This window comes from Periophthalmus magnuspinnatus, chromosome 4, assembly GCF_009829125.3.
Source record: "Periophthalmus magnuspinnatus isolate fPerMag1 chromosome 4, fPerMag1.2.pri, whole genome shotgun sequence".
Lineage (NCBI taxonomy): Eukaryota > Metazoa > Chordata > Actinopteri > Gobiiformes > Gobiidae > Periophthalmus > Periophthalmus magnuspinnatus.
This window is the reverse complement of record NC_047129.1, coordinates 5,748,480-5,814,841: the sequence shown is the minus strand read 5'-3', so window position 1 is coordinate 5,814,841 and position 66,362 is coordinate 5,748,480. Positions and strand designations below refer to the sequence as shown.

The 66,362-nt window shown below is 39.6% G+C and overlaps 1 protein-coding gene across 1 annotated transcript; it reads left to right on the top strand.

The window, feature by feature from the left end:
* The first annotated feature begins 11,287 nt into the window (after positions 1-11,287).
* On the top strand, positions 11,288-59,902 carry prdm5 (PR domain containing 5). The gene is made up of 16 exons (XM_033965757.2): positions 11,288-11,527; positions 12,141-12,224; positions 15,220-15,342; positions 17,302-17,470; positions 17,802-17,979; positions 18,199-18,291; positions 18,388-18,509; positions 20,558-20,637; positions 22,431-22,515; positions 22,936-23,093; positions 24,615-24,708; positions 28,714-28,874; positions 33,172-33,265; positions 47,898-47,983; positions 56,357-56,461; positions 59,489-59,902. Exons 1-16 carry the CDS (start codon positions 11,429-11,431, stop codon positions 59,651-59,653), a joined length of 1,896 nt encoding a protein of 631 aa, XP_033821648.1. The 5' UTR covers positions 11,288-11,428; the 3' UTR covers positions 59,654-59,902.
* The last annotated feature ends 6,460 nt before the right edge of the window (positions 59,903-66,362 follow it).

The following is a 66,362-nucleotide window of genomic DNA, read 5'->3' as shown; positions in this document are numbered from 1 at the left end:
GTGGACTTGTCCAGGTTTAGTTCCAGGCATATTCCCAGTATAATCCCAGTACAGTTAACAGATTTTGATGTGATGTTATATGCCATGGATGGTCACACAAAAGACAAGTTGTCATAAAGTAAAAAACAAAACAAAAACAAAACAAAAAACAAAACAAATATATATATATATATATATATATATATATATATATATATATATATATATATATATATATATATATATATATATATATATATATATATATATATATATATATATATATATATATATATATATATATATATATATATATGCACACATTTAAACTTTTGTGACTCCTCAGGACTCTCTCAGGATCTGGGATAATGGGTGGTTTGGAGCCCTGTTTAACCATTAGGGCCAATTAACCACATGTACGAGGAGACAGAATCCAGACCCACTTTGGCACATGTCCGCACACATACACATTAAGAGCAGTTTCAGGTAAATGGGAATGTTCACTCTGTTGTGGCCAAGGAAAGCGGCTCGTGAATGGTCGCGTTTCAATCTTAACCCAGATTTTGGAAAGCTACTGTCCAGATTAACCACCAAAACTCACTGTCAATCAAATGGGATATACAAGGAGGGCCCACCTGGTTTGGATTAACCTGCTGTTGCCCTGAAATAATATGGAGAAGCTTCCTGGAGAGTCATGGATATGCCCATAAACCGTCACCAATAAACCCAAATGTTACGACCCCATTCTGAAAAAGGACACTGAGTAAAATCCAGGGCTCTGCAAATCTCATGAACAGATACCATTCACATAGGAATATCACTTTTACTGTACCTGAATATTTACACCAATTCCGTTTGAGAATATGTAAAATTAGATAATTAGATTATCCAACCAAAACATTTAGTGTAAATATAAGAAGACATTCAAATGATGTTATGACACGGTGGGTGAATGGTTATTATTCCTGCCTGACATGGTTTGATTCCCAATGGTTTCTGCTTTGTGGAGTTTGCATAATTTTTTGGCTTGTGTTCTAATTTCACCATCACCAAAACATACAAATTAAATGTATGGAACTTTTGTTGTTGGGTCCACCAGATGCTTGTCTCCATGGAGATATTATTGATTTTTCTATATTGTCAACACCTGGTGGTGCAACTTGCTTGTATCAATAAAAATACATAAATTTAATGTCATGCTGTGACAATAAGATTTCCATAGAAGCGATCAGGTGGTGGAGCCACCAGAAAAGTTATATAGTATCGCTTTAAGACAATCCTCTATTCCAGACCAAGCACTGAAATTGAGTTAGTTTGAAACAATGCATTCTTATGTATTTTCTTTTGTATTTTCATTTATCATAATAACATTTTATAGCAAAAGAAATTTAAGAAGTTCTTTGGTCAATAACATATTAAACAATTTCCTAAAGGAGAATGACAAATGTGGAGTTTACTTTAAAATGTCCTACATGTGAATGAGGCCTGCCTTTTTAGAAATCCTCTGGTCAACTCCACTCGGTTCTGCATGGAAAGAAACATCACAGACACATGCATTTTGGCCAAGTTCATTCACTAAAACACATGCAAACATCCGCATACAGAGATGTCAGTATTCCAGTGCTAACCATCTGCAGAGCTCTCTATGTTTATCCTGTGCGTGGTAATGAACATGGGGCTTTGAAGTCTTAGTTTTGTATACATATGTGTGTACGCCGAGTGGAGACAGACGTGTAGAGCGCGGGTAAGTGGTGCAAGTAATCACAGAAGCGCACGGAAGAGCTGGCTCCAATTCCTGGTCGGGTTGGTCTGACTTCTGCCACTAGATTAGACTTGAGTGCAGGATGAGCAAGTGTTTTTTTGAAACTCAAGATGATGCAAAGGAATGCTGTTTATAACGGCTCAATTTCAACTGACACAGAAGAAATGCTAACTTTACTTAAAATAGTCCCTTATGCTGTACAATGATATGGAAGAATAACACTGAGCCTACATTCACTATGCTGAGCTATAATCTACTTATGAGAGCACAGACTAAACAAAATGTGCATGAATAAGGGTCAAACATGTCTATAATACCACTATTATAGGATTTGTGCCTTTTGCCCTTAATGGATATAGAGACAGTGCAGATAGGGGGAAGGGTATGCAGTATCACACATAGACTGTATGCGTAAATACACTGCGAGCTACAAATTCGCCAAGACAGATGTGAGCATAACATGGGGATGATGTGAGCTCCCATTGCAGCCACAACTGCCCTGGGGTAGACCAACTGAAGCAAGGTTGCCAATCTGTGGCCATCTGTTCTTTGACCACCACCAATTACTCACTCACACACCATATTCATACTAGGTGCGGTGAGTCAAGTGTCTTGCCTAAGGACACAACAGTATGCAGCAGAGCTGCTGTGGCACCTGGTATTCCCAGTGGTCTCCCATGCCTGTAAACTGAAAAAAATGTTTTCTCTAGACACTACATAGGCACATCCACAGCATGAGATTTTTTTTATTTTTTATAAACAGTGATGAACAAAACAGTTAAGATTGTAAATACCTTTAGTACAATTTCTTAATAATAGTAATTTCACACTCTGGCTCTAAGGCACCACCCTATTCTGGAAATACAAGTTCAGTGTCAGCATTATCACATCAGGAAATCCATTTAAAAGTTGATATTAAGAGATTGTGCGTGACAAAATGGTTAATTATGTAATGACCACTCGTACAGTAAACAGTAGCTCTTAAACACAGATTAACATGACCTCAACTGTCAGTCAGTGTGCTGTGTTCTGCCAAAGTGTCACTCAAAGCATCACACCCTAATCACAGGAATAACATGAAGTACAACTTGCCCCTAAGTACTAAAAAGAAAATCTCTGTCCCATTTAAATGCATGAATACATCAGGTTATTCACTTGTCAGTTTACTCACTGTTGAATCCTGAGGCACTAAACGCTGTGAAACAGCTTCCAGGAAGATAAGTCACTTTAATTCAGCAGTGACATTTCCATGGTATGGCATAACTTTGGTGGCTCATTATCAACAAACACACATATAGTGCTGTGAAATATGCTGTTGAAAGGTACAGTATGTGCAAATATAGAAAATGAACGCGCGTGCATCTGACATTTACAAATATAACTTGTGTTAGGGTGTTAAAAGTTCAATGATTTGAGGTATATTTTGTACTCCACGTGGTTATGTATCGTATCTCTGGGTTTTTTTGTCTCATTTTTAAGATTTTGCATGCTCATCAGTCTTTTGAGATTCAGTTCAAGAAAACTGGAATTCATTAAATGTGTGCTCTAAATATAACAAAATGCTTATGTAACTGTTTTAGTTTCTTCATGGTCACATCCCTGTCTAATAGCAAACACGACCCAGTTTCTAATGCTGGTTGTGGTTTGATTCTTGCATAGACGATTTTCCACAAGATTTCAAGTGTGAAATGAAGCCGTACTAGTTACCAAATGTAACATGATGACGTTTCTTGGTCATATGTCTCATGTGTCGATTGAGTTCATCAGCAGGACATGCACTCTTGTCAAGGAATCTCTCATTGTGATAAAAAGAGAAGACAATCATTTGTGGCACATTTTGTACAATGATAATTGTCAATAAAGGTGAAATTTTACCACGAGATTATGCAGAAAAAACACTTATCCATGATATTCTCTCCCAGATCATTATAGTTTTTACCGCAAGTACAATTAAGTCTGTAATAGTTGTTTGAACTCCAAATTATTCATAAGAGAAAATATTTAAGATTTTTATAACTCAAATTTTGAAACAGTCAGAAATTAAAAACTTTTGGCCATGATCAAATTTGACTCAGTTTCAGACTGATGGGAGTGCCAACTCCCATCAGTCTCTTCCTTTTAGGTCACAGGTTATAGACTCATGCCTGTGTATTGTTACAGTCCGTAATGTTTTTACTGGAGTTGATCTCATACTGAGGAAAGAGAATGAACTGCCTTTCTGAGAGATGGCTATTCACCCTGTTTCATGTTAACAAACCACGGCATGGATTAGAACCCATTATTTTAAATGTAGGTTTTACATTTGTTGAACGCAAAAACCCTGAAACTTCTAAATGATTTCTGGTGTTTTGAAAGCTCTCTTTTAGTTTCATACACACAAATATAGAGCATTGCCCCCCAGCTGGGAGATGGAGAACTTGCCTGACATAAATAAGTGAATCCAGTGCATTGACTTGAAGCATGGATCATCATGAAGGCCTTGGTCCAAACCAGCTACATATTTGTGATTTAGCTGCAGGATCGGCAGGAACGAGCGGCTGATGTCCAAACCACCACGTTCCCAGGAAAAGGGAGGAGAGCCAGGCAGCAGTGGATCAGCCCAGCCTGGGACGACTGCTGTTAGGACAAGTCTGTGGAGAAGGCAGAGAGCTGCAATGATCCTGAATATGAGTTTTATTTAAACCACTGTGTAATTTAGCATAAGGTCATGGGATTAAAGGCAGATCTACAAAATATTCTACCCATGGTTTAAGAAGTTGAGGGTCAGTAGATGTGGGTTTGTGGTTGCATATTACATCTAGGCTGTTATCATTTATGTTTTCTTTTTTCTTTTTTTAACTTTTCAGTGATATTAAAAGTACAGTATGTAACTTTTAGGAGGTGGCACTGGCACGTCACCTGCATGATTCCATTAAAACCACATACTCGAAGGAGATCTTTTATCGAGTGATGCAGTTTAAACAACACTAAAACAATAGCTATTACCTTCAAAATTCAGATGTAGCTTAGTGAGGAAATGTAAGGAATGATATGATTCGAAAGTGTCTGCAAAGATGTATGGACCTCAACAGTCAGATGCTGCCGTGGTTCAAAAGCACAACAGGAGCTATTCTTTACAACTCAGAAAGTGATTTTTAAATAAAGTTATATGTCTAGTGATCATTAGTCACCACACAGCTGATTAGCCCCAGCCAGGTTTCAAACTTTTAACTTTTTAATTGTCTATGGGCAAAATGAAGGAGGAATTTACTACTGGGACCTCAAAGTGGGCGGTCTTTGCTGAGCATGGACTTTAAAAACATAGAAGAACACTTCCTGGATTATTACCTCATGATGTCATAAGGTGGAACAAATCACAAACAACAAAGCAGTTGAAAATATACAGATAGGGCAGGACATTTAAGTAAGTCTAACTCTAGCTGAGTCCATGTATTTCAAAAGCTAGAAAGAATTTTCTAATGATGATTTATATAGTTTTTATTGGGTAAGGTGAAAATAACCATCTCATTTGTATACAATTTTAGCGCCCCTTCTCTGCAGCTCTATATAAAGCCTGGTGTTTATGTGTTGACTTGCACTTTGCCTCTGCCTCTTTGGGGTGGTCCCTGCCCTCTCCTCCTCAAATCACAGTGAATATTTGCAATTTCTCACGCGCCATCTGTACATTCATTCCCAAAACTGTGCAGACTGCCTCCCCTTTAGCTCCTGTGTTGGCGACCTGGGCTTGTCAAATAAAAACAGCAGTTATTCCGTGACCTCGGCGCTCCAGGAAATAGTTGGGTCCATGCAGCGACAGCCTTGAAATAGGGAGCTGTGGTGAAGGGGCTGCGGGGGTTTTGTTGAAACATGAAACAAAAGGTGGTCTGGCCTCTCCATCCACAGTATCAGGTTTGGAGATTTCAGAAAAATGCGCTGTTGCTTGGAAAAATCTTGTATGAAACCATTTGTATATTTGCCAAGCTGAGGTTTCCCCCAGTGAAAATATTTACTTTGAAAAAAAAAATCTCTCAAGTATTTATTTCAATGTCTGTTGTGCTTGGTCCTTGTAGACTTCACTAGCGGAGCAGACAGGAGGGACTCAATTGTGGGGTATAGTCAGCTTCACTGTAGGGGCGATAATTCTACTGTCACTGTTTGGCAAATGTCAAACCAAGTGCAGATTTATCTTCATAGTTATTCAACCCTGGTATGTCGAAGATCATCCTTGCCAAACTTCTAACCTCACTAAGATTTTTTATTTACTTGTGGAATGTTTTTGCATTGCCACAGCGAAACATTGCACTTTGGGGATTTTTTTTTAATGTCAGGTGCCCTTCCTATTACCAACACATCCTGAAACAGGGGCTGGGCAATGTGGTAAAGTCAAAATTCACTGACACAATGTAAATTCAAACTATCAACCTCCTGTTTGTGTGCAGTCTGGTTAACCCCACAAACCATAGTCAACTCCATGACTTACTAGAATGTAAAGTATTGGTTTAAGGTTTGTTTATTGATTAACAGTGACATACTCAATATTGTATTTCATAGCACAGGATTTAACAAACAAACCCGATGTTGCAGATCTTCACAGGATTAGACAAGGAGAACATTTCAATTATAAGACATGTCAGTTGGAGGCTAATGATCCTATCCAGTCTTTGGTTAAAGATGATATGTTTAATGTGCTCTCTGTGGTTTTTGCAGGTGTGGCATATCAGAGTAGCTTTGAGTGAAAGCTGAGTGAAAGTGAATGGTGTGAGGTCTTCAGAGGGCACCAAGGGAAAAAAGGGGTCACGACCTTTAATGATCCTGCCCAGAACTCTGACAGAGAGGTCAACGCTGATCCTCATGGACCAAAGACTGAGACCCAAGACTTAAGACCTAACACCAAGACTGGACCAGGCTGGGCACAGGGCAAGAGTCAAAACCTTTTGATATAAAGAGGCCCTTGAGCTGGATCAGGCTTGTCATCTGCTAAGTCTCACCAATGACACCAGTGAAAGAAAGGAGACAAAAGGCATCCTATTAGTCAGACACCTGAGAATAAAGAAGTCCAGAGATGGTTAATTAAAAAAAGGTTTTCCATCAAAGCTGATTGGTTGCTTATGATTATTTGTAAAGTTGTGGATGTTGGATTTATATATAACTCACTAATACACAAGCCATACACAATCTGATATCCAAAAGCTGAATACTCATTGACTTTCTATTGCAACCAAATAATCACAAAGTATGCAAATGACAGCATAATAATTAACTCCACTCATCTGGGCTGGCTGTCCTTTAGGCTTGGTGTCAGGTCAAGCTGTGAACAGAAAAGCTAACTCAGCTCATTCATCACCATATAATAGATCAACCAGCCCTGAGTAATTACAAACCATTGGATGTTTTCCACGTGGCTCACATAACCATGGTGAAAGTGTGATTGATATCTACTGACAATTTAGAAAAAATGAAATGAATGAACAAAAAACATGCCATTTAGTGAAAATGGAGATTGGCGCATAATGTCAGAGTGGCTAGCACTTCTTACTCCCAAGTTATCAATTAGACCTTATGGTGTGTTGTTGCAATAGGATTACTATTGCAACAACACATCATCGGTAGGGTAAAACTAACCTGTCTCACGATGGTCTAATCCCAGCTCACGTTCCCCAAAATCCCATTTCTTCTGTCATGATCCCTGTCTTGCTCTCCCTGCACCCTCGTCTCCCTCCTCCCTCACCTGCCTGTCTCCGGAGCTGGGCGGAGTCCTGACTCCTCCCGCGCGCACCTGCTTTCCATCAACGCAATCAACACCACCTGCCGTGGATAAGAGGGGTCGGGACCAGTCACTCGGCGCCGGAACGTCCACGTGCTCTATGTGAATATGCTCCTGGCTTAACACTTTTTGATCCGTGTATTCCCGTGTTTTATTGGAACCTTTCTGCTCTGCTCCGCTCCAGGAATCCGCCCGAGAACCAGCTCCGGATCTCCCCAGCCTCTGCACCTCTGTTCTGGTATGGTCTTGTGTCTCCCTGTCTCGTCGTGCACCCCTGTCTCTCTACGTTCACGGACCCGCACCTACGCTCCCCAGCTCCTATGGATTACGACTTATGATTTACTAGACTCTGAACCAAGCTTTTGAACTCTTACCTTTGTTATCACGTGTGTGAATAAAGACATTGTTAAACATCGAGAGTCTGCACCTTTGGTCCTTACGCCACGCTGGTTACGACATCTTCAGACTGATTCTGTATCTTTTATTATTCCAGGACATATACAGTTGCTGTTGTTACATTCAGTATAGGTTTTTATTCATTCAACCCGCTTTGAATGAATGGAATTCATTAGCCTGGCTAGCCAGACAGGAGTTCTCTGTGTTACAGAGAACCTCAGCCTGATCCCTCAGATTTGCATATCCAGTACACCTGTCTTAAAGAAACCTACAGGTTTATCATGTTTCTAAGACTTTAGATCAAGTGCTTCGTTTCAGAACACTGTAGAAATGACACTTATGTCACTCAGTGAAAAACTTATTGCATAATAATGTTGTCCCACTCACATCAACAGTTCTGCCAATGCGAATGTCTGGAGAGGAGTCAGGAAACACTGGCACAGACAGAGAAATGCACCAGCCCATTGACTTTCAACTAAACATGTACATCATAATTCATCCTCCACTGTAATCCTCAAAATGACAGCTGTGCCATCAACCAATCACAGCCCAGCCCAACACGCAAACAGGAAGTGATGGGCATAAACACCAGCTAAAGACACAGTAAACAACAGCAAGCAAACACTGATTAAAGGAGAGAGACATTTTTTGAAGAGGTGTTTCAGTACACATAGTACACAGACAGTGATGAGACATGATCTAATCTCACGGTGCTGAGAGAAAGTCAACTAATCAAGGTGAGGCCAGATGGAGATGACAGGATGTAGGCTAATGTTAGGTCTGAGTCGCTAACTTCAGTTTACACCAAACATGTTCATTACATTGGTGTTTTTCCATGTCGTGAGAATAGCACATCGCCTTTTGACAAACAGCTGCCTTCTAGGAAACGTCTTTAACATAAATTAAATTTGTTCTATTTTGATAATTTTATAGTGTAACAATGAGTAATCCTTTGATTGGAGGGCAATAGCTCATCAAGTAAGTTTGCACAGTAAAAGTATTGATACAGGTGTGTGTATCTCCTAATACAGAGGCTCTCTAACTTTTCACACCAATTAGCCTGCTATATGAGGCCTCCCAAGTACAAAGCTAACACAAACACTAGGCTATAATAGATCTAAGCCTGTGCTGAAATAATGCCTACACTTTGAATCGGCCAGATCTGCAAAAGACCATTCTTTAATGCCCTAGACTAGGATACATATAACTTTTTTCAGTATTAAGCTCAGAACCTTCAGAATTCACTCACTGAGCTGCAGAGGCAGCACTAGCACTGATTCATGATTGGCTGCAGGTGCTGAGGTTTAGATAGTGACCATTCAGATCAGAGAGAGTCCTGGCTTAAACCAACTGGATGTCAACATTGAAACTGGCAACCCAAATGAGAGACTCATGTGAGGTTCATTCTGCTTTCTGATTAGATAATTGTCCTGAGAAACAAAACACAAAATGACAACAAACAAACAGGACATCATGCTCAGTGTTTTTATAATGAAAAATAAATCAGCATTAGATTTGTTATCAGTAACACTGACCTAATATAATAAAACATTCACTCAGAGCAATATGATCACAAATTTGTATTTCATCCAGATACTTTCTCTTTGAAAAACACACACTGAATGAATAATGTATCTGAGCAGCTATGTGTTGCACTGCACTGGTCCAGAGCTTGTTCTGTGAGTCTCTGCAGATCTGAATGTTGGTAAACTGTGATTTAGCCCTGGCCTGGTGGAGTCACAGGGTCAGTGTGTGCACATGTTGTTGATACAGAGTGGTTTCTGAATCTAATATGCAATAAATCAAAACCAGCTTAGCAGACAGATAGAGCTCTGTGCCTGATGATAATGTGTGCATGATCCAGTCGTCTTATCCACTTTGAATCAAATAAAAAACAAACCTCAAAATATCAGACATAATTGTGTATACAGTTTATTGTAGGCTATATTAGGGCTGTTGAAAGTATTGGAATTCAGACACTAATCAATAACAGATATCGATTCTAAAAGCAGGTATCGATACTAAAATAGTCACATTCACAGGACAGAAATGAACCTTGAATAGTTTCACAATGATCTCGAGCTGCATCTGAACAAGTTTAAGACCACAAAGAGTATACTCCCATGGGCCCCTGAGGGATTACACAGATATAAGACATCGTAATATAAAAGAAAGTACTATTATTTTTAATGTATTAAGCTTATTTTTTTGTATTATTTATTGTTGAAAATTACATTCTATTGTCTAAAGAAATTGTGTTTTTTTATTATCATCGTGTTATCAGGATCTGTATTGTGTATTCAGTCTATTCTTTAGTATCAAAAGTTTTAATATTGTGGCAACAGCTGTATGTTGTTATCCATTAAGAATAGACTATTATACATGTGCCTAGATTTCTTTAATACTTACTATACATACTATACATCCACTGAGTTTTATAGGCTATATTGTAAGCTACACCTGGGGCCAGGGTTTCAGTAACAGACTGCACTCCTACATTCATTTGGGCTGATGGAAAAAAGGGAATGTCACCAGTTCAGCAAGAACTACATGCACACGAGTTGACTTGCTTGAATACTGGACTCCCAAACCTCACTGAGAAATGCTCAAGTAGGAGTTTGTAGCCCATCAGTTGTAATCAGCAGCATACAATAAAAGTAGCCTATGTTTAAGGCAAGGCAAGTTTATTTGTACAGCACAATTTGTACACAAGGTAATTCAAAGTGCTTTACAGAATAAGAAACACATTAAAATCACAATACAACAAATCGAAACATAAATAATCATCATAAAATTAACATTAAAAGAGTGCAGAATAAACCCTTTCAGTCGTATGCACAGCTAAACAGAACTGTTTTGATCCTGGATTTAAACATTGTCAAAGTAGAGGCCTGTCTCACATCTTCAGAAAGATGGTCTAGACAGTACACCTTGGATTTTTGCAGATGTTATTGAGTCTGAGTCCATTATTACCCCTATATTTCTAGTCTGATTTGAAGATTTTAGAGAGAGAGACTGGAGGTGACAGCTGACAGTTTATCTTTGTTTCTGTGATGACTTGAGTCCTGTCTGAGTTTAGCTGGAGACAGTTGTTTTGCCTCCACACACTGATCGGTTGGATGCAGTGGCAGAGTGAATCCGCTGGTCCATTTTTATGCTGCCAGTGAGACATTAATTAATTAATTATTTGATTATTAGACTATTTTTACATTTCATAGACTATGCATTCATTTGGGAAGCTAATAATAATAATAAAAGCCACATTGTATTGCAGTGGCGGTGAATGGATACTGTGCTCGCATTAGTCCAGTCCAGCGGTGCCAGCTGAGCAGCTCTGTGACAGGCAGCGTGGCACACAGCGTTGCTTCTGGTTACAAACTTTGGACCAATCAGAGCGCAGCTTGTTTTCCTGCAGGAGAAGACACAGAAGTTGAACCTGGATCTCTCCACGAAGAATCCGCGCTTTAAATCAAACTGTCAATGCCTCATTACTTCTGGTGACACACGCGACAGCCAATTTATGTCAATGTAGGAGGCAGATCTCAGAAATGACAATGTTGGGTATGTACGTGCCAGACAGATTTTCCCTCAAATCGTCTAAGGTCCAGGATGGAATCGGTCTTTACACAGCGAGGCGGGTGAAAAAGGTTTGTTTTTCCTCTGATCGAACATTTCTTTAGCTTTAGCACATCTAAAACTTTGCACAACTCCAGATTCTTTCACTTTGATGCGTTTAATCCGCTATAGTCCCCCTCGTTGTTGTCAGAAACATGAGGGAGAGAGCCCCGGGCAGCTCTGACGTGAAGTGCCACGTAGCTACAGTACGGGCTCGTGCAGCTCTTCCATAACAAAGCTACGCACGGCGTCGTCGCGCGACGGCTACATTTTACACGCTTAACTGCACTTTCAGTATATTGTTTCTGTCTTTACGTGAGAAACGCAATGCTGATGCCACTCTATGTTGAGTCTATGGCAATCCCAAGAGAGTGCGTTGATTAATGTATTAGCCTATTATAAAGCATTTTATTACAACTACAGATATGAGCTGCCGTCAGCTTCAGAGATAAGACAGTACGAGGATAATAAAACAGTCAGGCCACGCCCCCTGACTCTAGGAACTCCTGGAAGTACAATGGGCAAATACAGCCACTTCAAAGTAGTGGAACACTCACTTACAGATTCCGTAGTCTGTTGCAGTTTACAGTTTATTAACCATAATTCCTGGTGTTTGACATCCTAACACCTTTTAATATTTTTAAGGGAGAAAAGTTTGGTCCATTTGCTGGGGAGAAGAAGCTGCCGAGTGAACTGGACGAGAGCTCAGACACAAGGCTTATGTGGGAGGTAATCGCACATATCCTAAAACAAATCATTTATCATCCCATTTGATCGCATTTGTCATTTATTAAACATGTGGTCCTCCAACAATTCAAGACAAAGTATGAAAGTTGTTTTGAAAACACAAACCTAGTTTGATTTACAATATCGTATCCACCTTATTGAAGAACTTGCCACAAATGCCGCCATAAACTACTCTTGCAGGTTGTGTGATTTTTGCATAGGACTGTCTATCTCAACAGGCTCGGGCGGTCACAGAGGCAAAAACTCGGGGTTGGGAGGAGTTCGGAGAGGCCATGGAGGAGGACTATCGGACGGCCTAAAAGAGATTCTGGCAAACCGTCCGACGCCTCAGGAGGGGGAAGCAGTGCTTCACCAACACTGTATACAGTGCGGGTGGAGAGCTGCTGATCTCGACTGGGGATGTTGTCGGGCGGTGGAAGGAATACTTTGAGGATCTCCTCAATCCCACTGTCACGTCTTCCGAGGAGGAAGCAGAAACTGGGGACCCAGAGGCGGACTCGTCCATCACCCTGGCTGAAGTCACTGAGGTGGTTGGCAAGCTCCTCGGTGGCAAGGCTCCGGGGGTGGACGAGATCCGTCCTGAGTACCTCAAGTCTCTGGATGTTGTGGGGCTGTCTTGGCTGACACGTCTCTGCAACATCGCGTGGCGGTCGGGGACAGTACCACTGGAATGGCAGACCGGGGTGGTGGTCCATCTGTATAAGAAGGGGGACCGGAGGGTGTGTTCCAATTACAGGGGAATCACACTCCTCAGCCTTCCCGGTAAGGTCTATTCCAGGGTACTGGAGAGGAGAATCCGACCGATAGTCGAACCTCGGATTCAGGAGGAGCAGTGTGGTTTTCGTCCTGGTCGTGGAACACTGGACCAGCTCTATACTCTTCATCGGGTCCTCGAGGGCTCATGGGAGTATGCCCAACCAGTCCACATGTGTTTTGTGGATCTGGAGAAGGCATTCGACCGTGTCCCTTGTGGTGCCCTTTGGGGGGTGCTCTGGGAGTATGGGGTCCGGGGCTCTTTGCTAAGGGCTGTCCGGTCCCTGTATGACCGGAGCAGGAGCTGTGTTCGCATTGCCGGCAGTAAGTCAGACCTGTTCCCGGTGCATGTTGGACTCCGCCAGGGCTGCCCTTTGTCACCGGTTCTGTTCATTATATTTATGGACAGAATTTCTAGGCGCAGCCAGGGGCCGGAGGGGGCCTGGTTTGGGAACCACAGGATTTCATCTCTGCTGTTTGCGGATGATGTTGTCCTGATGGCTTCTTCGAGCCAGGACCTGCAGCAGGCACTGGGGCGGTTTGCAGCCGAGTGTGAAGCGGCTGGGATGAGAATCAGCTCCTCCAAATCCGAGGCCATGGTTCTCGACCGGAAAAAGGTGGTTTGCTCTCTCCGGGTGGGTGGTGAGTCTCTGCCCCAAGTGGAGGAGTTCAAGTATCTCGGGGTCTTGTTCACGAGTGAGGGAAGGATGGAGCGGGAGATTGACAGGCGGATCGGTGCAGCGTCTGCAGTGATGCGGTCGCTGTATCGGTCCGTTGTGGTAAAGAAGGAGCTGAGCCGGAAGGCGAAGCTCTCTATTTACCGGTCAATCTACGTTCCTACCCTCACCTATGGTCATGAGCTCTGGGTAATGACCGAAAGGACAAGATCGCGGATACAAGCGGCTGAAATGGGCTTCCTCCGCAGAGTGGCCGGGCGCACCCTTAGGGATAGGGTGAGGAGCTCGGTCACACGGGAGGAGCTCGGAGTAGAGCCGCTGCTCCTACACGTTGAGAGGAACCAGTTGAGGTGGCTCGGGCATCTGCTCAGGATGCCTCCTGGACGCCTCCCTAGGGAGGTGTTCTGGGCATGTCCCACTGGGAGGAGGCCCCGGGGAAGACCCAGGACACGCTGGAGGGACTATGTCTCTCGGCTGGCCTGGGAACGCTTTGGGGTCCCACCGGAGGAGCTGGAGGACGTGTCCGGGGTGAGGGAAGTCTGGGAGTCCCTGCTTAGACTGCTGCCCCCGCGACCCGGCCCCGGATAAGCGGAAGAAAATGGATGGATGGATGGATGTCTATCTCAACAGCAAATAAGTGCTACATAGACGTTTTCAAGCCACCAGAGAAAGGATGTTTTGCTAAAGTCATCCTACTTTATAGAATATTTTTGTGGCAAGATTTTTCTCTAGATCTCCATTGAAATGAAAGGGTTTCCCACTCCCCTAGAAATGACAACACAAACATGAACAGAAATATGGGTTAGTAGTAGCATGGGGATGGAATATTGTTTTGATATTTGGTCGAGGTATGACAATTTACTGTAGCTATAACCAGTCTGGTCTAACGCTATTTTTCCAAAATGAAATGATAAGATGCTAGTGTAGTTTTCAAACCGTCCACAAGCCTGTATAGTGAGAGAATGGTATCAAGTAGGGCATCTTGTCTAAAACATTAGGGTCTGGACCAATTCAAGATGCACAATAGTCATGTATAATGCATGCACTCCAGAAGGTAAACAATGAAAGGATGTAGTGTTTTAGGTAAGGCTTTTGAAAACAATTTCTGTGCTCTATTTTTGATAGTTCAAATGAGGGAGAGAACCAGATATTTTTTGGAGGGAGACTGTAGCTGCCCTATGAATATGCAGCAACTTTACCACTGAGCCCCTCAACATGAATACATTCAATTTCTTAGGTTAATTTCTTGAAACGAGGCCTTTGTTCACATGGAGGCCTTAGTGGAGAAGGAAAACTGAAAGAAACACAGCCCCATGCATGCAACACCTTTATTTGGATGATACGAGAAGATGTAGAACAAATGCACATATAAATAGCTGGAGACATGTATTATTCCAAAGGCTATGATGTAGTTATCTGTAGCTGCCACACTGTAAGACTGTGCTCAGTCCAGATGATGAGGTGCTAATGTGTAGAAGCCAGACACTTTGATGTATGGGGACAAAGGCAGTGAGTGGGTAAGCCGATACTCCTCTGTTTTCTCCCAGGTCCGCGGCAGCAAAGGAGATGTTCTGTATATTTTGGACGCCAGTAACCCGCGTTATGCCAACTGGCTGAGGTTCGTCCACCAGGCGCCTTCTCAAGAGCAGAAAAACTTGGCTGCAATTCAGGTATATTTTCTTTTTGCTGGACAATGACTCCCTAAACGAGCGGCAAATTGTCCTGAAAGAGAAAAGACATCTTCATTTTAGAAAAGGTTGATTCACAGGTGTTTACAAGCCAGAGCGAGGGACTCTGTTTGCTCTGTATTTCTCTAACGAAAGTACTGCTGCATGTGTACAGTGTACTCTGACAAGAATGGATGAGGCGTTCAATCCCTGAAGCAAATACTTTTTCAATTTTTTTTGTCCACCATGTTTAAAAAACACAACTTGTTGACTTTGTTGAGTAATGAGATGTGATAGAAACAAATTACTTGTCAACAAGAATTTTCTAATCTGTCTTGAACATAATGTGATATGTGAGGTGGTACAGGTACAGCTATTGTTCCTTCATATTTTTTTTTAAACAAGAAGGACCCTATTAACTAACCAAAATTATTGCCAAATTGAGAGATAGTTTTCAGAGTTTCTGCATTGACAAGCTTTATGTAAACAACAGTGTCCAGGCCGTTACTAACCAAACAGCACTAACTAGCTCTAAATCTGAGTTTAAGCCCTAACCATAACACTCTGACATCCACCTTCACATCTTGTCTCTGTGAAATGTCACCTCTGCCGCTCCCAAGCATAAAAAGGATTATTCTTTTCAAAGCAGATGAAAAATATAGCTGCAGAAGTGAAGCGAAGATGAACATTTGGAGTCGGAGGGTGAAGTCCCCGCTATTCATTTGAAACTGTCCTCTGTGACTGGTCGTTTAGGGGTTGTCCGTGCGTTTTTAAGCTCTGTCTTCTATCAACTTTGACATTTATTGTGCGGCTTTCCTCTTCGTAATCATTATTTATGTAATATTTAGAATCCCATTGCTAAAACACTAGCACTGGGTTGATTTTAATAGCGTGACCCTGAAGATGCCAAAGTTAGCGATAACATTTTTAAGTGGTTTGAGCTTTTGACCTCTGACCTCAATCAGCCTTGGTTAACTGTTGTTTTTTGGGTCTAATGAGTTCAACATTGGGCCAAACCAAACAGTAAGTTATTGTAGATCTCCTTTAAAAGGGATTCATTGTTTCAGCAATCAGACAGAATGATCTGCCATTATGCATAAATATATTAGCAAAAGGCTGAATAGTTTATAGTTGTATAGTCCAAAAATACCAAGACTTTTTTAAGTACATTGTGTGCTTTGTTGTTTAGCTGCCAAAAATACTAAAACGATACAACCTCTTGTCATTATACTATAATAATATACACATGCATTTGAATAATACTTATGGCACCATGCATGTATCTATGATGTGGGTTTTACTGCTTTAACTATAGATGTATAATCCAGTCTGTTAGACAGTTCAAAGAGTCTAATGAGAAAGCCGATGTCTTTAAATGGGCTCCTTGTGCTTTACATTGGTCTTAGCATTAACTCGTGCAATAACATCTTTTAAATGAAGGAGATAGCATAAGCTAACATTTGCTAACATTCTCTATGCTCTCATTGGCACGCCACACAGCACACCAGTCATTATTGTTTTACTGAACTTAATTATCCTGTTATCAAATCTCATGAAAAGTTGTGAGAGATCCAGAGAAACAGATGGTGGAAAAGTTCTGCCAACATTTTTGGTTCGATATGTCGGGACAATTTAGACCCCCCCCCCCCAAATTATGTGATTTGAACTCATTACAAACTCCACAGCTCTTTTTTATCACCAACAAGAAGAGCAGTGCAGTCACAATTTGTGCAGTTATCTCTTCGCTCTGAAGTGTTCAAATAATAAACAAATAGATAGCAGGTCGGCCAAAACGATGATGTCTGACTGAAGGCCGATAGCCAATAAACTAAAAATCGAATGCAAGTATCAGCCCGACAAAGATCTAAAAATGTGTAATATTTAATCTAGTGCTAATAAGCTAATCATTTGTAATATATTTGTGTTTTTGATGATTGATATACATATTTTGCTGTACTTTAGGATGGAGAGAACATCTTCTACCTGGCTGTGGACGACATAGAGACAGACACGGAGCTCCTGATTGGTTTCCTGGACAGTGACATGGAGGAGGAGGAGGAAGAGGAGGAGGAAGAGGATGCCAAGGATGAAGATGAGAACAGCAAAGAGCCAAAACATCTTGTTGAGATGGGTACAAAACACTTTTTTATGCAGTTATGAATGGGACCTGGTTTTGTAAACTCCTTGGGCTTGACTTTTAACTTGGTTTTATGAAAACACCTTACAGGAAAAAAGTATATATTTGACTAATAACGTGATAATAAGTTAAACACCTGTCTTGTAAAAAAAAAATTAAAAAAAATCAAGGTACATTTTTCCCATGACCACAACATATCAAAAGGAAAATGAAAATCCTAAAATGGCTTGTTACTTTAAATACAAACTTGCTACAGTTCATAACACAGCCACAGAAATGATTTCCATGTTTGATCCGTGGCTTCATTATGACCCACTCTTTGCAGAACTGGTCATAAAGAAGGAGGACCACCCCTGCTTGCTGTGTGAGAGCAGTTTTCCCAGTGAGGAGATTTTGGCGGCGCACCTCCAGAGCCTGCACCAGAGGCCCAGCACGGAGGAGAAGGAGTTCAAATGTAGAAACTGTGGCAAGAAATTCCCCATCAAACAAGCTCTGCAGCGCCAGTAAGTTTACAACTCCATCACTCACTTAAAACCATTGTCGTATAACGTTTCTTTGACTACGCGCCATTGCCTTGTCCTTTAAATGTCAGAAAATGGATCCAGTATTATTCATCCAGACATAATCTATGGTTTGGTTAAATAGTTTTGTCTCCAAAGTACAAAATGTTGACATGTTAGCGTCAGATGGCTAATAGGTTTTGACTTTAAATTCTGCTTTAGTGTTTTGCATTGCTCTGAATCGCTGGATCCCACAAGCAACTCTAAAGCGCATGAGTGTTCATTGTGCCATAACACTTTCAGCTCAGAGTCCAGGTAAGTAGGCATTAGTTAGGTCAACATAATGTAGTATCATAATAAAAATCTAATATTTTAAATCAATATGTGAGAAATTTTCTTTGTTTTCTGCAGTTATGAGCAGCATAAAGAAGCATGTAAAGGAGACGCCAGGTTTATTTGTAAAGCGGAAAGCTGTGGGAAGAGATTCAAAAGTAAAGACGCCCTTAAGAAACATAAAGGAAATGTCCACTCAGGTAAATATATCACACACAATAACACAGCCGATGCCCAGTCCACTATGTTTGTATTAGTATATAGTGACCAACTGCTGAAGACGTAAAAAAAAAAATACAGGAAATGATTTGTCCTCTAAAAACCAACCGAATTTCTGTTTTTTTTGTGTTTATATTTTGTGCTGAACTTCCTGTCTACCATTTTAGACAGGATTAATATAGGTTCAAGACACAGTGCCTATTTCAACGTGCATGAATGCCCCCATAACATTAAGGACTAATATTTTTGGTCCCTGTTTTGGATGAGAGTGCCATCTGGTCCATGTCACTGGGGTAGAACACTTCTCCATATGGCTCATATCCCACTTATATTCCCACACAGGCCATTTTCCTCCTCCCTCAAACATCACATGGAGTTAATAATCCATTAGCAGAATCAGCTCTGGAGGAAGTGCAGCACAGGGCTCATCGGGGATCATTTAAAATCACAGCCATGTTGAGACACTTGTCTAATTACTTGGGCTTCATAACTGCTGACCTGAGTGCTCTGGGCGGCTCACTCGCTCACATAATTGGTCTTCCACTGCTGTTCAGGATCAGATATAGGGCAGAGGGGAAATGTGAGGGCTGAGTTTAGATTTAACTCGAGATTAAAAGGCGAGTTTGTGACATAAACAAAATTGAGACATGTACTATTGTCGTGCCAAGTATCACTGAGTATAATGACTTTGTACTATCTTTAATTGACTAATATAATAATTGAATTCAATACAAACAAAAAGGGTAAAATCAGGGGCTATCCAACTCACCAGAAACTTGAATTCAGGTTTAACCCTTTTTATAGAGCTTGCACAGGGCTTTTCCAGACCGGTTCAGCTCCTGTATAAGTTCCTTTTATATATCTACTTAATTTGCTAAACCAGGCTTATGGAGTTAGTTGTTTCTCTGGGACAGCCCTCTGTACCAGACCAAAATCAGCAAAATAGGCATAAATCAGTACTAAACTTGCACTAAACCAGCCCTGAACAGAGACCAAACTGAACCAGCGAGACTAGTAGCTAATGACTGAACCAGAATTATGCCAGAAATCATAAATAAACCAAAACTCTGACTAAAGATTAGATTAGATTTAGTGTGCACACACAATGAAAACAGATACAGAACATAAAAATGACTAATGTGCTAGAGAGAATGAGAAGACCACCTCCCCTAAAAACATCTTTCTAGATCAACAGACGCAGGCAAGTTGTTTAAATAGTTCAAATATTAAACATTTGTATGAATTAATATTTGTATTATTTGTCTTCCTAAATCCAGGCTAACAATAAAAAGCTTGTGTACTTCTAACGGCAGCAGCACCACAGTTTGAGAAGCGCTGGAACAGAGAATAGACCAGGGCCTTTATCTTTTACCATTGTGGTCAGGACTGGGCTGTGTGGGTGCACCATGCAGGAAGTGCATCAGACTGACAGATGTGAGTCATGTGACTCAGAAGGGGCAGAGGGGTGGGCGTTTTAAAACAGGTCGAAAAAAAGTTCTGGCTGATGAGTAAAACCTTAGCTGTTTCTTTGTAGAGCGTTTGTATTTATGACATAATGACTTCACAGATAATCATTGTTTCATTATAGATTTCTTTGAAGGTCTTTGTTCTCTCCTCAACACATTTTACCGTTTTGTCCTTTTACAGAAGGGGTGAAAGTCTTTGACAGATGTTTTAAGAAAGATTATGAACAAAGAAAGATGAAAAATACAGAAAGTTGCAAAGAAAAAATGTTGAATTTTAGTACAGTAAGGACCTCTGTCCTGCTCTGCACTGATCTCACCCTGTCTTTATCCCTTTGAAATCTCTCAACAAAAATGCAATTAAAACACACATAATAACCCTTTTCACACCAAAACATTTGCATCGCACCAGCCGAAAAGACTGGTTTGCAAAGATTCAAAAATAAAAACAGCTATATTGTATTGTTTATTAATATCATATACATTGCATACAGTCACTAGCAGTGCAATAATAAATACAAAGTCAAAGTATAACCTTATTTGTCATTTTTTCTGTCTGTATCCAGGCAGTGCACGGCGGAAACTGACTTGCACCATATGTAGCAGGAAGTGCTCATCTTCTCTGAACCTCCAGGACCATCGGAAGGTAAAGCTCTGCTCAGCTCACAGTCACCCCGCAGTAGACTCAGGATTTAAACAGATTAAACCATCTCACTGCTAAGTATCTCGCTACTTTCGGGTGCTTATTCTGAAGTTTTCTATACCCCATGTGAAAGTGACAGCTGGACAGTCTTATATATAAGGTGTTACATAAAGTGGAAAAGCTAACACTGCAATTTTGTTACATTCAGATACACGCTCAGAGAAACAAGCTGTGTATAATGTTTTTCAATACGTTTTTTAAGCAGGCCCAAGGATGAAAGGTAACAGCAGGATCCAAATGAACTAAATATAAGTATGTTTTCAATCCCCAAATAATTACCTGTGTAGTGCATAATACTGTAGACGTAGCAGTAAGTACATTTAACAACAGCAGTAGTAGGATTTGTAGTAGTAATAAAAGACATAGTACGAGTGGCAGTGATTATAGCATTTGTCAGTGTATATTATTGCAGAGTACAAGTTTTGAGTACTTCTTCCACCTCTGGATAGTAGCCATATTTGGTCTTAACCCTTGTAATAAGACAATGATAAATCCTCTTATAATGAATGAACTTGTCCCTTGATGTTGTTCATTAATTTTTTCTGGTCAGCATCCATCATCCAGATTAATCAAGAGGTGCTCATTTGTTTCTGTCGAATAAATGAATTACTGAGCTATTTGGGAACGTCTACATTTTTTATGTCACAGAAAAAAGACCAAGTTCACCTGGGTTCAGATTTGGATGCTAGCCCTTTTTTTTTTTTTTTTTACAACTACTTGTACTTATTCTTGCATTACTACAACCATAATCCTACTACATGTTATCACAGTGTCTGTCAATGCATTTCAAGTTACATTTTATATATTTTAACAAAGATGGGAAAGAGAACAACATGTCAACTTATGTTATGTGGAGTTTTTTGTTTCATCTACACATGTTTGAGTAACACTTTATTATTAGTGTGTCTATATCTCCAAAGCTCAAAATGCTCTGTGCAACGTTGTGATGTCATGAAGTGTTAGTTTTCAAGTTTTACCTTTTGTTCAGTAGAGATTGAAAATTCCAAGACTGTTATCCAAATCAATCGAGTGTATGGAGTTTGAAAACACAGTGGAGCACGTTCTGTATTACATGACATCACAAGGTGGAACAGAGTGTTTTCTGTTTGAGAGAAGAACTCTGCGTAAATATGCAAGATTTGTGTGTTAAACATGTGTGAATGAAACAAAACACAACTTCAAGTATGTTTGTGATGAGGAAATAACATATAACATAGATCAACATAATATGGACTCTCTAACTATTACTACTACTCATATACATGTACAAATAATTGACAAGAGAAATTAGTGCATAACCTTTTTACCATATATAGTTATCCTCAATTTTGTACCCACTAAAATTGTCCAATGTTACTACAATAAACGTGACAGGTTTTGTGAATACACTTGACTTTGGTTTAATGAAACACTAGTTACAGAGAGTACACATGAGAACAATCACACTCCTCACAAAGACAGTGTCGCCAAAGAAGCTTAGCTCTGCCATTATCATCGTTTAGCCGAACACGCTTTTGCATTAGCCGCTGTGACAAGAGGGAACTGCCGAATTAGCATATGTTATTGTAGCTGTTCGTCTGGGAACTATTCATTGTACAATTATTATTAGGTTTGAAACTTTTCATCACTTTCCTGCCTGTAGCTGTCAATGTAGAGAAATGGACAAGCTCTACTTCCTGTTAACCATTATGAGCACAACGTTAATTCATCAGTGTTGTGTTTTTTCCTCACTCCAGATACATGAGATATTTGAGTGCCATGACTGTGACAAAAAGTTTATCTCCACGAATCAGCTCAAACGCCACATGATCACACACTCGGGTAAGAAAAGTAGTGTCAATTTAAGATCTATACATTACAAATACGGATGGGAACTGTTTAAAGGTGCCAAATAAACAGGTTAATTTAGGACTGTTAGTGGAAAAAGCCAATTGAAGCCAAAAACTGCTACTGAATATACTAAATATATTTGCCTTTTAGGTCCTGGGAGAGCACTAGAAAGTTATAACAATAAAAATAATTAGTATACACAGGAATTTATAAACATTCCTACTCTGGTATGTAGTTTTAGATACTGATTAATAATACAGGAAGTTGTACTGAAAAAAGTACACTTAAAGTTCTGGTATTCAAGTACTGGTAGCAGGTATCATTGAAATAATGGTACCCAAAAGTAATTGAAAAGTACCCAGCCCTAATGTCAACAAGATTTGAAGTTTAAGTATGTTTCTGACCCTACAGAAAAGCGCCCGTACACGTGTGAGGTGTGTAATCGTTCGTTCAAACGCCTGGACCAGGTCACAGCTCATAAGATCATCCACAGTGAAGACAAACCATACAAGTGTAAACTGTGTGGGAAAGAGTTCGCTCATCGAAGCGTCTACAAGAATCACAAGAAGGTGAGTCAACATGTTATTGAAGTGAAGGCTTAAGGGTAATTATTAAAGTATTTATTGTTATTGAGGAAATCTGTTCAAACGTATCATCTGGACATCAGTAAACAACATCATTGACAAGCCTGTACAAATTTGAACACTTGAGGATTGGTCTTTATTGTAAGTGTTAATGCAGATTCCCAATTGTTAGCCAGTGGAAGTTTTGTCAACACGGATTTAGTGGCTGCTGGTGAAGTAGCAAAATAATCTATTCCAGTGCAAGGACTAAACAAACAAACAAAAAACATAAACATTGTGTCAAAAATGCCCTACGAAACAACATTTAAACAACAAGTTTTTTTGTTAAAAGTCCATTATACAACCTTTCTTTTCCACCACCTTTTTGTCAACATGGAGATTTGATTGCGTTGCCTAGAATGTTCCACAGTATGGAATAAAATGTATCGATCTCCATGGCGATAAACAGGTAAGTTACAGGTCAGATTTGTGGAGAGGTAGCCCAGCTCACAGTAAAAATACATGTTTGTCAAGTTTTGGGGTTTATAGAAACACATGTAATTCAATAAATCCAAACATTTAAAGTCCTACTGTAGAATATTCCAAGAGACATGCAGGTAGCAGACCTCAGAAAAGTTACAATGTGCACCTTTAAAGACCGGCTTATTCATTTGAAGCCCATTGTTGATTATGTGTTGGCTGTAGTTCAGTCCTTCAGGCCTGTGTGTGGTGGTCTGTGGGGTCTCTGTGCCGGTGTTTACTTTGGGGTTTGAGGTGTCATTTAGACAGATAGGAGCGAGGGGCCGGAGGGGGGCACAAAAACAGAAGCACTTTGAACCCGGGGCCCCTGGAGCTGCCCGTCTTCATCAAGTCAACAAACACAAACTCATCTGAAGACCTTAATCCTCTCTCCTCCTCACACAGAGCTAAGGAAATGCCACCTTGGTACAGCTCCACTTGCACTTTATAAACATGCTGATTTTGTTGATTTTTTTTCCCTTTTTCTCTCTTTTGCTACATTTATCTCACTCTATTTCTCTCTCTTCCCCTTTCTCTTTGTCTCTATCTTACTCTCTCTGTCTCTGTCTCGCTGTCTCCTTTCCTTCTTCTCTTGCTTCCTTTCTTTCTCCTCAACTTTCTCTTTTGGTTTCACTTTATAAATTCTATTTCTCTGTCTATACTTGGACCTCTCACTCCCTGTCTCTGTCTTATCTTTTTCTTCGTCTCTTCTCTTTGTCTCTCTTGCTCTCGCTTTCTTCATTTCTCCATCTATCTCACTGTTTCTCTACCTCTTTCTGTCTCACCCTATATCCCACACTCGCTTTCTCTCTCTCCTCATCTCTCTTTTTTGTTTTTGCCCCTTTTTGACTCTCTCTTTCTCCATTTCTTGCTCTCTTTCTCTCGATTTCTCCATCTCAATTTCTTTTCTCTCTCTGCTTTTCTCTGCCTGTCTCTCTCTCTTTTTTCTCTTTCCCCCCCTCTTCCTCTCTCTTCCTCTCTCTTCCTCTCTCTTCCTCTCTCTTCCAGACACACTCAGAGGAGCGGCCCTTTCAGTGTGAGGAGTGCAAAGCCTTATTCAGGACCCCATTTTCACTGCAGCGTCACCTACTCATCCACAATAGTAAGTATATCAAGTGTCGTTGAGCTGGAGAGGTTACTTAAGCAAATACAACATTTCTGTGGCCAACTGTGTTGTCAGCTTGTCATTTTGGGGGGCACTGCAAATAAATAACGTCAGGCTGCAAAACGAAAAATAATGATGTAAAGAAATTTGCCTGGGATCCAGAAGACACACTTCTTCAATACTTAACGGAGATGTGAGTCTGATCACCGGTGAAACACGTTTTCAGATGAACGTGTGGAAAAACAAATATGAGGAAAAAAGAATGCAAAAACATATCACAGGGGACTGAAAAACATTGTGGCTTTCTGCGTAATCAATGAGCTAACATTAAACTCTGAGGTGAGACACATGTCATTTTGTTTGAAAATGAGCACCTACATTTCACATGCACCACTGAGGGAAAAACAAATCTTGATTGCACGATCATGTTTGGTCGAACTCGAGATGTGAAAGAGGGCACGGTGACCAGACTGACATCACGCTGTATAAAAAAATACACAGATATCAAATATCATCCTGGAATTTCCAAGCAAGTAAACAGATGCAAATGTGAGTATCACACGAAACTCAGATATATGGGGCAAACTACACTCTCTCTCTCTCTCTCTCTCTATCTATCTATCTATCTCTCTATCTATCATCTATCTATCTATCTATCTATATCTATCTATATATATATATATATATATATATCTATATCTATATCTATATCTATATCTATATCTATATATATATATATATATATATATATATATATATATATATATATATATATAAAATTTATTTTTGTTTTTTTACAATGGACTCTGGGTTGGTACAAACATTTCCATTAAGGCCTACAGGAAAACAGTCGTAGTCTTAGGATACCAAACGTGCCTTATCACCAGCTGTTTCCAGTTTCTGTAGCTCTCCCCAGTTTTAGATGAGATAAAATGGGGGTGTTACTTTGATAACAATACAGTTTTATCCACATTACATGCAATTTGAGAAAAAAATCAGAACTAAATATAAACAGATGTAAAATATATGAAATTATATTGATTTTGGCTGGAGTATTACAAACTGGGAAGAAAATCTAAATATTTCAGCTTGATGCTATCTGATATTGGAATAATTATTTGTAAATGCAGAAGTCAGTACATCTGGAAGGAATTAAGAGTACAACCAACTGGAGCAATGGCCAATTTCTCTTCAAATACACAACATAAATCTGAACGAGATGTCACTAAGCTTGATTAAACTACACGTTTTGCAAAAAAAAAAAAAACCTTCTACAATCCATAGTAGTGTTGTCACAATACAGAAATGTCACACCATGATGATAACTCTTTATTTAGACAATAGAATGTGATTTTCGTGTGTAACTTTTTAGTATCGATACTTGCTAAAATGAGTATCAAGTTCAGATACTAGTTTTAGTATTGTTTAGTATCTTTTAGTAGATTTTTAATACTTTTGACAACCCTAGTCATTAAAGAAGTAGATTTTAAAATGGAGTTTATATAAAAAATGGATTTTGCTCATAGGATCCTGGGTAATGCCTTAAACTCCAGACAAGCCGTATAATATTTCATAAGCGATAATTTTATAAGGATTGATTTATTGTCCTCCCTCTGTTATTACAGACATTATTCCTCTAAACTCATGCCCTCAATAACCCCAAATATTAGACGACAATGCGCTTTTATTTGCTCTGTTTTATCTGCTAACGCTGGTTTAATCCTTTGTCCAGATGCATGCACTTTTCCCCTCAGACATGTTGAAGGACGATGGATAAAATACATTTTCCAAGCATGTTCGTTCACTGATAGTCTTTAATCTGTGCATATTTACAATAACCCCAGATATCCCATAATCCCTTTCCTGTGTCAACCTCCCACTGGGGTGATATCAGAGTGCTGTCCATGCGTTAGGCTTGGTGGCTGTGTGCTGGTTTGGCCCTGAACATAATAAACGGCGGGGAGACAGAAGTATAAGAGAGATAACAAAAAGGGTTGTAAAAGCTCAAGGCATTTCCTGTCCTTGTCTCAGGAGGCACGCAATCTAATACCAGGATTTGGATAAAGTATCAACACAAGCACTGTATGTGGGACGGGAGGCTCTGGTTTCAATGAGCGGTTGCATTAGAGACAGCATGAGGACAACCAGAAGTCATTAAGTTCAGACTGGTCTAAATTAAAAGTCACAAAACAATAATGGTGCCTGGATATTGATTAAGCGTAGTTAGTTAATTTGTAATTAGTTTTAATGTTTATTTCATTGCTGCTTATACCTGATTATGTTTTAGTCCAGGTTTAGATGGACCTTTGGCTAGTAACAGTTTTACTCGCACTTGCTACTTCACCAAATTGACTTATATATATATTTGTTTCTTGATGGTGAGGGCCAAAATCAAATAAGGAACAAGACAATAAACTAACTATTATGATTTAATGCTGAAAATCACATTCTATAGTCTAAAAAAAGAGTGTTTTTACCATAATCGTGGTATCAGACCCAGTACTGATTATCAGGTCTATTCTTTAGCATCAAAATCGAGTTTGAAATTTCAGTATCGTCCCCTCACTAATGTCCACATGCAAAACTAATTATTTAAGGCTATTAAAAAAGATGACAGAATGCATCAACTGTTGAAAAAATCCTAAAATTGCCAGACCAAAATGTAAACGTCTGACTACACATCCATGTGACCTGCTGGAGAGATCATTTTAGGACATTTTATACTTTAATAGCAATTAATGCTCTTGCTTGTCTTGTAGTAAAGCCAGGGTTGGTTTTAGATGGAAAACTCATTACTCATGTAACTCTAGACCAAAGTTTTTCGACTACTTGCAGTTTTCAGTGTTGTTCTCTTACATTATGTGTGAATGACAGAACAGGCACATGTTTGATACAACAACATCCCGCTCCTCCATCCTTGTGAGAAGTGTGTCGAGTGAGGACAGGGACCGCATTAATTATCCTCAAGTGAATGTTTCCATCTAATGTAAAGAGAATGGGCTCGTCTCTCAGGCTGTTCACTTTATTGAGCTGACCATCATTGGCCTTGGTAATAGGAGCTTGTACCCAAACACACACATGCAGTCTGTGCTCTGTACAAACTGAATGATCTGTATAGAATAGAAACAGCCACTTGACAACCCGAGCCAATGCTGTATAGACCCAGGAGAAGAGTAGGAAGAGAGAGGCTCATCTGACATTTGTAGAAAGTAGTAACATAAACTGACCATGTTTTTTAAACCAAATTTGACATTATGGCTGTGATAGTAGACAGAGCTTTGACCATGTTTTGAGAGCTTGAGTTTAATAAATACTCCAATGTATATTTTTTGTTTTTTTTCTTTTTTATCACACTAAAATATACTTAATTTCAACTTATGTCTTGCTATATAGAAGAACTTGACTTTCTAAGTCTTCTCAGACAAGGTCAAACTTATTGCCCTATTTTGATATTTTTTCAGTTATACTTCAAATGCGTATGTCGTTTTGCTAATAGTTATTGACTAGTAACAGGTTATTGATTTCCTTCACAGTTTTAGTAGTTTTGTATTCCAAAATGTTGTGGATCCACTTGGTACAGCCCTTAAAACTGCACTGACTATTTTATGTTGGTTTTATTTTACTTCCGATTAGCCGGATTGTAAGAGAGTATTTATCATTACAAAATAAAAGTGTTTTATAAGTGATTATCCTTCTTTTCTGGACATTTCTTCAATAGATTTGTTGATATTACCAACATGACAAGGCGGTTTGTTTCTTCCAAGTTTCAACACTCACACAATGAAGGAACAACTTGTGCTTAAAAACTGGACTGGCCAATTGTAAAGCCTTTTGTCTGGTGAATTGAAAAACTCCGCTTGGCCACTCAACTGTCTGGTTCAAATTGGGTCCCCACTTGCTGTGCGTGATGACCGTTCTTTTACAGATACAACAAAAGACTGGCAAAAGGCCTCGGAATGGCTTCTTTTTATTTTCCTTTACAATTGTGTGTTTCTGCTGCAGGTGAGCGAACATTCAAGTGTGACCAGTGCGATGCCACGTTTAAGAGGAAGGACACTCTAAATGTTCATATCCAGGTGGTGCATGACGGACATAAGAAATACAAGTGCGACCTGTGTGAGAAGGCCTTTGTCACGCCATCAGTGCTAAAGAGCCACAAGAAGGTAAACTACAATGGCAGCGGGATTATGGGAAAAATATGAAAGATTTCTGACCACTGATTGGTCCGATTTAGTTCAGCAATTTGTACGAAAATGTCTTGCCTAAAATTCTCAGAAATACTGCAGGGCACTTTTCACTATGCATAAAAATTATATATTAGTACTATAAAAATATGTATGTAATAGTCAAACCTCATGTCTTGAAATAATGTGCACATCCTGGATATTAGCCAGTTTGTAACAGAGCAAGTGTAGACAAACAAATAGACATCCAAACACTTCCGTTAGCTTATTCAGCAGTTTAGAGCCAGCAAGTTTTATATGTATCTATGATGACACAACGAGCCACTAACCACTCTGCCATATACTTGTCATGCATTCAAATGTTCTTTTTTTTGTACTTTGCCTCCCTGGTACCAGCTACTACCCCTAATGTACAAAACAGATTTTGGAAACCTGGCAGGCCCATCCATCTTGCCACTGCTGCCCATGGAGACCTGGATTCAGCTGCAGTGTTGATTAGAAATGGCACTTAGTCCATTATCTCTGCAGGGTTTCAAAGTCCAAAACAGATCAGGGTTCAGATTATGAGGCTTAAATTTGACAACATTCTTTGGTGGGTCTAGATCAAGATTGAAACCAAACAGGTTTTTGGTGCAGAGCAAAAGGAAATGTCCCGTAGGTTGTCCCAGAGCAGTAGAGCTGAATACAGGCATCTGAACTGTCCCGCTGCTAACAGGGGGAACAGAAGACTGCTGGAGCTGCGATCAAAGTCAAGTCTGTGAGGAAACCAAAACTCACTCACTGAGAAAACCTGCTCAAACTACACATGGAATGGTGATTCATATTATTATATCAGGCAGAATAATTATCACTACATTTGTAAACAAAAAGGGAAGGAAGCCACGTGCTCATCTACAGTGAGGCATTGCTTAAATATTCCACAGTATGGCATTATGCTTATACAGCTTGAGTTTATTTAATTATAGATGTTTTGACTTGAAATTAAACAACATCTTTGTAAACTTGTATCTTGCTGTGTGAAGGTTCAGACCTGACCTGTAACTCGCCTGTTACTTGCCTGGCTCATGGCATCACCTGCTCGTCTCCATGGAGATGTCATTGCTTTGCAGAGAATGCTCCCTGGTGTCATGTTTTAACTTTTTAATACCACAGAAAAACAATATCTCAGTTGTCCACTTACATTATTTTGGGGTAAAGTTGTGTCAAAAGGCAGATATTGTGTGGGAGTGTTGTACTAGTTTGGCTTGAATACCATCTTGTGGTAGTTTCTTTTAATGTTACTTTGCTAACCTGTGATTTTCAAGTTTATCTGATTTGTTTTACTATCAGACTGAAAAACAAGACTTGATTTATTGTGCTGTGGCTCCAAAGCTGGTTGGAGGAGTCCCTGTTTCCCTGTTTGGTAGTTTCTTGTTGTGAGTACTGTACTATCTGGAGGTGTGGGCTAGGCCCATATTTTGAAGCATGATATACTGCTACAGATAAACGATAAAACTGAAACTACTTTATGCCACTGGCACAAAAAAATAAACCAGTAAACCATTTTTAAAATACAGGATCATTAAAAATATGAGTTACAAGAAATAAATAACAGAAAGAACCAGTAATTAATCCTGTATCCATCCATCCCTGTACAGCTTAAATTTTACTGTATTACATAAAAATAGCAGAAACCTCACCACTATTGCAACAAAAATATGCACACAACAAATATTGAACAGCAAAATATATTGTTCCAACTCTCATATATTAAATTATAATTTGATATAGTAATTATCGTGACAGTCCTAGTATGGGCTTGCATGTACTTGTATTGTACTATTTATACTTAGTGATGGTGATAACACCCCAGTGTCAGAAGAATGTGCTCCTGAATCATAATGACTGAGGTGTTATTTGATTCATTATATTTTTAGCTTTAAAAACCCTTTGGTGATTACAAACAACTCAATTCAATCAACTTCTATCTGTCTTTGGCTCACTGTGTTCCCAAATGATCATGGGCTGTTTCTGAAAAAAGTCACCAAACTACTTTTGTCTGTGCAACAAAAGTTTTAAATGGCCTTTGTTTAGTGAAGATTATTATCAATGTGCACTAAGGACGTGTTAACACATGGCACAAAAATTGGGAATTAAAGCCCCACTGTGTAACCTTTTAGCCAAAAAAGAGGCAAAAATGTGTTGCTATATGTTTTCATACGCTGAAAATGTATTAAATTAAAGGCAAATTCTCACCATTTAGTTTATTTAGTTCAGTGTGTATTACTGTGTCAATAGACTGGACATAAGTTTGTGAGACAGCTGCCTTTGTGAGGAGACTGCAGCGGTGTCAGAGGCGCACAGAAGGGCGATGGGGGCCTATAGAGGAGCTGCTCTGTATTGTTGTACCGCTCTTGAAACTGTCGCTCCGAGTTTGAATTTTCACATGTACTGTTCAGCATGTATCAGGAGGAGAGGGGGGAGGGGTGCGTAGTGGAATGATGGGAATAAACACTCTTCTTCAATAGTGTCGTTGAGAAGATAAGAAAGAAACGTCTCAAACAACAACAATTTAGACTGCAAAGCTGAGTTTACACAGCAACACCGCAGTAATGTTGTGTAATGATAGGACGACTTTACCATAAACACATCCCAGCGCATACTTCCAGGTTCAATCAAAAACCAGTAAAGACAAAGTTTTTTTCTCTAGTGCAAGGACAAGAGCTAGATTGGACAAAGGAATACTTTTTCTGCAAGTAAGTGATAGATTTTGATGCTTTTTCTGCAAAATACAAGAAGAAATTTCTTATCCAAAACATAAAAGAGATGTAGTTTTTTCATTTGCGCTCCATACATGACCAAATACATGAACAGGTATGCACTTTGGCCTTGTGTGATTCTTTATGGGCGTGTGGATGATAAAAAAGAAGAAAGATGAGGAGATGAAGGTCTTAGAAGGTCCGCTGGGATTTGTAGTCTGCTCTTTGATCCTGCCTTCACTCCACTGTCATGTCAAGATCTCCATACACTGCACAATGGAGGACTGGTGCATTGTGGGAGAATATGGAAATGAGGTCAAGAGGGCAGTGGCATCTATGCTTCAAATCTTTGAAGAGGTTATGTTTGACAGTTTAACTACACAAATCAATTGGCCCACTCCTGGCAGTGTTGGATATGAGAATGTACAGCTTTGAACAAAATGAAAATAAATTAAAAAAGGGACTATAAAAGATATCGGATTATTATCCCGGATAGTATTTGTTAAATTCCTTCGATGACACCAGTATGAAAAATTTAAGGAGCTAAAGGCACAGGCAGTCAACAAAATCCAGCTTATTTCACCATTTACTGATTTATCAATATTCTTTAGTTGAAAATTTCAACATTTTCAATATATTTTAAAGGAAAATTATATTAAGTAATAATATTAAGTAAATACATTTTATGTGATTTTTTTTTTTTTAATCAGTGGTGGAGGAAGTTCTCAATTTTGTTGAGCAAAAAATACTCAAACAACAATACTCAAAAATCTTTCACTTTCACAAGAGTAAAAAGTAAAAGCATTTTGCGCAGATTTTGAGGTCTAATAAAACTCCAAATGTAGAGCTGTTGGTAAAGATCTGTACTGAATTTTTTCAACAGAAACAATTCACTTGATAGTTATTTCCTAGCTGTTGTTATTTGTATATTTTTGTTGGCACAAATTATGAATATGTTAAAAATAAACCCTCAGTCTTTTCAGCAGTAATAAAAAACAATAATAATAAAATTCTTTTACCTTTCAGTCCAGTTAAAAAATGTAGTGCCATAGAAAGCACAGACACCTGTTCTCAAATGTAGTGCAGTAAAAAGTATCCACTGTAAAACTAAAGTACTGATACCTAAAATTTGTATTTAAGTACAGTACTTACAGCACTCCACCAGTTTTTTCTGAACATTTATTACCCAGTATATTTGTATATTGAATATAGTCATATCTAATACACAAAATGATTTAATTTAATCTTTCTGTTATTTTGTTGTGTGAAAAACAAACACTGTCTGATGAAGTTTCAATAGAAAATAAGATGGATACGTGTCTACTTATCACAAAAGGGTTGCAGCAAACATGTGTAGTTCATATTTACTGTATATTAACTCTGTACCAAAAAATAAAAACCTGATGGTATTTTTAGAGCAGCAGTCATGTCCATCCATTGAATCGCAGGCATCGCATTCAATAAAACTTCAAGTCAGCTCTGAGGAAGTACAAATGTTTCTGATGTTTCTGAACCACATGTGTGTTTTATCATGGCAGACTCACACAGGAGAGAAGGAGAAGATCTGCCCGTACTGTGGACAGAAGTTTGCCAGTAACGGCACTCTGAGGGTCCACATCCGCAGCCACACAGGTCAGTGCTCAGAACACATACTAATAAGAAGACATTATTACATTTATCTGACAGTTGGTACATAAATAATACAAACTGATGCTGATCATAATAACTGCAGTCATTAAGTCAACCTGTGTTTAAGTATGTGACATTACAGGTAAGGCTCTTACAGTCCAAAAGTCATGGATTCAAATGAAATTCATTTGAAACATAATAATCATAAAAATAATGCCTTACACTTAATAATAATACGCTTTACAGGTTTGTTGAGACCTTTCAAACCACTACTCTGTAGTTATTCATTCAATGGTAGTAAGCTTCTAATGTAGCCACAGCTGCCCTGGGGCAGACTGAGCCACACGAGCAAATCTGCACCATCTGTCCACCTGTCACGCACATGTATACCACAGTAATACTAAACAAGGTGGTTGAAGTGCCTAAAAACACAATTAGAGGTCCGACTGCTCTAACCACACTTGCTACTGTATAATATAAATACATTCACAAAGACAGCCTTTAATTCTTATCTAATATAAAAACAGTATCATTACATAATAAAGTATGTTGTAAGTTACTTATTATAATCATATTTGACCAGTGCATGCCACACTACACCACACACCCACTGCCCTGCGCCTGACTTCCTCTGTGCAAACGTACAGAGCTATTATAAGGTTAAGAAAATTCCTGCGTTGCCATTTTCTCTGCGTACTTCAGTCTCTGTGTACACCGCCACAAAAAATAGAGCTCTGGATGTTCATTAAAGGGCCTTAAACGGGATGGTTACACATTCTTGTCCGTTTCCTAACCAACAGACTGGAGCAGACCTGGCACGACCACACACACTCTTTCATTCACTCGGCCCTCTCTGCCTCCCCCGGCTTCCTCCCCTCTCTCCACAATGGACATTTAAAAGTCGTATTCTTTTATTGTCATTTCATGCAGGAAAAGGCCGTCTACGTTTCCACACTGCTAATGCATGGCTAAATGTGACACAAAATTGTAGCGTGAAATCCAATTACCATACTGTCCTTACTGTTAATACAGGACCGATGTCTGATATACACGATTCCCATCACAATAAGCTAAACCAAATATATATAGTGAGTTTTGCTGTGGTCAACAATTTAATATTCCGAAGACAATATTAGAGCTCGACTGTTATGTGTTTTTTCATGGCTGATGCTGATAGTTTAGAATCCAGGGAAGCTGATGACCAACAAGTTCTGCCGATATTTTTGGGCCGATGTATTTAATTATTTTCTCCAGTTTCTGTAATAAAAGAGCTGTGTGTGTTTTGTGCAGCTTTGTATGTACTCTTTAAGCAGCAAGTCAGCCAAAACAAAATAATAAAATCGTCCAGTGCTGGAGAAAAAGCAAAAATATCTGCTCAATATGTACACAAAATAAAGTGAGTCACTCTCTAAAAAACATTGGTGTTTATATTTATGGCACATGTATGCTCTCTCTTTGACACTTGACACGCGTAAATAATTTCACAATGTTACCACTCTCTAAAAAGCCATTGCATCTGTATAAAACTTAAGGAAGTGTGTCGTAACTCGAACAAGGACCCTTCGAGGACAATATGAATCATAGTGTATGTATAGAATTCAGACAGCCTTTACAATATGGTTGTCACTCACAAACAAAAAAGACTAAACAGAGAGAGTTCTTGACAGCTTGTCTTGTAGCATCATTTTCAAATGTTTTGCCTGTCCGTGTTCTATCCCAGGCTGTTAAACTCAAATCTAAAGTTGTATTGAATCCTGACGTGTCTTCCCAACTTTGCATTTATGGATTGTCCACACTTCCTCTAAAATACTCTTACAAAGCGAAAGAAAAGTGAAAAGTATTGTACGCAGTAGACATGAGGTCGGTGTGGTTGAATAGTGTATACGGCTGTAGCTTTTGCTCGAAGTGAATCCTCTCTTCCAGGTGTCTGTATGTGAGTGGTGGCATGACGGTGGGCCTTTGACAAGCTGCCATTGTAACCCATTGAGTTGGTGTGTGTCTGTATACATGTATGTGTGTGCAGGGCAAACCATCCCATACCAGCGAGGGCCTGATTGTATTTATATAGAATAAACAAAGGAGAGGAATGCAGGGGGAGGTGTGGGAGCGGATTCGACACCTCCAAAGAAAAGAAAAGAAGTACAAAAAACGCAGAAAAGACCACTCCAAGAAAGCATCCAGCCACATGACCCTTGACCCTGACTGGCTGTAAATCTGTCCACTACTTCTATAGACTGGGGTTTGTGAGTTTGTTGTGTTTTTGTGTCAGGGAGAGGGAGGGAGAGGCACAAATAAGCTTTAGGTTTAAAAGTGTTGTTGGTTCCCCTGAGCAACATGGCCGACCAGACGAATCACAAAGAGACAGAAGTGGGTTTGTGACAGAAGACATGATATATTGTTATTTATTAAGGGTAAACTGAAAGCATCAACTTAGGATGTAACTTACACTTATCAAATCCATAACGCATTAAAATGGATATTATTAAAGGTAGACTATATTCTTTAGAAAGCAGACAAGCACATTTTCAAAAATATTGCAAAAGTTCCATTGATAACCGTCTCCTTCCCTATACTCTTAAAACCTACCTAAGTATACATCAAGATATACTGTGCATTTTTAACCTAAATAAAAACTGAAAAAAAAAATTGAAAGAAAGAAGTTTAACCTAAACCCAAGCCAAAATGAGAAAAAAACAAGTAGATTTATATGAGAAAAAGACGTGCAATTATGTAACACAACCAAACCAAGCTCCAAACCTTAATCAAATAAGGACTATATAATATAACAGACCAAAACAAATACACCATGTAGAGGTATGGTTTTGTTGGTGGCCCACACTGGGATTGGCAGGGGTGCTGTTCACTGCCACCTTGCACTCCAGATGTGACCATTTGACCAATGAAACTTTAGACAGTGACCTTATCGACCATGTATGTGGCTAGTTGACCCAAAGCTGTCAGTTCTCCAGACGAGCCACAACCTAGGACCACAGTGAAACCCTAACCTGAGAGCACACAGAAGCACACATCGGCTCGGGTCAAACCAGGACTAAACCAGGAGAGAACTGAGGCCAGTTTATGTTGTGTTGGACCAAGAACAACGATAGCAAAAGATGAAGTTTAAATCTGTCAGCTGGACAGATTGTTGTAGGAATGAAGACGTTTTGCTGCTCATCCAAGCCGCTTCTTCTGGGGTGACAGTAGCTTAGTTGATTGTTTGTCCACTGATCAGAAGGTTGGTGGTTCAAATCCTGCTCTTGACATAAACATCATTGGTTGAACGGTCAGATCCACTGACCCAGATTTTGGCAGTGCGATTCCAGGCCTCACAGATAAATACTGTCGTTGTGTCCTTGGGCAAGACACTTAACCCACCTTGCCCCCCAGTGTCTGCATACACTGGTGTATGAATGTGTGTGTAAATGGGTGAGTGGTTCCTTGATCTAAAGCACTTTCAGTGCCTTGAAGGTGGAAAAGTGCTGTATAAAAATGTGACCATTTACCATTCTTCAGTTCTGGTCAGACTGCTGGTGGACACTGTTTTATATCTATCTGAAGGGAGGGGCTAACTACACAAACAAAACAACAAAACTAGACAGCTATTGTCTCTAGTTTTAGCCTTAACTGCCCTATTCAACCTTTAATGGCCCTCCTATTGTTCGCTTTTGTTTCTTTTTGTTTGCTTTGGGTCTGAGGATGGAATCATCCATCCATCCATCCATCCATCTTCTTCCGCTTATCCGGGGCCGGGTCGCGGGGGCAGCAGTCTAAGCAGGGACTCCCAGACTTCCCTCACCCCGGACACGTCCTCCAGCTCCTCCGGTGGGACCCCAAGGCGTTCCCAGGCCAGCCGAGAGACATAGTCCCTCCAGCGTGTCCTGGGTCTTCCCCGGGGCCTCCTCCCGGTGGGACATGCCCAGAACACCTCCCTAGGGAGGCGTCCAGGAGGCATCCTGAGCAGATACCCGAGCCACCTCAGCTGGTTCCTCTCAACGTGTAGGAGCAGCGGCTCTACTCCGAGCTACTCCCGTGTGACCGAGCTCCTCACCCTATCCCTAAGGGTGCGCCCGGCCACTCTGCGGAGGAAGCCCATTTCAGCCGCTTGTATCCGCGATCTTGTCCTTTCGGTCATTAGGATGGAATCATAGATCTGTAAAAGATTATGTGCCAGGCTCTTATTCCTGTTTAAGGAAGGATTGTCTTTCCTAACAAAAATAGCTTCTTTAACTAAGATCTGAACTTCACTATCTTCAAAGGAGTGGTTAGTGTCTTTGAGATGTAGATGTACATCAGACTGGGGTCCAGAGGAGCTCTCGCAACAGTGTTGGTACATCCTCTTATGGAGTAGCTGTTTAGTTTCTCCAGTGTAACGCTCACTCCACTCTTACTACACTGAATGAAGTACACCACATTACTTTGTTTGTGACTCGGGGTTTTGTCCTTTGGGTGAACCAGTTTCTGTCTTAAAGTGTTGGAATCTCATACTGTCTGAAAATTCTTCGAAGTTTTTCAGACACACCCGCTGTGTATGGAATAGTTACACTTATCTAGGTAACTATTCCTGTTGTCCTGTTTTCCCTGTTGGGCTTTCTCCACATGTTGTTTCTCCTTCACATTTCCCTCTGTATTTGTGAGCACCACTTGAGCTCTGTGTTTTAGAGTACGAATAACTCTGAGTTTGTGCTAGAGTGGATGGTGCTAGTTTTCTGTATATTTCAAACCTACAAACTCTTCAAGACAGAAACTGGTTCACCCAAAAGACGAAACCCCAAGACATAAACAAAGTAATGTGTCTACTCCATTCAGTGTAGTGAAGAGTGCAGTGAGCGTTACACTGGAGAAACTAAACAGCTACTCCATAAGAGAATGTACCAACACCGTCGTGAGAGCAGCTCAGGACCCCAGTCTGCTGTTATTCTACATCTCAAAGACACTAACCACTCCTTTGAAGATAGTGAGGTTCAGATTTGAGTCAGAGAAAATTTTTTTTTGAGAGGGACGTTAAAGAAGCTATTTTTGTTAGGAAAGACAATCCTTCCCTAAACAGGAATGGGGCCTGAGATATAATCTCTCACAGATCTTTGATTCCATCCTCAGACGCAAAGCAAACAAAAAGAAACAAGACAGAATAATAGGAGGGCCATTAAAGGTTGAATAGGGTATTTAAGGCTGAAATTAGAGAAGAGAGAGAGAGCTGTTTACCGATTCAGTGTAGTTAGCTCCTCTCTTCAGACAGATATAAGGCAGTGTCCACCAGCAATCTGACCAGAACTGAAGAGGCAGCTTGGATCAGCAGCTCTTTCAACGTTTTGTCCAGTTGATAGATTTAAACTCCATCTTTTGCTATAGATCAGACCTGGACGACTGAGGGGTTACACAGACACCAAGAACAAAGATAAAACTGCACATGGAAGGTGAATGAAAAAAATAGCAAGATGTGATACATTTGCAGCAGACTAAGTATTTAGAGATGAAATGTCTTATTATATTCAAAAGAAAATCGAACTATGTCAATTTAACATCTAATCCAAGAAGCTTCTTCAGTTCATGAGAAGCTGAAGTAGAACTAAAGAAGCTACTTGAAAACTTTTCCCATTTGACAGAATTCAGTTTTGTTTTGCTGTGGACTCTACCTGAACCACTGAGGAATTATGATGTGTCATTCAGGCTTTCAGAACTACTTAGACACCACTGGTACTTTTTATTGATTACCCTAATGTGTGTGTACAGAAAGCACGTTAAACTATTTAGGTCTCAATGTGAACAAGGATTTAACCTAAGGGCTAAAACAGGGGTGTCAAACTCATTTGCACAAAGGGCCACATCAACAAAATGTTCGCTCTCAAAGGGCCAGATGTAACTGTAAGATCCTATAAATGTAACTAAATGTAACCAGATGTAATGTAAAATAAATAAACTACTTTTTAATCTTGTTAATTAACCGTTTCTATATTTATTATTTATTCAAGTTGCAAATATTGCATATATATTTGCATAGATATGAAAAAATGACTGTGTAACTGTATCTCCTGATAAACTGATTTAAGACAGTCATACCTTTTAATTTACCTTGCCGTGGGCCACATAAAATGGTGTGGCGGGCCGCATTTGGCTCACGGGCCTTGAGTTTGACACATGTGGGCTAAAAGATGAAGGCTAAAAACAATACATTCCATCTTTCCAGAACTGTAATACTTTTATTGCCTTTATATTATGTCCTTTCAGATAAAATATTTGACTTAAGTTTATCTAGGCTTGATGTTGATATAACAGATCTAAGACATGAATTTGATTTGAAGTATTTAAAACAATTCTCACTTTACTAACACACCACATTTTAACAATCAGGTTTACTACAGCGCTGATGTAAGTAAAAATGTAGGAGGGCCTTGTTTTTCCACGGGTCATCTCTTAAAGCAGGCCACCAGCCGAGCAGACAGACTTTAAAATCAGCAGCTTTTCTGGACCAATGGCAGGAAAGCCTTGTGCTGTTTGTCTTCCTGCTTCACAGGAACAGCTCTGCATTGATTATTTACCTGCTAAACACAGAGGACTTTGTGAGCAGTCCTTGGAGATTTCTTTCCCCTATCACTTTACCAACACACATTGAAACACACCGGAAATGAGCTGAAGTTATCTTAAAAAGTACCTCTCCTCAAAAGCACTAAATAGTTGGCGGGCGCAAAAATATATTTAGCTTGTAATTACATTGTGGTAGAACATCATGTCATGCTCAAATGTATTAACTGAGCTTCGAAGTGTCGCAAAATTAGCTGTCATGATCTCAGCAGTGGCATATATTATGGGCTGTCAGGGGCTTTGACAACCCAGCACTGATGATTGATGGTTCTCTCATCTCCAAGTGACTCGTTTTGGCCATGTTTTTGTCAAGCATACTTTGTGCTTAGAGTGGAGTGGATTTTCCCCCCTTTTTGGCTGCCATATTTGTGTGGTAAATAAGAAAAGTGGGCAGTTGAGGATTATTTGTGCCAAGGGAAAGGCTGACAGCAGCGGAGTGCTCTGACTTCATCCACGTGTCATGTTTGGGCACCGAGTTGGGCCCATGAGGATTGTGTAGTAAATAATCCTTTATGGACAAAATGTACTCAAGTAAATTTGCATCTTAAAGTGTCTATGACAGGTTTTCATGTTTTTTGAACTATTCTTCTTCTACTACTACTTATCTGTTATAGTAAATCTTGTTATCAGTTAAGGGGCAGTTTGTGGGAAAATAAACAACATTAAAACCTCTACCTCATCAGCACCAGCAATTCAGTCCAAATACAGGTACAACTTACTAGAAATCAACCAATGTATCGATTGGCTGACATATTGGTTGGCCGGTATTTTCACTTTTTAGCCTATAATTTATTGGCCTTAAATCTCCAGCAGAGGGGTTAAACTACTGGGTCAAAGAATATGAATAGCACTTTACTTGAACACTTGAGTGAGAAGAGATAACTTCTTAAAACGTGACTACATAGCTCTCTTATCCAGTTTGTAAAATGACCAAAATCAGCCATCGGTTTCTCTAAATTCTAAACGACTGGTATCACCTTCGGCCATGAAAAAACACATATCAGTTAATTTAATTTAATGGAGATGTTGTCATTTATTTGTATTAGTCTAATCATGGCTATTGTGCAGTTTAAACAAGTTTCGGCCCTTGAATTGATGCATTTTTATTCCTGAACAGTTTTGAGTTTTGATAGACTGGTAGATATAGAATTAGCTGGTAGTATTAGTAGCTGACACTTGCAGTAGCTGATGATTTGCTATTGGCTGCATTGTATTATAGTAGTAATATCGTCAGTATAGTTGATAAGTTTTACCCTCGTTTGCCATTGTGCATTAATACAATTTTCTTAATTAAGATGTAAATATAATGTGATATTGTGGGCTTTCATTCAGTTACTACTTGAGTAAGGTATTTGTACATTTACTTTCTATGTGCAGTTATTGAGTACATCTTTGACGCGCATGTTGCTAAAATACATAAATTACATTCAAAGTCATAGGCAGCACACTTTTTTCGTTAATTTAACAAGCAGAAACAGGAGACAGAATAAAACAAATGGACTACTGACGGAGAGTGCTAACTTTATACAGCTGTTTGTTTTGGCCCGGCCTGAAGCCACTGCTCTCAGTTTGGAGACACAGGCCAGAGTGGAAAGAGACACAGAGACACAGAGACACAGAGACTCAGAGACTAGGCTTTAGTAATTATTGAGAAAATACAAGATACACTAGACAAAATGGTAAGGACAGCCAAAAATTGTACTTGAGCGTTGTGGCTGAATGATTTTTGGAAAAATATGTAACTACAATTTTTCTGACAAGTATTGCCATTGCAAATTGTGATTAATGTTTTAGAATCAGGAGCGTTTTAAACACATTTTAAACATGTCCAGGACTATTTTAAAAGAAGAAATATAAACTGCTAAATGAATACAAGAACCACCTGAAGAATAAACTACACAATGTTTATTTTGTTGTTTGCACAGAACAGTCACATAAATGTGCCTGCCTTTTGTGATTTGCTCATTTTAATCATGCAAATTGTAACTTATAATTTGACTGATTTTACAGGCTTTTGAGTATAAGTACATGAGCATAGAAACATTTCTTTAGAAGTAGAGGTGACTGAGTGTTTACTGTATTCAATCATCAACAAGCGATTTCAAATCATATAAGCTATAACTATAAATACATGTTTAGTTGCCACAATGTGTACTGAAGTAAGTTCTTCCAGATATCATTCAGTTATGTATTCATGTAAGTTATTAGGAATTCAATTTATTGCAGAAACTGCTCAAGTAAAGTGCATATCCAAATCACTCTATCACTGTTACCATATTGTGGTATTTGTTTTGCCTTGAGCTTTACTTTAGAGCTTGAAAATGCAGTCGTAATAATAAATGGTCTTATATTTGCATTGACCCCGGTCACAGACTAATGGTTATTGGCGGTGTCTATGTGATATTAATATTAAGTCATATAAATGATACAGCCATAGGCCAAAACTGTGCTCTGTGTTTCTTCACACGTATAACAGAGGTTAGTGTGGACAGCTCTGGACAAAGACATCTGCCTCATTACTTTACCTTTTAAACTTTTGTCCTATTGTAGTATAATTGAAAGTACATGATGTTATTTTCCTAATGGTATTATTTATTGGAGGAATTTAAAGGAACAAAGGAATTTTTGCAATGTAGCCTTAAGCAAAATGAACAAAAAATGAAGGCCTATTTAAAGTCACTATTAACCCATAACCTTTATAGTTCAGTTCAAAAAGTTGACTTAAAAATTTAAAATTAAAAGAAGAAAATGTTATCTTGATATTATGCAAGTGATGATTGACATAAATGAACCTCCTAACCTGAAATCTCCTTTGTTGCTTCATGTATTATTTTTTCATCACATAACTGTAAATTAAATATTTCCCAACAACAAATTGAAACACCATGTCATTGTCTCACATTCTTGAGACACATGTTCCAGTATAATTATTCTATTTTCTGACAGTTTCCATTTCAAAAGCAAAAGTGTGTTTGATGTAACAAAAGACAGGCCTCTCATGACCATGGAGGAATCATGGCCTTTTATGCACATTTTGTTCTGTCTGTTGTCACGGTTACAGTCTTGTAAAGTGAAATCATCATCTGCGTCGTCATGTCCTGTTTGGGGTTTATGTTGTGAGCAGGTGTTAAGATCTGATACAGGTACAAAGCTCTGCAAAAGTTCTAGACAAAGAGAAGTTGTGAACAAAGAGAAGTAGAAGCAGTCAGAGAACATTGACCTCTACCAAGGCACTGGTCCAACTTTGCAAAAATAAACTAAACTTTTTACCTCTCCTAATCCAGAGATTCATTCCTAAATAGTATGTGGTACAGAAATTGCACTGCTGTACCAAGAACAATGCCAGTTCAGTCCTTGTTATCTGGCTTAATCAGAGGTATAATACTCCCTACAATGTTTAGGATTCAAATTTAATACTTGATTGCTTGAGGAACCACGTAAATCTACCTGGGACCTCTGTTTTAATGGAAACGTCAAATGTAAAAATTTAAGTGTCCCCATGGCTCATCAATGTAAGTTCTTATCATAGCCCACACAATCACGTTACCTCTGGCACGTGAACCAAGGCAGAGAGAACAACTGCATCGTGCCACCATCCAAACCGGAGGAAGCTGGAAATTAATATGTGACGGACAGCGCTAATACCTTTCAGACTTGGGCCCTAAGCTACAAAGGCGACAAAGCTAGCCCATCTGCTAACCAGACCTATACACACACAACTATACCACATACTGCAGTGCCAAACGGATCGATTAGCAGACCAGGATGGGGGCAGGGGCAGACACCCGGGGGGTCAAAAAGACGGTGTATGGTTTCAACACATGCTAAATCAGTTAGCATCTCTCCTCCATGCACATAAAGCCCCACATAATCCCCAAACAATCTGGACCAATCTGCAGAGTAAGTGGACGGCTTCCAGTTACAGTAACATCCAGACACCAGATCATGCAAGCTGAGCAGGAATGTAGCCCTTAGATTAGCAATAGTATTTATTTGTGTCGAATTTCAGATTTTTAATACCAGAGTTATTCTAGGTAATATTGCCCCATGGAAAAGACAGGGAATGCTTGTTTAAGTGGGAGATATGATATGTGCAAGTATAGCTCTGCTTTTGAAGGCCCCACCACACGTTCTGGAAAACCTAGTGAAGATGGAATGTGGTAGTTGTTGAGTTTTCCAGTCATGGTATCCTTGGAAAAAAAAAAAAAAAAGTCAAAATGCATGTTCTGCAAAATAGTGCATCTATTCAGAGAGCCACTGATTTTTAAAGTACAGTACACACCACTGTTGCTTGGCATATACTTGCTTTGTTTGTAGGTATAATTTATCACAACAATGACAGCCAATATAAGAGTAATTTTCCATTTGGATCATTTAAGTATCTACACTGTCCTTTCTTTGTCTTCCACCATAAGTTATATTCACATTTTCCCCCATTTGAAGTCAACTTTGTGTTTATAATTGAATTTGGGTAAATGTTTGATCTTCAAGGTTTTTGCATTCCAGTTTCCATCTCAGTCCGTATTGTCAGAAGCCTTTTATAACTTTTATGACCACATCGTTGGGACCGCAGCTGCAAGGTTACAGCATAATATGTCACGCTGATTTGACACACTTTGTAACCTTTTATACAAAGGAAACATTTCACACCCACCCCGCTTTGTCGGAAATATAAACTCATATCAAATATTTGCACCATAAATGGTCATCAACCTGCTTCTCCTTCACCACCAGTCTGTTCTGTTCTGTCTTTATATCACTGTGCGAGAAATGTTCACTGAAACAAATCAATAATGACTGAGTACAGGGGAGTTTGAGTGTCCATAGAGGTGGAGGTAATTGTAGCCATTTTTGAAAATCCTTGAAATTGATCTCTAAAACTAGTGGAAAGTGTGTCTTTGACTGTGGAATGCCAGACAGGGTCTATTCCAGAGTTTTTGTGGAGGTTAAGTGGGTGAGTTGGTGCGCACTTATTGGCAGGGTGTGGTCGTGGGAGCAGTGTATGAGCTGACAATACCGAGCTCATAGGGCAAACCTGATCCAAACCTCAAAGTCCACCCTGGCACTGAGCTCCCTGGTCCCTGTTAATGTTAATGCCTTCTCCAGCACGCCCTGAGGCTAGCCCTGCTCCTTAAACCCGACACCACACATGCTACATCAGACAGTGGATTTACCCTAAACACACATCTGGGATTCAGATCGCCCTGTTTGTCAACAAAAGGGCCTTCCTTGAGGCTGCAAAAGCATAGATGGGGATTTGGGAACCGTCCGGTGCACAAGCCCCTGGTCAAGTGTGATCAACGCACATATGCCCCGTTAACTCTTTGTGTACCGAAGGGAGGTCAGACTTTATTACTCAGCGTCATCACAGTCCACACTGTGCCCCATGAAGCCCTCTGCTGCTGCTTTATGGAGGGAGGTTTATGGATGGGGAGGGAGGTTTATGGATGGGCTTAGAGACCCCGACATGTGCATCTGCAGCCTAACAGCTGTCAGCAAGTATTTGTATAAAACAGCAGTGAAGACAAGGCATATAGAGTTTTAAATCACTGTGGAAGTTAAGGTTCAGTTGCTTAATTCAAAACTATTCATCACACAAACTGGTAAATATATTTGACTAAGCCAGTGGTTCTTAACCTGGGTTCGATTGAACCCTAAGGGTTCGGTGAGTCAGTCTCAGGGGTTCGGCGGAGGTCAAGACATGCACCCGACTCATATGATTAGCGAACTGCGAGCGTCTTCAGACGCTGGTCCAATTCAACAAATGCACCCTTTGATGTGTCTATCGACGTGCCTGCCCAACTTAAATGAGCCGTTTGAACGGCATAAAAACATAAAACGACATAAAAAAATGAAGAAAAGGAACAGACTTTGCTGTGAAAATAACATGAGAGTGGCGCTCGCCAAGGTGAAGCCACACGTTTCTGAACTGGTCTCTCAAAGACAACAGCAGAAGTCACACTGATTTGCAGTAAATATTCATTATTATTCTAGCCTGATGGAAATTAGGTGATGGGTGTGTGTTAAAATGTTAAAAATAATAAATAGTATAAATACAATAAGTTCATTACTGAAATACATAAGGTTAAAAATTAAAATAATTTCAGTGTGGTAGTATTTAAAAAGGTCATGTTTCTGTAAAAAGGTATGTACGTCATTTGTTGTGAGTTCATGCATTGCATTGGTTTTATTCTTTGAACACAGTGATGTTAATGCATGATTCATTTTGTGCACCAGTAAAACAAAATAAAATAATAATAAAAAATAATAATAAAATATAAAAATTATTATTATTATTATTATTATTAATAATAATAATAATAATAATAATAATAATAATAATATTAAACCTACTAAATATAATGAAATGCAGATCAGGCATGTTTGGCTGCAAAACAGTAGTGTTTATTTTTCTCATCTAACGTGTCCATCCATATGTATGCAGCAGGCCTTCATTTGGAACAGGAACATTTCTGTTGCATTGAATGACGTGAATAAATAATCATTGGTGATTTGAACTCAAATTACACTTATAAATGAACTGGTGATTTGTTAATGTAACCCAATACTCCACTTATACAGTTGTGTTTATTATATATTCCCCATGTGCTTGTTCTGATTTAATAAGCATCTTTGCTCTGTGAATCCCAGGGAAACACAGCTAATTACCCTTCTTACTTAAAGGGCCAAAACATCTCCCCCATCAATAACACTTTGAGCTTATCTGTTCAGCGATCAGGCTCTGTAGACGGATTAGACCTTTATGAGATTGATGCGTATTAAGTCACAGTGAAATCTAACTGATGTCTGTGTTTAGACTATGTTTGTTTCTGTGTATTTCTCAAACACGCACCTGTCATCAAATAGACTAATAGAGGCATATTTCAGTATATTAGCAAGCATAAAATAAATATAAGAAACAACATATAAAAAAACAAACCAAAATTGACCAAGCGATTAATACCATGTGCCTAAGGAGTACTATTAGACAGGACAGGTAAAGCAACAGGGGCTGCCACTCCCTTTCAACAGCCCCACAGCAACACTTTCCATTTAGTCATAGGTTTGACCTCTTTGAGTGTCACGTTTAGTAGTCGTCCCAAACATAGTTGGCTTCATTTATGCGTGTTCCATGAATCCTATTTACAAGGTTGTTTGTTTCAATTTAAACTGGATCGTTGCATCACAGGTAGAAATCTGGACTTCTCCTATGAACAATTTTTAAGTCTAACGCATGGCTTTTCTCCAATGCCCAAATACCTCATTGTAAAAAGAGGTGTAGTTTTTCAGGTGTGTTTTCCAAATGTATACATTATTAGTTAAAAAATGTAAAATTTGTAATGATTTTTGGATGAAATCTTTCCTTCATACAGTTTGACAAAGTAAATTCCAATGACATGATTTTGCACTTGCATGATTTACCACTCTGCGATCGAACAATCTTACCAACTATATATTTATTAACTGCTATTTTTTATTTGAAAATATAATTATAGTCCCATTACATCACTTGCCTTATGTAAGATTAGCTATCGAGTATGGTGCTCCTATCTGCAAAGTGCATCAGGAGTGGTAAACAGGTCCATATGTCCATACTGTGTTTGATTGGCAGCCTGTCACTCCCTCTTTGTCGTTGGGGCCTGTGCTCTGATAGGATCTGGAGGAGCTTGGCTGGACTACGTTTGATCCATGTGAGATAAGGCATGCCGCAGTGGTGTGTTCTTAAACTATAGGCCGATAAATACAAAGGAAGCCAGGGCAGCCAGTCAGAAATAATGCTGGGTAGTAGCAATCTCCAATCTGGGTTTGATCAGAAAGCAAAAAGAGAAAGCGTTCGGACCATCTGTGAACCAGGATGTAACATTTTGTTGCATAGCTCACATGCTAATTTTCACATATTTGCTTTTGTCTTCTACCTGACAGTGAAGGGTAGTTATTCACCTTCTGGCAAAATGCTTTCTGAATCTTTTTTGAATGTGCATGTAATATATATGAGCATGCGTCCAATATCTTATGCTGTACGTGCTAACTTCTTTCCTCTGTGCGTGTTCTTTAGGTGAGCGGCCGTATCAGTGCCCCTACTGTGACAAGGCATTTAGCAAGAACGACGGGCTCAAGATGCACATTCGAACACACACTCGGGTAAGATCACTCTCTTGGTGTTGTTTGTCTTCTTGACATTAGGCTCTCAAGGGCAAATGCGCATCGGAGGCGTCTGCCCTCAAATGCAAAGGCGTCCAGCTAGAGGCGTCCAACACGTTCTTGACTCCCTGGTGTGAATGCACCATTAGTCATTGACTGCACACAAGGTGATAGATGCAACATTTTAGTGCCCACTTCAGCCTGTGTCTTATGGCGACCTGTTTGCAGTGTTGGGTATGATTCTTTAGAAAAGTGATTACTTTTCCCCCCAAAGTAATTGTGTTAGCAACTGTGTTACTGTGTGATGGAAGTAACTAATTACCAGATGAAATAACTATTAAATTACCAATTAAAAACTCCTGAAAAATACACCCCAACTGTTCTTATAGTAAAAATAAGCTTTATTCAGCCTTATTTGGCCTGTAAATCAACAAATGCACCCTGAGCCAGCCTTATAAGCTATTCTCCTCCACAGAACTTAAAATCACCAAAACTGTCTCCTAACTGTTCAGTTACAGCAAAGGGCAGGGCAAACAACTGTCTGTTTTACGCAGCAGACTGTGGCCAAATACAACATTTACTAAACGTACATGATATCACAACATAACAAACATGTGCACAGCATATGGCAGTGCTTGTGCACTTATAAAACCAGAGGTGAACCAGCAAACAGGTATTAACTTAGCTGCACTTATGATAATTAGTGTAAGTAGAGGGCTGTGTCCACTATTGCTGCGCTGACGTCTTTTTAGCGATCTGTAAACTCCAGACACATGTCAATTCAGTTTTTTTTTCAATTCATTTATTTTTGTAACACCCAAAATTACAACAACAGTTGTGTCGAAGGGCGTTCATGTTTTGGTTGATGGGGGAAACCGGAGTACCCGGAGGAAACCCATCCAGACATGGGGAGAAACATGAAAAACTCCACACAGAAAGGCCTGGGCGACCCGGGGATTGAACCAAACCCTCTTGCTGTGAGGCAGTGTTGCCACTCAGCCACCGTGCTGCCTACACACAAAAACAAAACAACAGGAAAAATCAGACAAAACAAGAAAAATCGGCCAGGCGAGGAGGAGGAAGACCAGAGGAGGAGGAGGAGAGCCGGGCGAGGAGGATGAGAGCCAGGCGAGGAGGATGAGAGCCAGGCGAGGAGGAGGGCCAGGCGGGGAGGAGGAGAGGGTCCAGCTGTCATCGGGGCATCTGAAAGATGCCCCACTCCACAGGAGGAGTGGGACAGGGGACAACATGTGAATAGCATTGCTGATGAGAAAATAGGACAAAGCAGAGGATAGTGCTCAGGTTGCCATACTTCCCCCAGCTAGTTATCTCCTACTGCAGCCTATCTTATCCCGGGTTTTAATGTCCCTAACTCCCTCACTATGTAACCTGGTCATAAGCTATACCGAAGAGGAAGGTTTTAAGCCTGGTCTTAAGTACAGAGACTGTGGGGGCCTGTTTAACATCAGCAGGGAGTTGATTCCATAGCACAGGAGCTTGGTAACTGAATGCTCTCCCTCCCACTGTACTTTTGGACACTCTAGGAACCACTAATAGTCCTGCATTCTGAGAGCGGAGTGCTCTGTTCGGCTGGTACAGGGCCAATAGCATCTTGCAGATAGGATGAGGCCATACCGTTTAGGGTTTTGTATGTCAGGAGGAGGACTTTGAATTTGATTCTAAGCTCGACAGGAAGCCAGTGCAGATATTTTAGTACAGGACTGATGTGGTCTCTTCTTTTAGTTCCTGTTAGGACTCTGGCCGCTGCATTTTGGACCAACTGGAGGCTCCTTATAGTACCCGCTGTAGTCGTCTCACCAAATAATGATGAATATCCATGAACAAGAATCAGCATATTTCCTCGTGTGTTTAAAACAGCAAATATTTGCCTGCTTGTCAGCACTAAACCAATGAAATGTCAGGAAAGTCCTTAAAGAGTCCTTTACAGTCTCTTTTTTTATCAACTCTTTTTTAGCCACTGTATCTAATCACTTGTCTTGGTCTTGTTTACTACCCAAAACAAAAGAAAAAACTTTGCAGCTCCTTTGAATGAGACAAGAAAGTAACGCCATTACTAATGCCGTTACAGTTACGTTGCGGCTTTATTCCTATCTCTGCCTGTCAGGATTATAGGACTGGAGTGTTACTTTGTATCTTTTAGCTGATAAATTGCACACCTGGAAATCACATCCATGGAATCCAGGAAGAACATAAATAATAAAAAAAAAACACCATATAAAAAGAGTATAGATGACATTTTAGCTAGAAGTTTAAAATGACAGGAGTGTAGATACAACTGGAACCTTACAGCAAACATCATCGGCATATGGACCCATTACAAAAACTATACTTTAACCCCTCCCACGTTCGGTCTGTCATGAGGTAAGTGTGGCATTTCTCGCAAAAAGTGCCGGAAAAAATGTGTATTAAAAATCCAAAGGTGATGAGGTGTAGTGCTTATATTATGGATTTTAGTATGGGGACATGCACACAACTGTACTCGTGGTTATAGGTGTCCTAGCCAAAGGGGACAGGAAATAGTAGGTCTATGATGAGCTCATTTTCTGTGTTCAGAGTCCACTCTTTTCACTCCTCGACCTACTGTAAGCCTCAATCAGAACCACACTCTCTCCAGACCTCTTTCATACATATGGACGTGTACTTCCTGATGATAACTTAGACCTTCTATGTATGTTACAACCAAGAGTGGACCAAAACATATTTAAGATGGACGCAGGAAACAAGGATAAGGGTTCAATGCTGTTTATTACCTTTTTTTTACTTATTACCTTTTTTTGGGGCACTGGCAACCCAGTGCCCAAAAAAACAACAAAGTAACAAAGGAAACAGACCATGGTGAGCCGGCCAACGTAAAATAAGGCCGGTGCGCTGGGCAGGTCACTCGGTAGAGGGTCGTTGGAGCTGTTAGCGTGCCACTGTCCCTACCCTAACGAAAAGAAAAAAAAACACCCTATAAACCTTCCCTACACAAAATTAAGAATGAAACAAAAAAGGAGCTAAGCTAACAAAGGCTAAGGAAGCAGCATGGAGATACCAGCAGGGAGCAGCGCAGGACCCAGAACGTGCGGACTGCTGTGTGCGCTCTGGTGCATGGGAGCCTGATGGAGACCGACGGACAGTGGCGAGCAGAGAGAGACAGCACGCCAGGCTAACGCTCTTTTAAAGGCTCCTGGGCGCAAAACCAAAAATGACCGGGAGCAAACTATGAAAAATATACTTACAAAAATAGGCAAGAATTCTCAGTCAACTACTAACTAACTTGAAATAACAAATATACAGGAAAAATCGGAGTAACTTATATGAATTTAAACTGGGAAAAAACACCACAAAATACGTAGCCACATAGGAAAAAAGTCCCACCCAGTTACTGAATAAATTTGATAATATAGTGAAAGAACACACGCTCCACTAACCATCAAATTATTCAGTGCACAAAGTTTTTTGTTTTTTTTACATGGTAAAACCAAAGGCGACAGCACATCCGCGATTACGTTCTCTTTGCTGTAGAAGTGTTTAATATTAATGTTGAACTGTTGAAGTCAAGGGGAACAATGCATTAAACAATATTTTTTGTTTCGCATACGGTCCAGGAAGACTAAAGGATTATAGTGTGTGTAGACAGGCACAGGCCCACTGGAGCCACCCCGTACACTTCAAAGTGCTCCAATGCCATAACTAAGGCTAGCACTTCTTTCTCAATGGTAGAGGACCACTGCTGGTGCTTATTGAGTTTTCTCGAGAAATAAAACATGGGATGCTCAACTCCATCAGGACCACGATGGACTGTACTCATGGTTATAGGTGTCCTAGCCAAAGGAGACGGGAAATAGTAGGTCTATGATGAGGTAATTTCCTGTATTCAGAGTCCACTCTTTTCACTCCTCGACCTACTGTAACCCTCAATCAGAGCCACACTCTCTCCAGACCTCTTTCATACATCTGGACATGTACTTCCTGATGATAAATTAGACTTTTTATGTATTTCCACCAGATTTTCATCACCAGTTAATTCGGCCATGACGGTGATAGTGGAGTCCTGTCAGCGGCGCTCATTTAAGAGATTTGTCCATTTGTAAAGCTGTCCAGATCACAGCATCCCGCCCCAGTACATTGTGTTAGTAATATAGTACAAGCAGGCAGGTATAATTGAAGTAGTGGGCTCCTGATTAAATGAGCTGAAGTTGGGGTCCCTGTGTTCTCGATCTGTCCTGTCTGAAATATGGGCTGAACTGTGACAAACAGCAGAGCTCAGTGAAGTCACCGTGTTCAAACTAATGACATTTGGATTTCGACATGCATAATGTACACATGACACACATATGCTGCTGACTTTATGGACTCATAGTTATTTTGACAATTTAACTTGTTTTTAAATCACAGATATTAACCTGGTATATTTTGGAGAAAACAGAAATTTAAGTTAAGTTGGTGTTGTCATGGGTTACACTGGAAATGAGGACCAAATATTTTCTTTAGTATTGTACTTTGACAGAGATCTTGGCAAAATTGAATGCTTTGTTTTAAAATAGTTTACATAGTTTACAGTCTACTCATATGTTATAAAGGGCAAGCTGTACCCTTACCAGAACAAAATACCAAATCCGATGTGCACAGCTTCTTCCTGGACCGTATCTAATCAAACAGCACTGCTCTAAAAGGCAATCTTAATATGAATTTGTAAACCCGTCCAAATGTAACTGGGGGCAGGGCATGATAGATAATCCCAGTCTCTACTTAACCTAATTGTTTTACATTCACAGAGATATAATTATCATTAGTAGTATTTTGTCTGGGAAATGATTTCATTTTTATGCAGAAACACACTTTAAATGATTGAAATGATGAAATGATTTGGGCACCATTATTTTTTGTTTTTACTTACTATGCATTTACCTTCAGGATAATATTTATAGTTTGGAAAATGGGTCATTAAACAGTAATTAACCAATACAAAGCTAGTTAGGCAGAGTTTGCAGGGTAACAACTTTGACAGATCCGAAAAATGGTACATGATTTGCTGTGGAAAAAAAAAAAGTTGAAAGCAAAATTGAGTTTTTGTTGTCACCTGCGCTACATAGCTAATTTCATCCACATTTTTCTTCCTTTAAGGACTACTAGAGTTATGCCTAAGTTGAGTGCTCTTAAACATGTTCTGCCTGTTATCTTTGACAGGTCTCGTGGAGCTGGGGCGATGCTAGTTAATTAAAGCCGGGCGTTTAGTCGTGCTAATTAACCAGTTTACCTTGTCACAGATGCATGTCTTTGGACAGTGGCAGAGACTCTGACCGTGGAAATTGATGGACGGCCTGAGGATCGGTCCTAAGACCTCTTTGGACAGGTGGATTCCACATCAGTGAATAAGTTAAAACATTTATATTAAGTTCTAGTAGTTTCACTGGAGAAGCTAAGACATAACGTTAATTGGATTGAGAGAAGAGGATTCAGAAAATGAATGTTGAATGGGCATAGATGACTTTTGCATCAGGTTTATAATCCAGAAAACTTAACCGTATATTTTTCCTTCTTACTAGGGCTGCAAGATTAATCGAAAATGGCAATCAAATCGAAATCGCACTTTGAATAGATGCAATTAGCAAATATTAAGTACTATAATTTCCTCATTAAATAACAAAAATCCTTCAGCCCTACTTCATGCTGTGGAATGCCAGGTCTTCTCCACATGAGTAAACAGACCAAACCAGCCCAATATGACTTAATAACATACAAAACTTGGAAAAGGACAGAGGACTTCGGTGAATGACCTTATTAAACCATGAGTTGTCCATAGAACGAAAAGTTTTGAAAGTTGCTCTAAAGTTGTCTTAGTTGTTCTAAACCCACTGAAGCCGTTAAACCCACACAATGGGGCTGTCACGCTGCTCTATGAATGCGAGCAAATTTAACAAGACACACCAATGACGTGCTCCGGAGGAAGAAAGAAAAACAAACATCTACGGCACATTTATGGAAGAACTCTTTGTGGAGGATGGTCAATATTGAGAGAAAAGGCCAGGTCAGAGGTTATGCGGTGAGCAGATGCTGGAAGAGAAGAGGTCGGCAGGTACAGATGTTCGATGTTACTAGGGTCATAATGATGCATTCAGGGTACGCAGCATCAACTCAATCCATCCATGTGCATTTTGACCCCTGACCCCTGGCTTCTCCTGTTTTTTCCTTCATCATATGGAGCTGTTCTCAATGGGAAAAAAGAGAAAGAGATGTTAAGAGAGGCTGAGAGATGGAGGATTTTCATAAAACGTCATAATGGCACTGATTTTCTATATATAATAATACTAAATACCAAATTTGGCTTTCTAAGATCTATGCTAGGACAACGACTGGACTAAAGTTAAAAGGAGTAAAGCCATTTCTTTACTTGGATGGCCACACCACAGTTTGAGAACCACTGCATTACGGCATTATTCCTTCAAGTGATGTATAAAAACAGATAATTACGGTAGATCGTGTCTGTCAGGGTTAAATATTGAAGAGAAAAGTGTCTGAATAGTCACAGACAGCAGTTTCCATATCGTTCACATCCAACAAAATGCCTTTTAATATGTATAGGCAATATCGTTAGGTTATTTGAAAATTGGTTGATGAGTTGGGTGAATTTGGGGGTAAAATTACATCACCACATTCGTCTGTTTCTAACACACTTTACACATCAACACAATAACTCCCAAATCTGCATTGACTTGTTTTGTAATGAATCTTGAAAACATCAGCTTTAGCATTAGCCCAACTTTCCCTCTTCTGGCCTCTCTCACTTTTGTTGTTATTATTATGGCACAAACATTTGCACACTGAACCCACATTTGCTCTGAACCTGATCTTTACCTCTTTGTATCGTGTGTCACTGGGCGCTCCTGGCCCCACCCCTCTGATAGCTCCTTTCCCAGGACCCTTTACTTCCTGCATTCACCCTGTTCCCATGACAACTAAGCTTTAAATGGCCCAAGCCTTTCGCTATCAGCCAGATTTGTTAAAAACAGCTTCCCAGAGAGAGACTGACACTGGGAATGGTCTGCCCATATCTTCTCCATGAGTTTTTTTTTACTCTGACTGTAGGATGCACCTCTGTTTTCCATCCTCATACGGGACTAGAGTGACACATTCAGATAATTTATATGTTCTTTTCCAGGCAATTTAGCAAAAAGCTAAAAACTATACATTTTAGAGTGGAATGTTTTTAAGAATTGTTGTTATTATTATTGATTCCTCCATAAATAATGCACAAACGATGCTAAATTATGAAGCATAAGGAAGCTCATCAGGCAAAGACTCAATGTCAAATGCTTGTATATGGTTGTTTTATTCTTTTACAGATTCTAGACTGCAGTAGAAATAAGGAGGGTATTTTCTGGTGACGATTCTGTTAAATTTGCACATCTACTGTAAGTTGCAGTTTCTTACATAGGTTCTCTCATATGAAAAAGTGCTAGCCTGACACTTCTCCAATCTCCCTGAGTTTTGCACTGATTTTTTTTTCCACTTGGTTTTGGGACACTCCTCAGTTTTCCGAGCACACGGGACATAAGTGGTTTTGTTGCACGCCCGCAGTGAGATAGTGTCTTTGACTGACATGTGGTGGGGCCTCCGATGGCACAGAGGAAATGTTTCTGGGTAAACTGATGAGTTGTGGAGGCTCAGGACTGATACTCTAAAGCCCCACCGTGCAGCGCTGTGATACACGTTCAAAGGGCTTTTCTCTGGCCTGTTTTTCTTACTCTTTTGAGGGATCCATGTGTTTTTGATGGCCCCTACGCTGGTCATTTCCTCCCAACTGCAGGGGCTGTACAATCTGTCATTCCAGTGCTGGATAACCCTGCACAGACAACACCAGGGCGTGAATAGAGTTAAATTCAAGTTTTTCAAGTTTCCATTCCTGTTGAATGCTTGTCAGGATATTTATTTTATATGCTACACTTTATGCACTGTTTTCTTACATCTAAAGTATTTTTGTGGCTCACATGTATGCCTGAGTATACCACTGAGTACAGAGGGACAGCTCATGATGGATGTTTTGATATAAATCAGAAAAACCAGACCAGGTTGGTTTGGATGTGTAGAAGAGGGATGGAGAATATATTGGCATAAGGTTACTGGTCTGAGAAAAGGGGAGGCAGTGGGAATGAAGTTACAAAAATAACACATCTAAAATATTGTATGGAAGTTAATAGGGATTTCTTTACACTATGGAGGATAAAACATATGCTTGGTTGTAGTACCTGTTCTCTCCTGATGACTCCTTGTCACCTTTACACTGTTCAGGGTAGTAAACCTTAATAGTCCATTTAATCTTACTGAACTAATACGTTCACTGTTATTTTTTTCTTTGTCTCTTTGTAGGAGAAGCCATACAAATGCACCGAATGCAATAAAGCCTTTAGCCAAAAGCGAGGCCTGGACGAGCACATGAGGACACACACTGGAGAGAAGCCCTTCCAGTGTGATGTGAGTCAGACATCAGACACGGTTATGACATTTACTATCAACTCTAGCCTTTTATTCCTCCCATGTGAATGTGGTCATGTTTAAACACTGTTACAACACTATTACACTACTTACAGTACAACATAACAAGGTCTTTTTTAGGTTTATCTTTCGAGATGATGATGACAAATTATTTTGTCACATTCACTGCTGTTTTCCTGTATTGCTGCATTATAGTGTGGATGTGTGTAGAGCTCTAGTCAACTAAAGAAATTCTTGGTCAGCTAAAGATCGATTAGTCGATCTCAAAACTATTAAGTATCTCTATATATCTGATCCAAACTGCAGTCACAAATCTACAACTGCACTAGAGTTCACACAAAATAACTATTTATACAGAAAAGTACTAGGAAGCTGTGTTTTCCCATATAAATCCTTGTAATCTAAATAAAATGATTAGTCGACTAATACAAACGTTGACATTTACAGCACTCGATGTGTGGCAGCTCTGGCTCCGGTCCAGAAGCAGATTATAATCTGATTTCTCTAGAGACAGGAGAGCTCTGCACTCTGTAAACACAGTCACAGAATCCCAGGCTGAGATTACCACAGTTATACCACCAGTCCTCATCAACACTTATCATCCCATCAACTCACCCAAAATAAGATCATTGCTTTCTTAAGTCACAAAGCCAAAGATAGATTGAAGCTAATTGGAAGTTTACTTTGCAGATAATTATGATGTAAGTTGCCCTGAATTAACTCTATGTGTTTTGCGTTTTAGGCCTCTGTCCGTCAGTTTGGATTACATTTTAGAAGGTCACAGACTGAACTTCGCCTAATGTTATTGGATAGACATAGATACATAGCAGAGTAAACTGTATTAGGCTGATGCAATTTGATAAGTACACAACCCATCAGCAAAAAGCATTACAATTAAACCCACTCATTTTGATAAGCAGAACATTGCAGAAAAAAAACAAAAAACAACAGTGGACAAAAGTTTCACAGATACAGTTACATAAGAGTTGCCCTATCTAGTTTCATCATAGGTACTGTAGTAATGCTGTGGATTTTTACATCAGATTTTACTTCTTCACAACTCTGTTCATGTTCATGCACAAACTACAGCTCAGTCTTTTGTGCCCCTTTAGTGCCTCCCTTATATTTTCTTTTCTTGGTCCAACACTATACAAGTTCACAGTTTTTCTAAAAGGATAAAATAATCACTGACTCGTGTTATTTTCGTCTGTCTATAAAACACAACCTCGTTCCTGCCAAAGCCTCCACAGCACTCCAGCAAACTTAATTCAGATAAATGTTTGCTGGTCTCCTCCATCACTCTTCGTATTAACACTAAATGTGATAGAACATTCACATTGGCTTTACTCCGTGCCATGTCTTTTGAGCTTCCACCCAAAGAAATCCGCCCAGCTGTCATCAACACCACAACATTGGTCTCATCAATCCCCTCGCGATTGTTAGTCCAGAAAGTGTCTCACAATGACATCCAAATTGCATCTGGATCCTTTTTGCTTGTTCATGTAAATAATTCTTCACTATTAAAGCGAAATGAAAAAACATGTGGATTTTATTTTTACGTGGAGACAAAAAGCCATCGCAGCAGTTGCCAGATGAGCTAGAGGGCCCTGAATGCATCGTCTGTCAAAACAGCATTAAACATTTTGTAGACTTCTATCAAGACCAGACTGAGTCCATCCAAGGCAGGAGTAGGATTTGGGGCTGTGGGGCTTGCATTTTTACATTTCTAAATATTTTACTGCCGCACATTTGTAGCTTGTTTGAAAGGATTTGAATCAAAGAAGTCTCCTCATTCATAGCTTCCACCTTTGGCTCGCCCGCACATGTAAATGACGTCTCTGGATGTGATTCATGGGACCGGAGCAGTTCGCAGATGGGGCGAGGAGGAATCACGCTGGGCCTCTACGCGAGTTAGGCTACGGCAGTGCACGGGCCAGTCCAGGATTAGCATGATGGATAGAGGACAGAACAGTCATTTGTATGGCGTAAAATGACTCGTTTATGATGGATGTTACGTCGTCTGCGTTCCCCTCTCACTGCGCGTGGAAAAAAAAGGCAGATTTTAGATGCCAAAATGCACCAAGTGTGACTAAGACTTTGGACTTCACTTCAGTACGTGTCTCTAAGCGAAGAGATAAGGGTTTAGAACGTGAAGTGGAAAAGAATGAAAGCAGGATCACAGGCCAAAAACGTCCAGATAGAAGGACTGTTGTTTTACTGCTGCATTACCTGAACATGTGTTTTCTAATGCTGCCAACCTCCAGCCTTCACCCTGACCAGATTCATGTGTCATATTTTGGGGGCACTTTAAGGCTTTCCCATTAACGTTGGGCATTAGGCAAGGCAAAACAGCGATATCTTTAAGGTTATTGCAGACTCACACTAACAAGCAACTATTCACTTTCATTTAAGGGAAATGTAAAGTGAACAAGGCTTTGGAGAACACATGCTGAAGACTCAAGAGAACACAGTAACTCACATATAACACAGAAATGGCCCATTCTATTCAGAGACTGTGTTGATCAGTGCAATGAACCTTTTTACCAGTTGCCTGAGATGCAAGAAAGTTATCTGCTCAGTCATGAAAGTAGAGAGTTACCGAGCGTAATCTTCACTGCGATAGAGAAATAAACATTCTGCGTATATTTTGTCTTTATGTTAGGTTTTCTTCTTCATTTTTATTGTTTCTGTTTCTTTAACTAATACCAAAACCTTTTTGTGCCATTCTTGATAAAAAGGAGCGCAGACTGGCTTAAGTCTGCTTCCTGGAGTTGGAGGGAAAAAACAAGTGATTGGGGCTAAATCAAACAAACTGCATTTTAAACACACATAGAGGCCGCAGCAAAGGTTATTCAAAACTGTGTGAATGAAACAAAACACTAATCCAATTGTGTTTTTCATGATGGACCTTTATTGTATGATAGAATGCTCCAAAGTGAATTTGACATAATAACATAAAGAGTAGCAGACATTAGTTTTCTCACGTTTTGCTGTGTCTCTCTGCAGGTGTGTGACTTGTCCTTCAGCCTGAAGAAGATGCTGAGTCGACACAAACTCACTCACAACCCAAACCGTCCGATGGCCGAGTGTCAGCTCTGCCACAAGAAGTTCACCAGGAACGACTACCTCAAAGTGCACATGGAGAATGTCCATGGGGAGACGGAGAGCTAGGCCCATACTTCAGCACAAACATGCCTGATGCCAAAGATAAAGTTCACTCTCATACTTCATACGTGTCCTATATACACAGTATGGAGATGGATAGATAGCACAGATGCAGCTAATATAAATACATGGAAAGCATTAGGATAAACATAGTGAGCCAGTGCATTTATCATTCCTCTTGTAATGTTTAGAGTCACTGAGGAATTTAAACCAGAATGATATTAGAAAAATCTACTTTATCTAGAGTCGCTCAGTCTGGAGGAGGGCAGAGTAGACTGTTTTAAAATATACCTCTGCCAAGGCCCTATGTTGCAATGATTAAAAAGTTCTCATATGACAGGAAATTTTTGTATCCAAATTGTATCTTAATTTAACCACCAGATCCTGCGACTCTAAGTTTGCTCAGTCTTGCACATTTATCTCATGCCTTTTGTTAATAATGTCATTACATGTTATATCCAGTGTTACTGTTTATTAAACTATTTACTGTAAAATATTTACAGACCAAAACTGTACTGTAATTTACAACCCAAAAATGTTTAGTGCTACTTAAGTTTTTTAATTTTTTATATTACTTTTTGATATAACCTTGAAGCATATATACTTTAAAAGGACATTCCAGTTACAATATGACCTGTTCAGAGAATGAACCCAAGCAGTGTGCTGAGTCCACAAAACATGTTACAAAAATTAAGTCTTATTTAACCCATGTTTGGGTCTAATGCAAAGACAAAAAGTGGATTAAAATGTTCTTTTGTCTTTCTTTGTTGAAATCTATGATAAATACCAATCTTGTGTTTAAGTTTTGCTGCAGTTGTCTTCTGCTACCCATAAAATGCAAACATTGAATGAATGAATGTTTATAATAGTAGGTACTAAATATTTGAGGTAAGATGGCTAAATGGGGACTCCAATAATGTTCGGCATTTTGTTACGGGAACAAGACTGGCTTTCCATGTCCCAAAACTTTAAATTTAACCAAATTAACAGCTCCCAAACCTAACCCAAATCCAAATCACACAATGCTCCGCCATAATGAAATACTGAAGATTAAAAGAGTCCTGTTGAAACTAGACATAAAGTTTGGCTGCTGTGAGCTATGCAAACAAGTTTATATAGGAATGTATTCAGTACATTGACACCATCTTTATTTTATATTCTGTTGCTGCTATTCCAAAAAGTGGATAACCCAGTCAGTTTAAAATGTTTACTTAAACCAAAGAGTCGCTTAAGTTAAAAAGTGAAAAAAAAAGTGCTGACGTGAATGTGTACAATGTAACTTTTCTGGTAGTAATGCTCCATCACCCGTTTGTCTCCATACAGATGTTACAGCTTTGTCTAGAATGTTCCACTGTATGACTTTAAACTTATGCATGGACAAAAGCAGCTGAAGCCAGTAGGCCGGGTCAGAGGTGAGATCTGTGGAAAGGCGAGTCAGTTCACAGTAAGAGATTTATGACCATTAAAAACACTTGTAATTGAAAAAAAGTTTAATGCTGCACTGTGAAATAATTACAGGCAAAGTAATAACCCCCCTCACTAGAAAAGTTACATAACACACCTTTAACCTGCACCATACCATAGGATAATTGATTCTAGAGGGGAAAAGTATATAAAGTACATTTCCAATTCTGATGTGCCTTCATGTTGTTTAATTGTTACAAGGAGGAATTATTAAGTATTTTTGTTTTTTAACATGTGCCTGTTACATATTGTTCTGTTCGTTAATGGTGCTAAATCTGTTATATTACAGACATTATGTCTCCAGTTTAGTTCGGGACAAACACCAAAGTACTGTTATTTGTGTAATGGCTTATTAAATATGTTTTGTAGAAGCCAGTGTTTTTATGCAGTATTCATTCTGTATTATTTGACCAAACCTGATTTGTTCAATTTTCTCCTGTTCCTTCATTAAAACAACGCTCCCTTTGTTTACAGCAGACTGTGAATTGTCACTTTACACTTTTGTATTTGGAAATATATAAAACCTCGTCACCTCATTTCCTCTTGTGTTTTCTGATTATGTGTTTGTGAACTGTTGACATGGGGTTGATTAGAGCTGCCCCTCCGTCCTGCTAATCTAAAGTCTCTACTCATTCGCCTGCTGGGAGTGTCAACTAATTAACGACTTTTTTTTTTTTTTCAAACCACAAAACGTATTTCTCCTCTGATGGTTTTCTTGGTTGGAAGGGGTCTCTGGTTCTCACAGTCGCTCGTGTTATTTACGTGGTGAGAATTTCAAATGCAACTTGTTTTAATTATGTATAACTTGGTTGGCTGCTCAGCTTTTGGGTAAAATCTTGCATAGTTTTGGCTTGAGCAAACATGTTTCTAGGGCTTTCCTTAAATTTTCATAGTTTTCACAGCAATTAAACGATTAGTGATTTTATATAGAGTTAATGAAAAGCTTGCAGGCAGTAGAAGCACACTGCGCCTATAAAATTTAATGACATCCACATTTGATATAATTGTAGAACCAGAATGGATTGCCATGTATGGAAAAGGCAGGGTCAAATCAGGGTAGTTCTAACCACACGACACATGAAAGAGCGTTATCTTTGGTACAATGCTCTGTGATCCCCAACATTTGATCTGCTTTTCATTTTGCCATTTGACATTGAATACTACGATTTACGATTTACGGACATGAGAAAAAATCATTAACTTGAGGTCACTTTACTAGTTGGTAATTGGTCAAAATTCTGTACCGCTTCTCAATCTATGGTATGAGAACCGCGGGTCATACGATTCTTCACTTAGTGTTCCTGTTGGATTCTGGCGAACATTTTTTTCATGAGTGCTTGAGAGTTGAGATTCACTGTCCACCCATCCATTTTCTTCCGCTTATCCAGGGCTGGGTCACGGGGGCAGCAGTCTAAGCAGGGACTCACAGACTTCCTTCACCCCAGACACGTCCTCCAGCTCCTCTGGTGGAACCCCAAGGCGTTCCCAGGCCAGCTGAGAAACATAGTCCCTCCTGCGTGTCCTGAGTCTTAACAACATAATGGAGACATCACAACTGATGTATTGAGAAATTGAGCTAGTATATAACTTTATGAAGGTGGAAAGTCGTCAACGGCATGATTCCTTTGAAATAAAACATTAAACCTCTACTTTGGAGCATTCTCCTTAAAGACAGATGAGTTTCATGTCAAAATGTGTACCGTAAATTTCGGATTATAAGCCGCTACTTTTTTTCCACGCTTTGAGCCCTGCGGCTTTTACAGCAGTGCGGCTTATATATGGAATTTTACTGGATAACGGCCCCTGGGGGGCGCTCTCTAGCTGTAAACGTAAAAGTGAGACAGACGTGGGGAAAGATTCTGCTCTGAAGAATTCACTAGTTTTGATTTTGAACGATCATTTTGCGCATCATGAAATGGATATGATGCCGTTTTTAAGATAAAGAAACAGAAAGGAAACAGAGCAGGGGTCGGCCTTTAACACGCAAAGAGCCATTTGGATCCACTTTCCACGTAAAATAAAACACTGGGAGCCGCAAATACTTTTTGACATCTAAAATGAAGATAACACTGTATAATAACAATAATGTAACGGAATAATGTAGGTTTTACTTTCACGGACAAGCCTTCTACACGTGGCAGATAAATATGGCAAAAACAACTTAAGTGCATTAAAAAAATACAACTCACCAAACCGCTGCATCATGCATCGCGCTGATTATGTGATTATGTCTACTCTACTCCGCAGTTTCTTTAAAAAAACAACAACAAAAAAACTCGTAGCGTATCATTTTATCCCAGGTGCTTATTCTCCATGTGCCAAAGCAGTTTTGAAGGTTTCATTGCCTTATTTGCTTTTCCCGTATGTTACGCAGAGCGGCCTCTGTGCGTGAGTCACCTGTAGCGACAAACCCAGATTTTAAGTAGGCATTGTCTGTTAAATTTATCTTTCTTTTTCTTGGAGGTCGTAGTCTCCTCTTCTGGCTCCTCAGTTGTCCTTTTCCCCTTTGTTAAAAAGATCTCCAAAGACTTTTGTTTTGGCTCATTTTCACTCGCTTGTGGCTCTACTTTTGTGCGTCGTGTCTGATGTGTTATATGTGATACGTCACCGCGGAGACAAGAGCAGATAATAAACTTGCTACTACATCAAATAGATTTCTGTGGCGATTTCCAGCAGGATTTTCATGATACATCTACGGACGAGCTTATTAGTGTGTCATTAGGGACGGGCGAAAGTTGCTCCTGACCCCTGTGCGCACAGCGTCTGAAAATCAGGGCTCTTTACACAGGACTGAGCTGTGTCTGTGTTAGTTCCCAAGCCACGCAGAGCCGCAGTATGAGGCTGAAAGAGGCGCATACGGCTCCGGAGCCGCGGGTTGCCGACCCCTGAAATAGAGCCACTGCACGTGAGCTCGACATCAATGAATCCAACTTGGTCAATGTAAAAGACGACAAAAGTTTTCAGAGGAAATAAAAGCAGATTTTCCGTGTTGGTGCAGCTTTATTTTATAAACCTGCAGATGTGTTCATCCCGTGTTGTTGTCGTGTTGGTGCCAATTTTCAGGCACAGTTTAAAAAAAAGTGTGTCGGTGCACCGTCTTTCTGTGTAAATGTCTCATGTTACAATATGAAAACCTGCGGCTTACATTCAGGTGCGGCTTATATATGTACAAAATTGATTTTCTCTTCAAATTTAGCTGGTGCGGCTTATATCAAGGTGCGCTCTGTAGTCCGAAATTTACGGTAATATTAAAGCCATGGAAACAAGCAGGAGGATGTAAGATGCAAGCAAACTCAGAGCAAGGATGCATGTTTTTCTAAGTTTGATGAAAAAGACATCTATTTTTGGCTAAAATGTTACATAATGTAACTTTAATAAAACAAAGGTGCTGTCTATAATTATATAACGTCAAATTCCAGGGATCCAAAAGCATGTTAACGTCACAATAATACCTGACATGTCCAATTTAAGTCTTTTTTTTAGCACTATATTTTATGCTGGGAATTGTAGGCTATCTCCATCTAAAATATCCGTTCTCCTGCCTGACTCTGTCCTCACAGCTGTAATCTGTCCTGCTCCTGTCTCTTTAGTGGCGAGACTTTTGAGGACATTTTGACGTGCTCTCAAAACACAGTGCCGTTTTTACTGCCTCTTGTAAACAGTAGCAGTGGTTGGGATTTCCACTGGTGGAATATTATTGTCAGTCACCCGCGTGCCTAAACCATCCCGCGGTATTCTACCTCTCTGCTTCTTATTTCTGCTCACTATGTCACTGTCTTCGCCTGTCACCGTCCTTCCACTCTCTTTATTTTTACCCCATTGCCTCATGGGATTTTCCAGCTGACCCGTTACAGCAGTGATCTTGTCTGCCACATCAGTCATGTAGCTGCCTCCTCTCCGACCGCCATTTTAGGTATATCGAGCCAAAAAGTACTAACCTATGTGTTTCTAATTGCATGTTTTTACTGGAAGCTGTGGTTTCCTGAGTTACTTCCTTCGGACTGGACCCTGACCGTACAAATCCACAAACCAGGACAAAACCAGACCAGAGTCGTGCCCAAAAGCCCCAGTGTTTGAAAAACCACTGTTACGTTTGGTATGACGGGGCACACTTGTATTACCTCAGTGTGATGATGAAGCAACAGGTACGTTTCCTTTTGGGAAATGTGTCCGGAGTGGAGTGGCTCTTTTACAGGCTCACTTTATTTGAAGATTTTGATTTTAAGCGTGGCACAGACTTTTGTAGTGACTTGAATAAATAAGTAAATAAATACATAAATAAATCATGTAGTCCTATATATCTCTGCGCACAACGAGGTAGACTAGCTGTCAACTCATGAAGACAAAAGCTGAAAATATTTTACTTTTTACTTAGTTTACTTAGTGTTACTATTTTACTATTTCTGCTACTACTATTTCCGAAAATATTGACACAATATCCAAGATGGAAAGGATTATAAAAAGAGAGTACAAAATATACGTCTTTGTGTTTTTGTGTAAGAAATTATAAAACAGAAATATTCAGAAATATTTCATCCCAAACTGTGTTTTTTGTATTGTTTCTCTTTGGGCTACATTACCATGGGAACAAAATGCACCTTAAAGTCCTGGAAAAAGCAGAGAGGTCACATGCTTGACACTGGGCCACAGGGCTCAGTCAGAGACCTATGGAGCAGAGGACAGGCAGAGCACAGGCACAACATGGTTCTAATTTAACATAGACGCCACTCCAGGCTGCGGTGTATCAGGCAGATAGACAGGGATTATTTCATTAAGAGGAAGTTGGGAGAGGAACTATCACTAAAGCCTCTGGGATGCCCCGCACCCATGCGCTCACAGATGGGGAAGGAAAATGCTTTGGGGCTATAGTTTTATAAAGACAAATTAGAGCTATTATGACAAAACCAATTTACATTTTTGAAGGAAGGAATGGTTAAAATCATGATCATTCTGAATCTGTAGCCGACATATTTTTATACACTGGAAACGATAGCTAAAAGTATTATAGAGATAACAATACACAATACATATAAGGTTCATTTCAGAGCCTTCCAACAAGTCTTCTCACTCCACCAAAAAAAGAAAGGAAATTATTTCGTTATTTTGAGGATGCCCAGAACAAGTTTGACACGGAAACAACATGGCCGTCCTTTTACCTTTCAACATACTAGTAAGAAATGAACCTGTCATCTGTGTTTTAAGATGCTTGAATGTACATACTAGTATAATATAATATAGAAATGCTAATAAC

Bases quoted from the DNA above. Each gene is read 5' to 3' on its own strand.
- prdm5 (XM_033965757.2), top strand. From the start codon at position 11,429: ATGACAATGTTGGGTATGTACGTGCCAGACAGATTTTCCCTCAAATCG. The intron at 20,638-22,430 runs GTAAAGCTCTGC...TCCTCACTCCAG, and splicing joins ACCTCCAGGACCATCGGAAG to ATACATGAGATATTTGAGTG. The intron at 47,984-56,356 runs GTAAGATCACTC...GTCTCTTTGTAG, and splicing joins ACATTCGAACACACACTCGG to GAGAAGCCATACAAATGCAC.